The sequence below is a fragment of the Scyliorhinus canicula genome, chromosome 27 (assembly GCF_902713615.1).
Source record: "Scyliorhinus canicula chromosome 27, sScyCan1.1, whole genome shotgun sequence".
Lineage (NCBI taxonomy): Eukaryota > Metazoa > Chordata > Chondrichthyes > Carcharhiniformes > Scyliorhinidae > Scyliorhinus > Scyliorhinus canicula.
This window is the reverse complement of record NC_052172.1, coordinates 18,557,804-18,618,743: the sequence shown is the minus strand read 5'-3', so window position 1 is coordinate 18,618,743 and position 60,940 is coordinate 18,557,804. Positions and strand designations below refer to the sequence as shown.

The following is a 60,940-nucleotide window of genomic DNA, read 5'->3' as shown; positions in this document are numbered from 1 at the left end:
GGGGGGGGGGGGGGAATCATCAACTCGGTGAAAGACGGCCTTTGGTGCGCCCGAAACATGTTGGTCTTCCGGAGCCTTCGACCGAGAGTTACAGACTGGCACATTCCACGGACCAGGGCTACATGCTGAAGGACACGCTCAATCTTGGGGCATCCATTGCAAAGGCACAAGCGGCAAAGGCCACCGACTAAGTCCCAGCGGCTACACTGGAAACTCCTTGGACTGTATGCGTCAGAGAATGAAATGCTGGGGCGGCACCTGGTGCAGTGGTTAGCACTGGGGCTAAAGCGCTGAGGACCCGGGTTCGAATCCCAGCCCTGGGTCACTGTCCGTGTGGAGTTTGCACATTCTCACCGTGTCTGCGTGGGTTTCACCCCCACATCCCAAAGATGTGGATTGTCCACGCTAAATTGCCCCTTAATTGAGAAAAAAAATAATTTGGTACCCTAAATTTAAAAAAAATATAATGAAAGGCTACAAGTTGTAAATTTAACCCATAATGCGAAGTAATAATAATTTTTATTAGTGTCCAAGTCGGCTTACATTAACACTGCAGTGAAGTTACTGTGAAAAGCCCCTAGTCGCCACATTCTGGAACCTGTACGGGTACACAGAGGGAGAATTCAGAATGTCTAATTCACCTACAAGCACGTCTTTCGGGGCTTGTGGGAGGAAACCGGAGCGCCCGGAGGAAACCCGCGCAGACACGGGGAGAACGTGCAGCCTCCGCACAGACAGTGACCCAAGCCGGGAATCGAACCCGGGACCCTATGGCTGTGAAGCAACAGTGCTAACCACTGTGCCACCATGCCGCCCATTGAGTATATTCAAGACAGAAATTGCCTCCCGACTTGAATCGCTCCACCATTGGCAGCCATGCCTTCATCTACCTGGACCCGAAGCTGCGGGATTCTCCCCTAAACCTCCTCTCAGTTTCCCTCTCCCTCTCCTTTAAGATGCTCCTTAAAAGTCTTTGATCAAGGTTTTGGTGACCTGCGCAAATATTTCATGGGGCTTCATGTCAGATTTTATTTGCTGAAAGCGATATAAATGAAAGTCACTGAGGACCATAGACTGCTCTCCCCTTTTGAGAGCTGACTGGTGCTGATTTAACCTGAGGGTCACCACACCTCAGGTGAGGGGCACGGTTAATTGATAACCTCTGACCGTAAGTAAATTGAACCTTATTTGTTGGTGTCACTCCACATCATAAACCCAGACATCCAGCCAACTGAGCTAACCTGGGGCGGCACGGTGGCTCAGTGGTTAGCGCTGCTGCCTCACGGCGCCGAGGTCCCAGGTTCGATCCCAGCTCTGGGTCACTGTCCATGTGGAGTTGGCACACTCTCCCCGTGTTTGTGTTTGCATGGGTTTCACCCCCACAACCCAAAGATGGGCACGGGTAGGTGGATTGGCCACGCTAAATTGCCCACTAATTGGAAAAAGTGAATTGGGTACCCTAAATTTAAAAAAAAATAACTGAGCTAACTGACCATAAATAAGACCAGAAGACATAGGAGCAGAAGAAGGCCATTTGGCCCATTGGGTCCGCACCGACCCTCCAAATGAGCACCCCACCTCGGCCACTCCCCCCGCCCTATCCCATCCCTGTAACCCTGCGTGTTGATCACGGTCAATCCATCCAACCTGCACATCTTTGAACTGTGCAAGGAAACCGGAGCTCCCGGAGGAAACCCAAGCAGACACGGGGAGAACGTGCAAACTCCGCACAGACAGTGACCCGAGGCGCTAACCACTGCGCCACCCATTTATTCTACCTCTTTCTGTTGGGGAATTTATTATCTCCGCCTGTACAAGCAAACAGGACCTCAGTAAAATGTCTCACAGAGATTGAACATGGTAGCATAGTTGCTTCACAGCTCCAGGGTCCCAGGTTCGATTCCCAGCTGGGTCTGTCACTGTCTGTGTGTAGTCTGCACGTTCTCCCCGTGTCTGCGTGTGTTTCCTCTGGGTGCTCCGGTTTTGTATGGCTTAGGTGGATTGGCCATGCTAAACTACCCTTAGTGTCCAAAAATGTTAAGTGAGGGTTGCTGGGTTACGGGGATAGGGCAGATACGTGGGCTTCTGTAGTGTGCTCTTTCTAAGGGCCGCTGCAGACTCGATGGACTGAATGGCCTCCTCCTGCACTGTAAATTCTATGGGCGCAATTCTCCGCACTCACGACGGTGCGGAGAATAGCGGGGTTCGAAAATTTTTACGGCCACGCTAGTCTGACGCCTACCCGCTATTCTCCCCCCCCCCCCCCCACGCCTGACTCCCGACACGAATCGCTGCCGCCGTTTTTTTACGGCCGGCAGCGATTCTCAGCTGGCCGATGGGCCGAAGTCCAAGCCCTTTACGGCTGTTTTTACGAACGGCAAACACACCTGGTCTGGCCGTTCGTAAAAACGGCCGTAAAGTCCCGATTTTGAAAACCATGGCACCGATTGGCACGGCAGTACCATGGCCGTGCCAAGGGTGCCATGGGCCCGCGATCGGTGGGCACCGATTGCGGGCAGCGGGTCCGATTCCCGCACACTCTTTGTCCTTCCGCCGCCCCGCTGTATCACTTCGCGGGGCGGCTGAGGGGCATCCCGGCCCGCGCATGCGTGGGTTTCGCGCAAATGCGCGATGACGTCATCCGCGCATGCGCGGGTTGGAGTCTTCCAATCTGCGCATGCGCGGCTGACGTCATGTGACGCGTCAGCCGGCGCAAACTCTGGCAAGCGGGCTTAACGAAATTCGTTAAGCCCGCGATGCCGGAGTTCACGGCCGCGGCATACTAGCCCCGACCGGGGACCAGAATCGGTTCCCGGTCGGGGATGGGAGGCTGGCGTTAAAGCCGCCCGGATTTGACGCCAGCCTTACGATTTCTCCCTGTCTGGGAGAATCGCGCCCTATGATTCTATTCTATGAACAGTGCAATACTCCTGCTGTATGCAACTCAAATGTCAGCTGAGATTAAAAGGTTAACAGTCAAAGGGTTGAGCACACAGCTCCTTCTGGTACAGTGATAAGCCAAACTAAATACACCTTTTAAAGGATTTCAGCAGGTTTGTTGACTATTATTTGCTGAAAAAAATGAACAGATTTTTTTGCTGAGTCAAGAGAGTTTCTCATCTCCACAGTTTCACTTTAAATATGTCAGTTATCCTTTCCTCCTGAGAGATGCTCAGGTCAACTATAATTAACTCCCTTGCTGCCCACTTATTTTCAGAGTGGTAAGCTATGCAGCACATAGCTGCAAGGCTAAATCTCCAGTGGAATGAGACGGCCCAGCTAGATTACTATTCAGCCCATCGTGTCTGTGCTAGCCCTCCCAAAGCTCCGACGGCTCACAACTCTCCCTGTTCTTTGCTCCCAACTCTGAAAACTGTTCTCTTTTGACAGTCACTTTAAAAATCTCTTTTCACTGCCCTTTCAGGAGGTGTGTTCCAGATCGTAACAGCCCGCTGTGTAAAACGTTAATGTCCCTTCAGCTGGAATGAAGAGCTTGTCGTATGAGGAACAGTTGAGGACTCATGGGTCTGTACTCATTGGAGTTTAGAAGTGTGGTGAATGTAATATGATAATTCACACTATGTCTTTGTAAGCGCAGTAGCGTTATCCGACCACTAGGGGGAGTAGCTCTGGGAATACTCAGGAGCTTGTACAGGGCTCCACCCTTGGCTCCGCCCATGACTCCTCCCCCTAGTGCTGCTGTATAAATACCCTTGTCCAGAGTCAGCCTGCAGTTCACTGAGAGTTCATCAACGGGTAACAGGCTGGCTCTGTAGTAAGTCGATTAAAGCCAAGATTTATATCGGAAACACGTGCCTGGTGAATTGATGGTTCCATCAAGAAGGATGAGGGGGGACCTTATTGAAACTTACAGGATGCTGCGAGGCCTGGATAGAGTGGATGTGTAGAGGATGTTTCCACTTGTTGGAAAAACTAGAAGCAGAGGACACCATCTCAGACTAAAGGGACGATCCTTCAAAACAGAGATGAGGTGGGTTATGGGGAGAAGGCAGGAGAATGGGGATGAGAAAATATCAGCCATGATTGAATGGTGGAGCAGACTCGATGGGCCGAGTGGCCTAATTCTGCTCCTATGTCTTTTGGAAACAGATTTGCCTCAAAAAACCTTCATAGTTTTGAACATCTTCTGTAATAGTTTATCTACCCTCAGAAAGCTTTTTCAGCAAAGCCTTGACTTTCCCTTTTTCGAACTCTTGCTAATATTGCCCCCAATGGGCAGCAGGGTGGCGCAGTGGGTTAGCCCTGCTGCCTCACGGCGCTGAGGTCCCAGGTTCGATACCTGGCTCTGGGTCACTGTCCGTGTGGAGTTTGCACATTCTCCCCGTGTCTGCGTGGGTTTCGCCCCCACAACCCAAAGATGTGCCGGGTAGGGGGATTGGCCACGCTAAATTGCCCCTTAATTGGAAAAAATTAATTGGGCACTTTAAATTTAAAAAAAAAAATATATTGCCCCCAATTATCCCTTCCAGCGCCTTAAACATTCACTCCCTCAACCACTAGAGAGCTGTGTCTACCATCTACAAGATGCACTGCAGCAACTTGCTTCGACAACACCTTCCAAACCCACGACCACTACCATCCAGATCCTGGAAGGACAAGGGGCAGTGGACCCATGGGGACTCCGCCACCTGCAGGTTCCCCTCCGAGCCACTCACCGTCCTGACTCGGAAATATATCGGCCGTTTCTTCACTGTCACTGGGTCAAAATCCTGGAGCTCCCTCCCTAACAGCACCATAGGTGTACCTACACCCCAGGGACTGCACCACGCTTCCCGTGGCAATTAGGAATGGGCAATAAATGTTGGTCTAACCAGCGATGCTCACATCCCAGGAACAAATAAGAAATTAGGGCGGCGTGGCAGCACAGTGGTTAGCACTGTGGCTTCACAGCGTCAGGGTCCCGGGTTCGATTCCCGGCTTGGGTCACTGTCTGTGCGGAGTCTGCACATTCTCCCAGTGTCCTAAAAAGTAAGGTTAAGGGGTGGGGGGTTACGGGTATAGGGTGGATACGTGGGTTTGAGTAGGGTGATCATGGCTCGGCACAACATCGAGGGCCGAAGGGCCTGTTCTGTGCTGTACTGTTCTATGTTCTATGTAAGTCCCGAAAGACGTGCTTGTTAGGTGAATTGGACAATCTGAATTCTCCCTCTGTGTACCCAAACAGAGTGTGGCGACTAGGGGCTTTTCACAGTAACTTCATTGCAGTGTTAATGTAAGCCTACTAGTGACACTAATAAAGATAAAGATTATTATAAAATGAATCCAGAACTGCTGTACAATTCTGACTGTAATCTCCAGACTGATAGGGGGGAGGGTGACATAGTGGCTCTGTCACTGGACGAGTAATCCAGACGCTCTGTGAGGGACACGGGTTCAAATTCCACCCCCTTTTTCTTCAACTCGCCATTGGTTTTTGAATCACTCACGTTAAATCGGTTCGTCGTCCTTCCGAAAATCGGAACAGTTTCTCCCTCTCGACGCATGCCTCGGTCGGAAAGAGTTCCAGTGCTCAGAGTCGCTGAATACAGGGGATGGCTGCAGTCAAGTGAGATCTTTGGCTAGGTTCAGGAAGATCCCAATGCTCTCTTACCCAGCCTCCACCCCCCACCCCCCCACCGTCCCAGTTTTCAAATCCCTCCATGGCCTCACCCCGCCCGATCTCTTCAGTTTCATCCAGCTCCACCAACCTGCGCTCCTCCATCCTTTTTAAAACTTTCCCGATTGGAATCGCTCCACCGCTGGTGGCCAAGCCTTCAGGTGCTGTGACATTATACAAATGTACAGCATGTGAAGAGTTAATGTTATGTTTAGCCTCGCCACTGGAGGGAGCTAAGAGACAGTACTATAAATTGCACTGGCTCTTGGGCTTGTGGGAGGAGGTTAGATTGGAGCTGAAGGAGACAAGATTCATAGTGTGTTGCAGAGCTCGTTAAGATTTAAAAAAATATATAAATTTAGAGTACCCAATTCATTTTTTCCAATTAAGGGGCAATTTAGCGTGGCCAATCCACCTATCCTGCACATCTTTGGGTTGTGGGGGTGAGACCCATGCAGACACGGGGAGAATGTGCAAACTCCACACGGACAGTGATCCAGAGCCGGGATCGAACCTGGGACCTTGCTCCGTGAGGCAGCAGTGCTAACCACTGAGCCGCCATGCTGCCCTTGAGCTAGTTAAGATATAATAGGTATAGTTAGTAGATAGAGATAGTGTTAGTGAGTGTAGTTTAATTTTTACATGTATGTTTGCTATTTAGTGTCAAACTCAAATTTAGTCGTGTTAATAAAATTAGTTTAGTTCCAGAAAAGTGTTTTGTGTGTCTTTGTGATCGCTACGTCTTCTATCTTGGAAATCCCCTCCCAAAAATCACCACAGGTGCCACTGCCCTAAGCTCGAGAATTCCCTCCCCTAAACCTCTCCATCTCTCACTTATCCTTTCACTCGGCCCATCGAGTCTGCTCCGCCGTTCAATCATGGCTGATATGTTTCTCATCCCCAGTCTCCTGCCTTCTCCCCATAACCCCTGATCCCCTTATTAATCAAGAACCTATCTATCTCTGTCTTAAAGACACTCAGTGATTTGGCCTCCACAGCCTTCTGCGGCAAAGAGTTCCACAGATTCACCACCCTCTGGCTGAAAAATTCCTCCTCATCTCTGTTTTAAAGGATCGTCCCTTTAGTCTGAGATTGTGTCCTCTGGTTCTAGTTTTTCCTACAAGTGGAAATATCCTCTCCACATCCACTCTATCCAGGCCTCGCAGTATCCTGTAAGTTTCAATAAGATCCCCCCTTATCCTTCTAAACTCCAATGAGTACAGACCCAGAGTCCTCAACCGTTCCTCATATGACAAGTTCTTCATTCCAGGGATCATTCTTGTGAACCTCCTGTGGACCCTCTCCAAGGCCAGTACATCCTTCCTTAGATACGGGGCCCAAAACTGCTCACAATACTCCAAATGGGGTCTGACCAGAGCCTTATACAGTCTCAGAAGTACATCACTGGTCTTGTATTCGAGCCCTCTCGACATGAATGCTAACATTGCATTTGCCTTCCTTTTTAAAAAATAAATTTAGAGTATCCAATCCATTTTTTCCAATTAAGGGGCAATTTAGCATGGCCAATCTACCTACCCTACACATCTTTGGGTTGTGGGGGCGAAACCCACGCAAACACTTAAAAAAAAATTTGGAGTACCCAATTCATTTTTTCCAATTAAGGGGCAATTTAGTGCAAACTCCACACGAACAGTGACCCAGACGGGATCGAACCTGGGAACTCAGCGCCGTGAGGCAACAGGGCTAACCCACTGCGCCACCGTGCTGCCCCAACCCACGCAAGCACGGGGAGAATGTGCAAACTCCACACGGACAGTGACCCAGACGGGATCGAACCTGGGACCTCGGCGCCGTGAGACAACCGTGCTAGCCACTTGTTCTACCGTGCTGCCCATGCATTTGCCTTCCTAACTGCCGACTGAACCTGCACGTGAACCTTAAGAAATTTGTGAACAAGGACTCCCAAGTCCCTTTCTGCTTCTGATTTCCTAAGCATTTCCCCATTTAGAAAAAAGTCCATGCCTCAATTTCTCTTTCGAAAGTGCATAACCTCACACTTTTCCACATTGTATTCCATCTGCCACTTCATTGCCCACTCTCCTAGCCTGTCCAGGTCCTTCTGCAGCCCCCTTGCTTCCTCAATACTACCGGTCCCTCTACAGATCTTTGTATCATCTGTAAACATAGCAACAGTGCCTTCAGTACCTTCTTCCAGATAACTAATGCGTGAAAAGTTATGGTCCCAGCACAGACCCCTGAGGCACACCACTAGTCACCGGCTGCCATCCTGGAAATGACCTCTTTATCCCCACTTTTTACTTTCATAGAATTTACAGTGCAGAAGGAGGCCATTTGGCCCATCGAGTCTGCACTGGCTCTTGGAAAGAGCACCCTTCCCAAGCGCACAACCCCACCCTATCCCCATAACCCAGTAACCCCACCCAACACTAAGGACAATTTTGGACACTAAGGGCAATTTAGCATGGCCAATCCACCTAACCCGCACATCTTTGGGCTGTGGGAGGAAACCGGAGCACCCGGAGGAAACCCACGCACACACGGGAAGAACATGCCGACTCCGCACAGACAGTGACCCAAGCCGGGAATCGAACCTGGGACCCTGGAGCTGTGAAGCAATTGTGCTAACCACTATGCTACCGTGCTGCCAGTCAGCCAATCCTCTATCCATGCCATGATCTTACCCTTAACACCACGGGCTCTTAACGTATCCCTTCTCCCCCACCTTCAATATATATATATATATATCTTTTACATAATTTTTGTTTCCCAATTAAGGGGCAATGTAGCGTGGCCCTTGTTTCACACTGTAACTAATCATTATTTGCCGATGTGTATTTGTCAATGTACTCTGTCGATTATTCTTTTAGAAGTAAAATTCCCATTTCGATCTGTTGAATTGTCTACTATGTATGTACTGTACCATGTACGTTCCGCAGAAAAATACTTTTCACTGTACATAGGCAGGGCCAGTTTTAAGCCTATTTGACCAATTTCATCAAATTGGGCCCCGCACCTTAAGGGGTCCCCGCGCCAGCAGCGACAGAGTTACCGTTTGAAGCCTTTTCTGTATTCTAAGAGGAACTATAGGGTAGTTTTTACTTTTGGGGAACGCACCGCATTACCGTCGACAAATCCTTCAGCCTGCGCCGCCAAATCCTTCCGCCCGGGTAAGTAAGTTTCAAAATTTTAGTATATCAAGCATTTAATGTTTTTTTTTGGTTAAAGACGAGCATACTACACGAAATATAAACATACATAAATTTTTACTTTTGTAGAGTAGGGGCCCCGCCATCACTTTTCTAATTGGGCCCACAATTCCTAGCACCGGCCCTGTACATAGATACGTGTGACAATAAATATCAATCAATCAATCAATCAATCCACCTACCCTGCACATCTTTGGGTCGTGGGGGGTGAGACCCACGCAGGCACGGGGAGAATGTGCAAACTCCGCACGGGCAGCGAACCGGGGCCGGGATCGAACCCGGGTCCCCGGCGCCGCCAGGCAGCAGTGCTAACCACTGCGCCACCGTGCCGCCCTTACCGTCAATATTTTGACAGTGAACAAAAGTCTACAAAAGAAAATGAGGGAAAGAAATCTCGACCGGGCAATGTGTTTTCATGGACCCCTCCCCCTCCCCTGCCACCGCAGTCCCCACTTTCTCCCCCTCAGGTTTTATTCATCCTAGAGTTGCAAGAGATTAATTTCTGGGGTCTGCAGGGGGAACCTGTGCCGGGGGTGGGGGGGGGGGGGGGGGGGGGGGGGGGGGGGGTTGGGGGCTTTTGGCAACCCTACAGCTGAGTGGGTTGAACTGAAAGCATTGCTGCTCACCGCAGGGTTTATTCTGCGATTGTGATGCTCGAGGGTTCTGTCACCCGGGGCTCCCTTTGCAATTGTGCTCGAACATTCTTTCACCAGCGCCTACACTACTATTTAGATTGACGTTTGGAGGTATCATTTTTCTCTTGTTGTGTTGAACCATTGAGAAGCAAAGCGATCGGCACCGGTCAACTGGCTCATTCCGGTTTGAACCAGATGAGCTGAATGGAGTTTTCTTTTAAATGGAGTCATGGAAATTTCCAATAGTTTGTTTTTTAAACATGCGTGTCTCGCGTTGGTGAGATTTTTGATAGATCCCGCTGATTGAAACGTCATTTGGTTTGACTTCTTTATAATGGACTGCGCCCTTGCTAATTTATTTATGTGGCAGCATTGGCTGGTTCTGAGCGCAAGGCATTAACCTCCCTGCCGCCCAGTCCTACGCCCTGGAGTTCCTCCCTTGACCCCATCGAATGGGAACCTATTCGAGGGGGGTGGGGAGCTATTTAAGGCACGGATTGAGAAGGAGTTTATTTCCTGGGATGGTCACGAATCTTTGGATTTCTCTTCCCCAGGAATCCCTACACTGCAGAAATAGGCCATTCGGCCCGTCGGGTGTGCACCGACCCTTCGTAGACCGCCCTACGTAGGCCCAATCGTCACCCTCAGGGGCAATTTTAGTGTGACTCATCCAGCCCACCTTTGGACTGTGGGAGGAAACCGGAGCACCCGGAGGAAACCCGCGCAGACACGGGGGAGAAGGGGGCAGACTCCACGCAGACAGTGACCCAAGCCGGGAATCGAACCCGGGACCCTGGCGCTGTGGGGCAGCAGTGCTAACTGCCGCCCCGTTGATTATATTCAAAGCCAGCCCATTGAACTACAGGGGAAATCAAGGAAAACAGGCAGGAGAGTGGAGTAGAGGCCTGGATGAGACAAGCCATGATAGGGTAGGCTCGGAGGGCCGAATGGCCCACTACTATTTCTTATGTTAGCCACTCCTGTGATTTAAGATGTTTCTTAAAACCCATCTCCATGATCAAGCTTTCTACCGTTTGTCCCATTATCATCTGCTTAGGCATCTGATCACATTGCTGTGTTTTCTGGGATGATTTATGACATTCAGGGCGCTATATAAATGCAACACATTGTTTGGGAGGGGGGTGGGGAGTGGGGGGGGGGGGAGGGGGGGTGTAAATCACGCCTGAGTCTCTCTTGTCTCTTACTGAAAGCTGATCTCCGAGGACGTTGCCACAAACTGCTGCTCAGTAGCATTGGTAAATAATCCCAAGATTGGACTGTGCGCTAACCCATTTCACGCCAATGTGATCACATTACTGGGTGAGAGCCAGGGACAACAGCAGGATGTTAGATAACACGACGTGTAATCAGTGAGATTTGTCTGCATAAGCCAAGAACTGAGAGGTTAAGCAGAGTCGCCACAGTCCCAGGTGACCGTAGGCTGCTTTCCCGTCTGGGGGGGGGGGGGGGGGGGGAGAGCTGACTGGTGGTGGTTTAACCTGAGGATCAGCACACCTCAGGCGAGGGGGCAGGGTTAACCTGGATAACCTCAGCCGGCACGGGAATCGAACCCGCGCTGCCGGCCTCGCTCTCCATCACGAACCAGCCGTCCAGTCAACGGAGATTGATGGAACCATCAATTCACCAGACACGTGTTTCCGATATGAATCTAGGCTTTAATCGACTTACTTCAGAGCCAGCCTGTTACCCGTTGATTGACTCTTAGTGAACTCAGGCTGACTCTGGACAAGGGTATTTATACAGCTGCACTAGGGGGAGGAGTCGTGGGCGGAGCCAAGGGTGGAGCCCAGTACAAGTTCCTGAGTACTCCCAGAGCTACTCCCCCTAGTGGTAGGATCGCGCTACTGTGCTTACAAAGACAGTGTGAATTATCATATATATATTACATTCACCACAGAGATAAACCAATAAAACAAACTCTAGTGGAAGGACGAAGCCCTTGAAACAGAAATTGAATCTTCTGCAGTTCTCTCTGACTGAAATTAGGGTTGGCCCACGGTGCTACGGGTTGGAGGCAGATTCCGAATCCAATCCAGCCGGAATGGGAATCGAACTCCGTGCTCTTGGCACCAATCCGATTTACACCGGCTGCCCAGCCAGCCATCCATCCATCCAAGGATTCTCCGTGCACTTTCTTTTTTTTTTAACAAACAGTTTTATTGAGGTAGTTTTTCGGCATTGTAAACAGTTACAGACATCAACAGAAAGAAAGCAAAAAAAGACAAAAATGTGCAAACATCCACGTACATTCAATACTTCAATCGTAACATACTGCACAAGCCCGCTCCTCTCCCATCGACACTACATGATCCCCGCAAATCCCTCCCAGTACCCCTTCAGCTTAGGGCATGCCCAAAACATGTGTACGTGGTTCGCTGGTCCTCCTGCGCACCTAGCGCATTTGTCCTCTACCCCAAAGAATTTGTTCATATGAGCCACCAACATGTGGGCCCGGTGAACGACCTTAAATTGAATCAGGCCGAGCCTGGCACATGTTGCGGTTGAGTTTACCCTACTCAGGGCTTCTGCCCACAGCCCATCCTCCATTTCCACGCTTAGCAGCTCCTCCCATTTAAGTTTCAGTTCCTCCGTCTGGGACCCTTCCCCCTTCATGAGCACCTTATAAATATCAGAGACTCTACCCTCCCCTCCTTCCCCCCTAGAGACTATTCTGTCTTGGATCCCCATTGGCGGGAGGCGTGGGAAGGATGGGACCTGTCTACGGACAAAGTCCCGCAACTGTAGGTACCTGAAATCGTTTCCCCTTACCAGACCAAATTTCTCCTCCAAGCTCCTCAAACTCGTAAAGCTCCCTTCCAGGAACATATCGCCCACCCTCCCCAACCCCGCCCGCCGCCATGCTCGAAACCCCCCATCCATACTCCCGGGGGCAAACCGATGGTTGTCGCAGATTGCCGCCCAGACAGACCCCATCTCCCCTACATGCCTCCTCCACTGGCCCCATATCCGCAGGGTCGCCACCACTACCGGCTGGTGGAGTACCTGGCCGGCGGCAGCGGTAGAGGAGCCGTGACCAGGGTTGCCAAGCTGGTGCCCCTGCATGAAGCCGCCTCCACCCGCTCCCAGATAGACCCCGTACCCACCATCCACTTCCTTATCATAGTGATGTTGGCCGCCCAGTAATAATTAATCAGACTCGGCAAAGCCAGTCCTCCCTCACTGCAGTTCCTCTCCAACATCGCCTTCTTCACCTGCGGGGATTTTCCCGCCCAGACAAAGCTCATGATCATCTTGTTAACCCTTTTGAAGAAGGACTGTGGGACAAAGATCGGGAGGCACTGAAAAATGAACAGAAATCTAGGGAGGATTGTCATCTTTACAGTCTGCACCCTCCCTGCCAGCGACAGCGGGAGTGCATCCCATCTCCGAAACTCTCCCTTCATTTGCTCCACCACCCTGGCCAAATTTAACTTGTGCAGCCTGCCCCAGTCTCGCGCCACCTGGATCCCCAAGTACCGGAAATTTTCCTCAACCATCCTAAATGGTAGCCCTCTCAATCTGTTCTCCTGGCCCCTTGCCTGTACCACAAACATTTCACTCTTGGCCATATTTAATTTGTACCCTGAGAACTGGCCGAACTTCCTCAATGTTTCCAGAATACTTTCCATCCCCGCCAATGGGTCCGACACATACAGGAGCAGGTCGTCCGCATAGAGAGAGACCCTATGTTCCACCCCGCCCCTAACCATCCCCTTCCATCCCTTTGCGGCTCTCAGCACAATCGCCAGCGGCTCTATGGCCAGCGCAAACAGCAGCGGGGAGAGCGGACAGCCCTGTCTGGTCCCGCGGTATAGTCTAAAATACTCTGATACTTCTCTGTTTGTCCTGATGCTGGCCTTTGGGGCCTGATACAATAGCCTGATCCAATTCACCAGTCCCTCCCCGAACCCAAATCGTCCGAGCACCTCCCATAGATAGTCCCACTCCACCCGGTCGAAGGCCTTCTCGGCATCCATCGCCACCACTACCTCCACCTCCTTGCCCGTCGGGGGCATCATAATCACATTGAGTAATCTTCTCAAGATGGCCGACAGCTGCCTACCTTTCACAAACCTAGTTTGGTCCTCCCCAATCACCTCCGGTACGCAGTCCTCAATTCTAATCGCCAGGACCTCGGCATCTACATTGATCAGGGAGATTGGCCTGTAGGACCCGCACGCCTCCGGGTCTTTACCCCGCTTCAATATCAGTGATATAGTGGCTTGCGACATTGTCGGTGGCAGGGTCCCTCTGTCCCTTGCCTCATTAAAAACCCTCGCCAAGACCGGGCCCACCAGCTCAGAGAACTTCTTATAAAACTCTACTGGGTATCCATCCGGCCCCAGGGCTTTCCCCGACTGCATGGCCTTTAGGCCCCCCAATACCTCCTCCACTCTAATCAGGGCCCCCAGCCCATCCACTCGCCCCCACCTACTGTTGGGAATGCTAACCCGTCCAGAAACCTTTTCATCTCCTCCGGTTCTTCCGGCGGCTCCGAAGTGTACAGCTTGCTGTAGAAGTCCCGGAATACCTTATTCAATCCTGCCGGGTCCTCCACTCTGCACCCCTCCCCATCCATCATTCTACTTATTTCCCTGGCCGCCTCCCTCTTCCTGAGTTGCTGCGCTAACAATCTGCTGGCCTTTTCCCCATACTCATACACCACTCCCCTCGCCTTCCTAAGCTGTTCCATGGCCCTACTCCGTGCACTTTCTACAAGCAGGTTGGAACAAGGAAATACAGAGAGGCTCCTCCTTTTGTTCCATCATGTGGCAAAGGTTCATAGAATCCCAACAGTGCAGAAGGAGGCCATTCAGCCCATCAAGTCTGCGCCAACCCTCTGAAAGAGCACTCTAGCCAGGCCCACTCCCCCGCCCTATCCCCGTAACCCAATCTAAACAGCACATCCCCGGACATAAGGGGCAATTTAGCGCAGCTTATCCACCTAACCTGCACATCTTTGGACTGTCGGGGTGAGACCCACGCAGGCATAGGTAGAATGAGCAAACTCCATATGGTTGGGCAATCACTTATACTGGACAGTTGGTAACCCTGATCAACAAGGGTTATGCGGGGTGGAGGTGGAGGTAGCAGGCACCCTCGAATGGCATAGCAGGCACGAGACACCAAATGGCGGGCGCCTGCTCCTAATTACTATGTTAATAGAATTTACAGTGCAGAAGGAGGCCATTCGGCCCATCGAGCCTGCAGTGGCTCTTGGAAAGAGCACCCTACCCAAGCCCACACCTCCACCTTATCCCCATAACCCAGTTACCCCACCCAACACTAAGGGCAATTTTGAACACTAAGGACAATTTAGCACGGCCAATCCACCTAACCTGCACATCTTTGGACTGTGGGAGGAAACCGGAGCACCCGGAGGAAACCCATGCAGACACGGGGAGAACGTGCAGACTCCGCACAGTGACCCAAGCCGGGAATCGAACCTGGGACCCTGGAGCTGTGAAGCAATTGTGCTAACCACTATGCTACCGTGTTGCCCTATTGTGTGTATGGAGCCCAGAGCAGGAGTGCGCTCCGCACTCCAAGGGTGTCTTCTTCCCAAGCAGTCCCTCGGGGTTTGAAGAGAACTTGCTCCCACTTACGCCCTGTGTCACAGGCGGGGCAGATGGTGGTTGGAGGGGCAGTTGGGTGGCGTGCCAGGGGCTCCTGTCGCTGTCGACACTTGGGCTTCAGATGCGTGGGCTGCAGGGCTTTGAACAGCTGAATATTGTTCTGAAGAGGTGAGGGGGGGGGGGGGGGGGGGAGAGAACGGTGTGGCAGTTAGCACTGCTGCCTCACCGTGCCACGGACCCGTGTTGGGTGACTCTTTGTGTGCACGTTCTCCCCCGTGTCTGCGTGGGTTTCCTCCGGTTCCCTCCCACAGTCCAAAGGTGCATGGATTGGCCGAGCTAAAATTGCCCCTTGGTCTCCAAAGATGTGTCGGTCGGGATAGGGCGTGAGAGTGACCTTCAAAGGGTCAGTTCAGACTCAATGGGCCGAATGGCCTCCTTCAGCACCATGAGGGATTGAATGAAAGAGAATTCACTGTACACAATAACTGAGACACACCCCATTTTCCAAAGATGTGTCGGTCAGGATAGGGCGTGAGAGTGACCTTCAAAGGGTCAGTTCAGACTCAATGGGCCGAATGGCCTCCTTCAGCACCATGAGGGATTGAATGAAAGAGAATTTACTGTACACAATAACTGAGACACACCCCATTTTTCATAAATGTAAGGGTTACATTGTTTTGTTTTTGTTGAAGGCAGCAGATATGATCGGCATTTCGTTGCTTGTCTTCTTTGTATTCTACTTCCTCATCCGCTACATTGTCGACCAGCTGAAAGATGCCTCCCAACCACGGCCCAGGGACACCATCGACTTATACCCAAGGCAGAACAAACCTTTCCTTTCGACTGAGAATGCGGCAGCCGCGAGCGTTGTGGTGGTGGGCCGGATGAACTGGGGAGAACGCATGTACCGCAGGTTACGGGAGAGGAGAATACTAAGATAAAGGACGGCGCGGGATCGGAACCCGCATAAGAGAAAGACGTATTTAATAAAGCAAACAGAGAATATCAGCAGTCATGTTACGGGCCTTTTAAGAGTGCCTGAGGTAATTGAACGCGTCTCCGATGTCCCGCCAACAAAATGGCGCCGGTCATAACCTGGCGACCCCGCGACATTAGTGGCAGATGAGCCCGCTGGTCAGCAATTCGGTTCGGGAATAGATGGGACCACAATTCCAGGACGAAGAGGCCTCTTAAAGTAATTAAAGATACCATTAGATGCAAATACGCATCGGCAGTGATTTCGATGGTCTGTGTCCAGGAAGCCCATTTTCCAAGTCTTATTCAAAATTTCACAGGCGACATGAGGGCCGAGCGGTGGCGCAGTGGATTGGCTACGCTAAATTGCCCCTTAATTGGGAAAACAATTTTTAAAAGAAAAAAAATAGATAAGGTGAAGTCTGCACTAACCCCCTAGGGCAGCACAGGACACAGTGGTTAGCACTGCTACCTGGCGCCGAGGACCAGGGTTCAATCCAGGGTCACTGTCCGTGTGGAGTTTGCACATTCTCCCCGTATCTGCGTGGGTCTCACCCCCACAACCCAAAGATGTGCAGCGTAGGTGGATTGGGCACACTAAATGTATAAAATAAAGTCTACACCAACTCTCCAAAGTAGCACCCTTCCTAGCCCCACTTTCCCGCCTTATTCCAGTAACCCCATCTGACCTAAGGGACACCAAGCGGCAATTTAGCACGGCCAATCCACCTAAACCTGCACATCCTTGGACTGTGGGAGGAAACCGGAGCACCCGGAGGAAACCCACGCAGACACGGGGAGAACGTGCAGACTCCACACAGTCACCCAAGGTTGGACAGCACGGTAGCACAAGTAGATAGCACTGTGGCTTCACAGCGCCAGGGTCCCAGGTTCGATTCCCCGTTGGGTCACTATCTGTGCGGAGTCTACACGGACAGTGACCCAGGGCCGGGGTTCGAACCTGGGACCTCGGCGCCGTAGGCAGCAATGCTTACCACTGTGCCACGTGTCGACACCCCGCCCCCAATTTCTGTTTTAAACGCACTCAGTGACTGAGCTTCCATAGCCTCTGGGGTAGAGAATTCCAAAGATTCGGGACCCTCTGTGTAAAGAAATCTCTCATCTCGGTCCTAAGTGGCTCCCACATTATTTTGAAATTGTGCCCCCTGGTTCTAGACTCCCCGACCAAGGGAAACACCTCATCTGCCTCTACCCTGTCTAATCCTTTAAGTATTTTATTCCTTTCAGTAGTCTTAGTTTTCAGACCCATATTTATCCTGCAATCAATATCCCGAAAAGGATATCAGCTCATTCTCACATTGCTGCGAGTGAGTTTGCTGTGTTTTGTACATTACAGCAGGTCTCGTGGCTCAGCATCCCTGCCTCTGTGTCAGAATATCCCGGTTCAAGTCCCACCCCAGGACTTGATGAAGGTGCATTCTCAGGCTGAATGTCAGCCTGTGAAACCTTCCAACACCCACCAATGGCAGGCTACAAGAGTGGGAGAGATTCCTGGGCAACATGATGGAACGAACATTGGATCAGATTGGATTATTGTCACGTGTACTGAGGTAGAGTGAAAAGTATTAGAGCATAAAACAGTACAGCACAGAACAGGCCCTTCGGCCCTCGATGTTGTGCCGAGCAATGATCACCCTACTCAAACCCACGTATCCACCCTATACCCGTAACCCAACAACCCCCCCTTAACCTTACTTTTAGGACACTACGGGCAATTTATCATGGCCAATCCACCTAACCCGCACATCTTTGGACTGTGGGAGGAAACCGGAGCACCCGGAGGAAACCCACGCACACACGGGGAGGACGTGCAGACTCCACACAGACAGTGACCCAGCCGGGAACCGAACCTGGGACCCTGGAGCTGTGAAGCATTTATGCTAACCACCATGCTACCGTGCTGTGTTCAGCTCAGGCAGATCATTCCGTACATGAATAGAAAATATATAATAGGGCAAACATAAAATACACAATATAAATACATAGACACAGGCATCATACTACTCAATAGAGATCACATCAGTCCAGAAGCCCATAAGAGTCTGGTAACAGCGGGGAAGAAGTCTGTTCGTGCGTGTTCTCAGACTTCTGTATCTCCTGCCCGATAGAAGAAGTTGGAAGAGTAAGCCGGGTGGGAGGGGGTCTTTGATTATGCTGCCGCTTTCCCCAGGCAGCGGGAGGTGTAGATGAAGTCAATGGATGGGAGGCAGGTTCGTGTGAAGGACTGTGTTCAAGACTCTCTGTAGTTTCATCGCTGCCTCTGCCATCACTGTCCATAGCTCCAGGCATGGCATGCAGGTAAAAGTTCAAGTTGGCACAGCAACATGGACTCCCTGGGTGAACTGTAACAGCCACCCCAGTACTTCAAAAGTCCCTTATCGGCTGTAAAGTGCTTTGGGACATTCTGGGATTGTGAAAGGTGCGTATTAAATGCAAGCACCTTCTTTCATATGGCCCAGAACAACCAGGACCCCTTGATGATGATCATTTTCAGCCACTGCAGCTCATTTGCAGCTAAGCCAATTTGTATCGATTCTGCCATTGCCCTCGCAGTGGCGATTGAACAGATCAAAAATCAAATGCAGCAGTTTCCAGGTTGAAAAGGCTTTTTTTTTTAAAACAAAAAAATAGCACAAGGGATACCAGGCTTTTAAATTGAATAATAGAGTCCTCAAGCGAGGAAGGTACCAAACACAAAACCTTTACAACACAAAATGATTCGGTTGTGTTCAATGCTGAGCACCAACTTCCAGGAAGGTTGTTGGAAAGGGTGCGCAACAAAACGTTCCAGAATGGTGCTGTGAATGAGGCGTTGAAGAAGATGTGTTGGTCTGCTCAGAGCACAGAAGGTGTTCATAATCACAAAGGCTTTTGATATTGTGAGTGAGGACAAATCGTTTCTGGTGGTGGGAGGGCGACTCCCCAGAGGACACAGATTTGAGAAGATTGGCAGGAAAACCAGGGGCGAAATACTTTGGGTTTTTTACGCAGGGAATGATTGTGATTTGGAACCCTCTGTCTGAAAGGGCAACGCAAGAAGTCTTACAACACCGGGTCAAAGTCCAACAGGTCTATATGGAATCACTAGCTTTCGGAGCACTGCTCCTTTATCGGGTGGGTTCCACAAACACAGCATAAATAGACAATGTCAATGATGCAAGATGATACTTTGAAGGCGAGTCTTAGCAGGTAATTAAGTCTTTACAGGTCCAGGTGGTGCGACTGGAGAGAGGGATAATCGCAGGTTAAAGAGGTGCGAATTGTCTCAAGCCAGGACAATTGGTAGGATTTTGCAAGCCCAGGGTGGGGGTTAAATGTAGTGAGACATGAGTCCAAGGTCCAGGTTGAGGCCGTACTCATGTGTGTGGAACTTGGCTATCAGTTCTGCTCGGCGATTCTGCGTTGTTGTGCGTCCTGAAGGCCGCCTTGGAGAACCCTTACCCGGAGATCAGATGCTGAATGCCCTTGACTGCTGACGTGTTCCCCGACTGGAAGGGAACATTCCTGCCTGCCGATTGAAAGGGCAATGGCAGCAGATTCAATAGCAGCCTTTAAAAGTAAATTGGATAAATAGTTGCAGGGAAAAACATTACAGGGCTGTGGGGAAACAGCTGGGGAAGTAAGACGACGTGAATGGCTCGACTAACGAGCAAGTACCCGCACAATGGGCCAATTCTTTCTGTGCTGTAACATTTTACAATCTCTCTGATGTCTGCTGAGGCTCAAATCATAGCATTCTTGACTCACAGTCCAGCTTCAAGTTCCAAATAAAAAAATCAAAGCACTTGAGGGAGTGTTGCAGTGTCATAGGGTCTATTGAATTAGCTGTTAAGGCAAGACCACTTCTGTCGGCAAATGTGAATGTAAAAGATCCCTTGGCCATTATTTCAAAGAAGGGAAGGGAATTTCTCCCGAGTGTCCTGGCCAATATTTATCCCTCGATGAACATCTCAAGAAAACACGATCTGGTTATTGTCACATTGCAGTTTGTGGGAGCTTGCTGTGCACAAGTTGGTTTGCCGGCGTCCTTACATTACAACATTGACAGCGTTTCAAAAGCATGGAGTCGTGAAAGGTGCGACATAATTGCAACTCTTCCTTTCGAATCCTGATAAATGTCAACTTCTTTGACAAAGAGTCATCCAGACCCGAAACGTTAGCTCCCTTCTCTCTCTCCACAGACGCTGTTGGACCTGCTGAGATTGTCCAGTATTTTCTGCTTTTGTTTCAGATTCCAGCATCCGCAGTAATTTTACTGATAAGCGTCAATGTGTGTGGATCGTTATTTTCGCTGTCAGCAAGGTTTGCTGCAACCTGCCACATCAAACTGCTATCCCTGTATGGCCAATATCATTGCAATGCAGTGTTCGCTTTCATAAATTAACTTTTGATAATTCGCTCTCAAGCGCGGCACAGTAGTTAGCACTGCTGCTTCCCGTACCAGCCTCCCCGACCAGGCGCTGGAATGTGGTGACTAGGGGCTTTTCACAGTAACGCCATTTGAAGCATCGTTGTGACAATAAGCGATTATCATTTCATTTTTCATAGCAGCTTCGATTCCCGGCTTGGGCCACTGTCTATGTGGAGTCTGCATGTTCTCCTCCTGTCTGCGTGGGTTTCCTCCGTGTTGCTCGTTTCTTCCCACAAGTCATAGAATTTACAATGCAGAAGGAGGCCATTCAGCCCATCAAGTCTGCACCGGCCCTTGGAAAGAGCACCCTATCCCCGTAACCCCACCTAACCTTTTTTAAAATAAATTTAGAGTACCCAATTAATTTTTTCCAATTAGAACATAGAACAGTACAGCACAGAACAGGCCCTTCGGCCCCCAATGTTGTGCCGAGCCATGATCACCCCACTCAGACCCACATATCCACCCTATACCCGTAACCCAACAACCCCCCCTTTAACCTTACATTTATTAGGACACTACGGGCAATTTAGCATGGCCAATCCACCTAACCCGCACATCTTTGGACTGTGGGAGGAAACCGGAGCACCCGGAGGAAACCCACGCACACAGGGGGAGGACGTGCAGACTCCACACAGACAGTGACCCAGCCGGGAATCGAACCTGGGACCCTGGAGCTGTGAAGCATTTATGCTAACCACCATGCTACCCTGCTGCATTAAGGGGCAATTTAGCGTGGCCAGTCCACCTAGCCTGCACATCTTTCGGGTCGTGGGGCGAAACCCACGCAAACAGGGGGAGAATGTGCAAACTCCACAGGGACAGTGACCCAGAGCCGGGATAAAACCTGGGACCTCGGCGCCCTGAGGCTGCAGGGCTAACCCTCTGCGCCACCGTGCTGCCCCACCTAACCTTTTTTGGACACTAACGGCAATTTATCATGGACAATCCACCCAACCTGCACATCTTTGGACTGTGGGAGGAAACCGGTGCTCCCGGAGGAAACCCACGCGGGCACGGGGAGAACGTGCAGACTCCGCACGGACAGTGACCCAAGCCGGGAATTCAAACCTGACACCCTGGAGCTGTGAAGCAACAGTGCTAACCACTGTGCAGCCGTGCTGCCTGTTCCGAAACACGTGATTGTCAGGTGAGTCGGACGTTCTGAATTCTGCCTCGGCGTACCCGAACAGGCACCGGGAGCATGGCGACTAGGGGAGATTATCACCGTAACTGCGGCGCTAACGTAAATCTACTTGTGACACTCATAAAAGGTGATCACTTTGGTCACCGTTTTGGCAGCACAACCACACGGATTGCTCCGACAGTTTGTGTGCGACGTTGGCAGTCTTGGAACTCAGCAGTAGTCTCCCAAAGTTGCCTCCTGAGTCACATCTCTGTAATTATGAGATCACATAGGGGGATGCAATGACTTAAAAAAAAAATCTCTCTCCCAATTGCAAAGATGCATTGCTCTTGCCACTTCCCCATCCGTGAACGTTATGATTGTTTTGTCCTGCGCAACCATTGTGTTTTTTGCCCTGCTGATGTTGCTGCTGGTGGTGATGGAGCGGATGGAGATAGCCACTGTAGTCAACTCGCAGCACAACATCCAGCTGTACAACACCCAGCCTTAGGGCGGAACCTTTCTCCGGCGCCCCCGCCCTCCAGCCGGACGCTATTTCGGGCAGGAGCAGTGAAGGCGGCGGACGGACTGTGGAATTCGCGCGAGAAACCGGCTCGATGTCGGGGCCGCAAGGTGAAGGGTGGACTGAAGCTGGCCGCCGGGGAAGCGGGCCTTTCGCGCCTCTCTCTCTCTCTCTCTCTCTCTCCATCTCTCCCTCCACCCGCCGTGAATTCGATCGCCGGCGGGTTCCCCCCCCTCGCTCGAGCGGGGAAAGATGGCCGCGGGCGGCGTTTGGAGGAGGGGCGGGGTCCGCGTGACGTTTCGTGATTGACGGTGGACCGGACCAATCAGCTGCTGGACACCCCCACCGCCCTGGGCCAATCAGGCCACGGGATGGGCGAGTCTTAGTGACAAACCAGTTAAAGGGACATTTAAAGGAGCCAATTAAATCGGGGGATAAATAATAAAAGCTGAGAGCAGGTTGGTTGGTAAATATGAAGTCATTTTTCTCTCTCCTCATAGAAGCTGCCCGACCGGCTGAGAATTCCGCGCATTATTTTCTTTCTATTGTGATTTCCAGCGTTCTGGAGTATTTTGCTTTTGTGTTATAATAATCTATATTAGTGTCACAAGTAGGCTTACATTAACACTGCAATGAAGTTACTGTGAAAAGCCCCTAGTCGCCACACTCCGGCGCCTGTTCGGGTGCACAGACGGAGAATCCAGAATGTCCAATTCACCTAACAGCACGTCTTTCGGGACTTGTGGGAGAAAACCGGAGCACCCGGAGGAAACCCACGCAGGCACGGGGAGAACATGCAAACTCCGCATAGTCACCCGAGGCTGGAATTGAATCTGGGTCCCTCGAACTGTGAAGAAGCAGTGCTAACCACTGTGCCACCGTGCCGCCCCCTAATGATTAACAACTGGAGGAACAACACTTCGTCTTTCGAAGAGGCACTTCCTGCTTCAGCGTTGAGTTCAAACATCACCTCTGCCGCCCCCAACATGTTTTGATTGATTTTGATTATTGAATGACAGCTGTTGGTGATAATTCCGTTTTCTCACGTTTAAACCTCCTCTGGCCTAATCCTTCGGTTTTCATTGAACTTGACCCCTCACAGTTTGATGAGCTTTTATTTGGGAAAGAAAAGGCCATAGGTTAGTCTCCCCAAGAGACATTTTGTACCAGTAAAGTTGCGATTGATGTGATCATGCAGTGGCCGTGCATGGATGGAGAAGGCAGTCTGCCAAAACCTTTTCTCCAGAAGCTGTTTAGGTAACCCTTAACCAGCGATCTAAAAGACGTATCTCAAACCTGTTTCTTTTCCTTCTTCAGCTTCCGTGCCAAAGACCGATCCTAATTCTGGAAGTGAGGTACCAAAATAATATAATAATTTATTGTGAAAATGCATCTTTTGGCCGCCAGAACCTTGTAATCGATTCCTAACCCCCAAAGTATTCCATGTTACCTCAGTTTATGTTTATATAGGATAACACTCTGGTCCCCGAGTCATTGATTCAAAGCCCCCCCCCCCCCCCCCCCCCCCCCCCCCCCCCCCCCCCGCCTGGGATAGCACTTCAGTGTCATACAGAGGGAGTGCTGCTCTGTCTGAGGTACAGCCTACCTTGGATGAGGCAATTCCTTTGGATGCGAAGCAACGTGAGGATAATGCGGGAAAGTGGAGTTGATGTGGTCATTCACCCATGATGTTACTGGACGGTGGAAGGGGCCACATGGCCTACTCCTCGTATTTCTTATGTTGTAATGTAAAAGAGACTTTCTCGGGCAGATGTGGCACTGTTCAAAGACGTGCCGGGAAATGCCCCATGTTCTGGCCAACATTTATCCCTTAACTTTCCTCTCCCCCCAAAAATAGATTACCTGGTGATTTACGTCATTGCTGATTACATTTCAGAAGTAATTAATTAGGGCAGCACGGTGGCACAGTGGTTAGCGCTGCTGCCTCACGGCACCGCGGTCCCAGATTCGATCTCGGCCCTGGGTCACTGTCCGTGTGGAGTTTGCACATTCTCCCCATTGTCTGCGTGGGTTTCGCCCCCACAACCCAAAGATGTGCAGGGTAGGTGGATTGGCCACGCTAAATTGCCCCTTAATTGGAAAACATTAATTGGGTACTCTAAATTTATTTAAAAAAAAAACAAATGTAATTAATTGACCGTGAAGTGCTGTGGGGTGTCACGAGGTTGTGAAAGGCTCGATATAAACGCAACTTTCTTTCTAACACCAGTGGCAAATGAGGCCAGACTCCGTGCCACAGCTGTGCCATTGAAACGGGAATTGGGCAAGTGTTAGATATGAAGGAATGGATGTGTCTCGATAAATCGCACCAGTAACTTTGGCTTTCTTTTATCTTTCAGAGCGCGGATTCTCAAGGGGAAGCGAGTGAGCCAGCTGACGGTTCTGAAAGTACGTTTCTCTCACTCGTGTTTTACTGACCGTTTCTTTCACAATTCCGATCTTGTTATTTCCCCGCCCTCCTCTCAGCCCAAAGTGAAGCTGAGACCACAGCCAGATTAGGCATGATCTTATTGAATGGCGGAGCAGGCTTGAGGGGCTGAATAGATCATAGAATTTGCAGTGCCGAAGGAGGCCATTCGGCCCATCGTGTCTGCACTGGCCCTTAGAACGAACACCCTACTTAAGTCCATGTCTTTGGACTGTGGGAGGAAACTGGAGCACCCGGAGGAAACCCACGCAGACACGGGTGAATTTAGCTGCTGTGGCAGGATTTGAACTCGTCCCCAAAACATAAGCCTCAGTCTCTGAATCCCCAATGCAGTGATATTACCACTACGCCACCATCTCCCCCTAGCCGTGTGTGACCTAAGGGGGTCATACATACATATATTGCCCAACCAAGTTAAACCTAATGACCCCTAGGGTCACAATCTAAAACCCCACGACTCATGTGATTTGTCACAAACATGACCATATATAAACATTGAAACAAGAGGTTGGGGGGGGGGGGGGGGGAACTACTGCTGTTTGTCAATTTGGGATAGATCCTCTGACCCCAAACCAACCAGCTGCCCCCATAGTGAGCTTACAGCCGATTGCTTAATTATGTATACAGTAGGGTGGCGATGCTGACTATTAATCTAATTAGTGGCTAATTAAGTCCGTGCAGTCTTTTGATTATGAAATGCGCTGAACTGATGTCAGCTGGAACATAGCAAAATATATTTGTAAAACCATCGTACTGGGCACAAATCTGTAAGTGTCACGGTTCTCTTCACCAGCCCGAGCAATGCCACAGGAGAAAGGCTTGTGTGCGTAATTGTGCAGGGATGAAACGGGTGGTTTTGAATGGAAATTCAGCTTTTTTCAATTGTGTGGGTTTGGTGTTGAAAGGGTGAGCGATGCCAGTCGAAGGGAGTGGGTCTCCGGTTTCAGCCCCCCCCCCCCTCCCCTCCTCCTGTGTTCTACCAGGAGTGCGGAAATGGTATCCCGGGAATGGGGGTTTTCAGTCACGTGGAGTGACTGGTCGCCTCATAATGGAGACCGTTCTCTCTCTCTCTTATAGTCATATTGAATCATATTGAATGGTAGTGCAGGTGAGAAGGGCCCAATGGCCTACTCTGGAATCTATTCTTTACATTTCTTTAGATACCATGTCCTAAAAAGGCATCAGTGACCATCGTCCGTGTTTCTCTGGTTATGCTTGGCAAGGTACGGCTGTAGTTTACCTTTGCCGCCTTAAGATGGCTGACTTTTTATTCACGAGGTGTGGGTGTGATAGCTGGGCCAGCATTTGCTGCCATCCCTAATTGCCCTTCAACTGAGCGGCTTGCTCAGCCCTTCCATTCCATAGAACCATAGAATTGCTCCAGTGCAGGAGGAGGCCATTCAGCCCATCAAGTCTGCACTGACCCTCTGAAAGAGCACCCTAACCTAAGTCCACCCCCTATTTCCCGTAACCCCATCTCACCTTTGGACACAAAGGGGCAATTTATCACGGCCAATCCACCTAACCTGCACATCTTTTGGACTGTGGGAGGAAACTGGAAGAAACCCACTCAGACACGGGGAGAACGTGCAAACTCCACGCATTTAACCACGTTGCTGTGGATCTGGAGTCACGTGGCCCAGACCGGGTAAGGACGGCAGATTTCCTTCCCCAAGTGAACCAGATGGTGTTTTAACGACAATGGATTTATAAAAAATTGAGTTCAAATTTCACTGCCTGCCGCGGTGGGATTCGAACCCAGATTCCCCCAGAGCATTACGCTGGGTCTCTGGATTGCTAGTCCGGTAACAACACCATCACCCCACCACCACCTCTCCTACTGCCAGCACATTGGCGAACATTGGAAAGATTTACACGTTGATCAGAGAGTTCAAGATGATGAATGGTTTTGATCGAATAAACTGAGAAGAAACTGTTTTCACCAGTTTGGTAAACGGAGGGACACGGATTTAAGATAATTGGCAAAGGAAGCAGAGGGGTTAATGGGAATTTGATTTTCAAATCAGCGAGTTTTTGTGATTGATCTCAAAAACGCTGCCAGAAAAACAACAGATTCAGTAATAACTTTCAAAAAGAGAATCGGGTAAATGGGAGGTATTGGCAAGGCTGTGGCGGAAACGTGGGGCTCATTGGGAAGCCTCTTCAAAGAGCTGTTGCAGGCGTGATGGGCCCAATGGCCTCCGTTTGTGCTGTGAGGTTCTCACTTCCCAAGCTTTTCTCTGCAGTGGACTTCCTGAGGAACTTACTGTCAAGGTCGCTTGACCTGCGGGAGCAGCAGCCCACAAACATCCTGGACGAGCTTAGCCTGGGCGGAATAGCAAAGTACATCCTGAACAAAAAATGTAAGTTATCGATTACACCTCGAGTGTTGTGTCCGTCGACGATGTCGGTCGGCTTTATCTTCACTGTGTGTTTTGGTGAGGGGAAAAACGTTTGAGACTGTGGCATTGATCTACTTGATGGATGTTGGTGAATAGGATACTCCCATTAACAATAACGTGAACTTTATATTGCAGCGTTAATGCAGTAAAACATTCCCCAGGAATATTATCAAACAGGTTTTGAGATGGTGCCACCTAAGCACCTGTGACCAAAATCTGGGTCAAAGAGGAAGGTTTTAAGGACGTCTTGAAGGGAGGTGGGGTGGAAATGGAGCAGAGAAATATAGGCAGGGAATTCGAGGTTGGGGCCCAGGTAGCTAATGGCGCTGTCACCAATGGTGGAGCCATTATAATCAGGAATATGCAAGAGGCCAGATGCCTGTAGGACTTGAAGAAGTTACCATAGAACTACAGAATAGAAGCATAGCATTTCTACAGAGCAGCATGAGGCCATTCGGCCCATCGAGTCTGCATCACCCTCTGAAAGAGCACCCTAAACTAGGCACCCCGCCCTAACCCTGTAACCCCCTAACCCCTCCTAACCTGCACTTCCTTGGACACAAAGGGGCAATTTAGCACGGCCAGTCCACTTAACCTACACATATTTGGACTGTGGGAGGAAACTGGAGCACCCGGAGGAAACCCACGCAGACATGGGAAGAACGTGCAGACTCCGCACAGACAGTCACCCAAGGCTGAAATTGAACCCCGGTCCCTGGCGCTGTGAAGCAGCAGTGCTACCCACTGTGCTACCATGCTTCCCTGAAGTGGAGGCGCTGTCAGAGTGAGAGCAACTCAATGTTGAGTACTGTTCCCACTACTGCGCCCCAGCAAGATGCTGGCGACCTGGCCGTGGCTCCTGAAGAATTGCTGCATCAGCATTGTGATCATTTTGCATTTTGCAAGCACATGCCATCATCCCTCCATTGACCTCTGCAGATCTCATTGCTATTGACCTCTTGCTTAGCATGTGATCAGATACCTGCTCCTGGTCTTCAGCCAGCCTGTAGCCTTCTGCCTAGAGATGGTGTGGGGGAAAGTTGTGGTGACATTTCCCCACGCAGTTCCCGCTACGAACTCCCTCCGCAGGAAACTGATTCAGAATTACCGTTTTACCGTTGCCAGTTCCAACATTTCAAAGCACCACCGTACTCTGATATCTTGCAGTCTGACGTTAGCCAGTTTGTTCGCGCCTCTTTCTCATTCATCTTTTTCTCAACTTGTCTGGCAAAGGTGAAGGGGAGTGGGGTGGGGGGAATGAAAAGGAATATTATTTGAGCGTTGACCCTTCGTCAAACATTAATGCCTCTCTTCAATTTCCTTTCAGGTGAGAAGATTATATGCATGGTTGGAGCAGGCATATCAACGTGTAAGTGTTAATGAGTTTATTACAAAAGAGGCTTTTAAGATTGATTCTCGCCACAGCCTAAGATAATTCTGGGAGAGGGAAGTGAGAAAGTTTTTTTAAAAATGTATCCTTTGATGGGATGTGGGGGTTGCTGGGTGGGCCAGCATTTGCTGTCCGGGCTCAATTACCCATCCTACTGAGTGGCTTGGGCAATTAACTACATTGCTGAGACTCTGGGGCCGCAGGTAGGCCAGACCAAATAAGGGCAGCAGATTTCCTTCCCTGAGCGAATCTTGTGAACCAGATGGGTCTGCACGCCAATCACGGTAGTTTTTTTTTTTTAAATTTAGAATATCCAATTCATTTTTTCCAATTAAGGGGCAATTTAACGTGGCCAATCCACCTAACCTGCGCATCTTTGGGTTGTGGGGGTGAAACCCACGCAAACACGGGGAGAATGTGCAAACTCCTCACAGACAGTGACCCAGGGCCGGGATTCGAACCCGGGTCCTCAGCGCCGTAGCAATCACGGTAGTTTGATGATCACTATTACTGAGATGTTACTAATTGATTTAAATCCCTCCCCCACAGGGCATTGCCCTGGACCATTAGTGGCAAATATCCAGTGATGTTGCCACAATGCCGCAATATTCCCTGAGTGATGTACAGCGGGACAGTCAAATAAACTTTGACACTGAGCCACATTAGGGCGCGTGCCCTAAAACTTATTCAAAGAGTTGGGTTTAAAGGTTGTGAACGAGGCCAGAGGAAGTTTTAGGGCAGGGATTTCAGAGCTTGTTGCCCAGGCGGCTGAAAGCATAACTGTGAGTGATTAGGGCAGCGGGGATTTGGGGGGGGGGGGTGTATGTGTGCGCATGGAGGGGCAGAATTGGAGAATCGCATAAATCCTGGAAGAGGTTATGGAGAAAGTGAGGGGGGGGATTTGAAGGATGATCAGAAGATTGAGCAATTGTTGACCGGGAGCTAACATTTTCTGTTTATTTGCGTATGTGTTGTGCTACAATGTCAGTGGTGCTGGTGCAGAATGGAAGCTGCATTTCCCACATATAACAGGAGATGCATCACGGTGGTCTCTCAAACTGAATTACTTTCAACAGCAAAGAGTCTTTATTTCTAACCACACTTTCTATGAATTCTCTCCTCTGCAAAGCGGCGGGAATCCCCGACTTTCGCAGTCCTGGTACCGGCCTCTATCACAACCTGCAGAAATATGAACTGCCTTATCCAGAGGCCATTTTTGAAACTGGCTACTTCAAGGTGATTGATGCTTTCTTTTCAGGTTGCGGATGTTACAATTCATTAGATGTGCGCTAGACCGGGCAGCATGGTGGGTTAGCACCGCAGCCTCATGGCGCCAAGGTCTCGGGTTCAATCCCAGCTCTGGCTCACTGTCCGTGTGGAGTTTGCACATTCTCCCCATGTTTGCCTGGGTTTCGCCCCCACAACCCAAAGATGTGCAGGGTAGGTGGATTGGCCACACTAAATTGCCCCTTAATTGGATTTTTAAAATCAGCTGTAAAGCTCTTTGAGCTGCCCAGTGATTGTGAAAGATGCTATATAAATGAAAATGTTTGGTCCTTAAGCCTGTAGCTGGTAATACACCATGCCAGTGAAGATATAGAATTGCATCAGGGAATCCCTCCCATTTGCGCTTCCTATGATCCGAGGGAAGGTGCCAAGTTATAGAGCATAGATGTTTACAGCATGGAAACAGGCCATTCGGCCCAGCTTGTCCATGCCGCCCAGTTTCTATCACTTATCTAGTCCCACTTGCCCGCTTTTGATCCATATCCGTCTATACCCATCCTGCCCATATAAGTCTAACTGCTTTTTAAAAGACAAAATCGTACCCACCTCTACCACGGCATCTGGCAGCCCGTTCCAGATGCTCAACACCCTATGTATGAAGAAGTTTCCCCTCTGGTGTCTTTTGTATCTCTCCCCTTGACTGGGGAAGACCGGGGGGTGGGTGGACCTGTTTTAGTGGAGGGGGCGCAATTTGGGGAGGTACTATTTACGCTGTATCGACTGGCCCCGTTGTTTTGCACCCTAGAGCAAGTTAAAGGTTCTCCATTGTGAGGAATTGGACCCCCAAATGCCTGCGACTGTTTTTTAATGTCCTGTATCACTTTGTTAACGTTACCAACACCCGTCTGTTATATTTCAGCAACACCCGGAACCATTTTTCGCATTGGCGAAGGAGCTGTACCCAGGACAGTTCAAGGTAAGCAAAGTTGCAGGAGGAAGAGATTGCAAAAAAATATTTTGACCGAGCATCCCCCTCACCCTTAAAGGCAGCGTGTAACTTTCTGCTCGTCTCGTTGATTGGAGTGGCAGGAAGGACTCTGCAGTTACTCCCAGTGCCCCTAAAGCTAAAAATAAAATATATTGGTATTCAACATAAATGCTTTGGACAAAAAGCAGCGCCCTCATCCTCTCCTTTTAGTAACAAATGTGTCTTTTCTGCAGCCCACCGTTTGCCATTATTTCATGCGGATGCTACGAGACAAGAAGTTGCTGTTACGCTGTTATACACAGGTACAGTCTGCCACTGTGTACTATGATACCCAGATCTGGCCGTGAGTTTGAAAGGTCGGACAGCACAGGCTATCCCCGTAGATTTCTCCCCCTGCAGTTTGCTAAGTGCAGTATAGTGGGGGGCGTAAAATGAATGAAGCATTTATATTATATTAGTTAGTTGTGTGTTTTCTCTGTCCTGTTACTTCTGAGCTGGCTGACACCTTGTGGCCTAGCGGGTAACTGCAGCCATTATCTTGTATTCCTGGGAAAGTGAACCATTTTCCCTCCTCTCAGACAAAGACGGCAAAATTAACCATCGCCTCTAATGTGCCAGCTCGACCTTCAGCTGACTGAGGGAACGAGTATTTGAGGATCAGAATGCCAAACCCGAGACATGGTTTGCGGGGCAGCAGCAATCCCCGCGCTCCCATCTGCTTCAGAGACTTGGGTCAACCCACAGCAGGTATCCCAAAGCACTGGAGAAGAACTGCCAGCCGTGCCTTTGCGAGCTGCTCCTAATCCAGTCACCACAAAGGCGATCCAACAGCGTCGCCCTCTCCCAGGCCAACCTGCCCACCATCGGCTAATCACTCAAAAACCAGTTCCTCTGGGCAGGACAAGTCGTTCGTATCCCTGACTCCTGAAGCAGCCACTCTGGTTGGAAGTCGGTCGTGGCAGGGGACTCCCAGGAGGACAGTGGAAACATTTTAGGAATGTTCTCCAAGCCTCCTTGACGAGGTCAGGTAGCCCTCGCTGATTATGTGAGTTCCTGGCTTGCGACTGGCCAAGACGGAGGAGGTTCATTCGGAAAGTCATCAAACACGTGGGGAGAGAGAAAGAGAGACTTCATCGGGAAGGGGCAGAGACAAAGTCGCGGCACCGGAAGGAGCATAGAAACCTCCAAACAACCCACCAGCCCACATAAAAACAAAAAAATGCTGGACATCTTAACAGGTCTGGCAGCAGTTCCTGTGGAGGGAGAAACAGAGTTAATGTTTCACGTCCAAGTGACCCTTCCACAAGACCGAGTTCCAAAGAAGAGTCATAGGGACTCGAAACGTTAACTCTGCTTCTCTCTCCACAGATGTTGCCACACTTGCGGCGTTTCTCTCGCATTATCTGGAATATTCCAGTTTTTATTTCAGATCTCCAGGATCTGCAGTATTTTGCTTTCATTGTAACCCATCTTAGCTGACCCTCCAAGCGCCACCTGCCCCACATGTAGCTGCCTCTGCAGATCGCGCATCGGACTGATCAGCCATTTTGGAGCTCGTCGGCCGAAAGTGGAAGCAAATCCGAGAAACTGCCTCAGGAAGGTTTCGTGCATTTCCTGCTGAGCGAGTGGCTCTGGTCCCTGGCATGTGGGTCTCAGACAGCCACATTGAAGTATACTTTCCTGATCTAACAGGCTGGGAGGGTCCTATCTTCCCAGCCAGCCTATGTGACGCTGGTGACCCAAGGGAGGCAGTGGCCACAAGCGTTGTGTAAAAGTAACCTTTAAGGTTGTGTAGGCAAGGAGTTAGTTATTGACCACAGTCTGCCCTTGTGAAGGAGCTGTCACTTGTTGGGGTGCAGTACCATGGGAGACGGACACATACTTTGCCTAAACAGCTTTTTTCAATGAGTGCAGTTCGAGTGTCATCGAATAATTGGCCATGGGGGGGGGATCACAAACAAGCTCCCACCCCCCTCACAATCCCCCACCCCCTCAATCTAAACTCTCATGCCAGTTAGTCTTTACCTAGTACTTGTTGGCTGGCTCAGTTGGTAGCACTTTCGTCCCTGAGGCAGATGATCCTAGGTTCAAGTCTGCTCTCAGAGTGAGTGCTACAACCTTGGCACTCAATTAAGGTGCCGCCTTGATATTTGAGTTGGGGCCTGCAATAAGTGATGTCAGGGAGCATTCCTTCACAGAAGGGTTTTAAACTGCAGTGTGTGATAAAGACCAGGAATTGATATTTTCTATGTGATGTTGATTGAGGGAGAAACATTGGTCAGTGCCAAAACAAAAATTCTTCTTTGAAACTTTCCAATTAAGGAATTTAGTGTGGCCAATCCATCTACCCTGCACATCTTTGGGTTGTGGGGGTGAAACCCATGCAGACACTGGGAGGAAGGTGCAAACTCCACACGGACAGTGACCCGGGGCTGGGATCGAACCCGGGTCCTCGGCACGGTGAGGCAGAAGTGCTAACCACTGCTGCCCTTTTCACAAGATGGTTTTTAACATCCACTGGAACAGGCAAATGAGCCTCGGTTTAACATCTCATCGAAAAGTCGGCACCTCCGACAGTGCAGCAGCCCCCTCGATGTTGCAGTGCGTCATCAGCCCAGATGTTGGTGCGCAAGCCCCGGAGTGGGACTTGAACTGGGAGCCTTGTGATTCAGAGGCGAGCATACTACTGACTGTGTCACAACCGAGAGCAGGGAGCTCTGATTGATAATTGTAACTTCCCCATCTTGCGTGCTGTTTAATCCTTGAGATATTGCTGTATCTCAGCAGCTTATCCCTGTTTGAATTCATTCATGGGATGTGAGCATCGCTGGGCTGGGCCAGCGTTTGTTGCCCATCCCTAATTGCCCTTGAACTGAACTGAGTGTCTCGCTCGGCCAGAGGGGCAGTTAAAAGTGAACCCCATTGCTGTGGATTTGAAGTCACATGTAGGCCAGACTGGGTAAGGACGGCAGATTTCCTTCCCGAAATGGACATTAGTGAACCGGATTGTTTTTTTATGACAATCGACATTGGTTTCATGGTCATCATTAGACTTTTAATTCCAGATTTTTATTGAATTCAGTTTTCACCATCTGCCACGGTGGGATTTGAACCGGGGTCCCCAGAGTTTTATTTGAGGGAATGCAGTGAAATCAGACTTGTACTTTTTGGGAATGTGCCCCGGTGCATGTTGTGTCTGTGCGGCAGGAGCTTCTTCCTGCCATCAAATCTAAGCTCCACTTGCTATTATTCTTCCTTGACCCTCTATTCTAGAACATTGACACCTTGGAAAGAGTTGTTGGGCTAAAGGACGAAGACCTGATAGAGGCACATGGGACGTTCTACACCTCTCACTGCACCAACAGTGTGTGCAGGAAGCAATATAACCTGGAGTGGATGAAAAGTAAGTCTGCATTCATACACCCCTTCAGAGGCCCATTACACCCCTTCAGAGGCCCATACAGCCCTCAGAAACTTGTACACCCCTCAGAAGCACGTGGTGGTGAGCTGGCTCCTTGAACCGCTGTGGTGTACGTACACCCACAGCGCTGAGAGGGATGGTGTTCCAAGGATTTTGGAGCAACAACAGTGAAGGAATGGCCGATACATTTCTGAGTCAGGATGGTGTGTGGCTTGTTGGGGAACCTTCAGGTGGTGCTGTTCGCCCTTGTGTCTGCTGTTGCCTTCTAGGTGGCAGAGATTGCAGCTTTAGATGGTGCTGCCTGAGTAGCCTTGGTTGAGTTGCTGCAGTGCATCTCGGGTCACCAAACTGTGTCAACCTCTAGCTGCTTGAGAGAACAGCTGGGAGGACCAGGAAAAACAAAACCACCTCCCAGCCATAGGTGCTGCTGCAATTAAAGATAGCGACCATAGGAACAGGAACAGGCCATTCAGCCCCTCGAGCCTGTTCCACCATTTAATGAGGTCATGGCTGATCTGTGACCTAACTCCATATACCTGCCTTTGGCCCATATCCCTTAATCCCTAATCTATCTCAGATATAAAATTAACAACTGATCCAGCTTCAGTTGTTTAACTCCTTTACTTACTATTCTTTTATGTTTGAGTGTCTGATTGCTAAAAATCATTTTCCTCAGCAACTGTCTCCAATGTGAAAAGTGTCTGCCTAATTTAACATGAACACACTTTTAAAGTATCTCTATCCATATGTATATATGTTATGTTCTGTATACAACAACTATACAATATTGACGACACATCAAAAGTACTTCATTGGTTGTAAATTGCTTTGAGAAAGGGTGTCAATGTGGCGCAGTGGTTAGCACTGCTTCCTCACGGCGCTGAGGACCCGGGTTCGATCTCGGTTCTGGGTCACTGTCCGTGTGGAGTTTGCACATTCTCCCCGTGTCTGCGTGTGTGTCACCCCCACAACCCAAAGATGTGCAGGCTAGGTGGATTGGCCACGCTAAATTGCACCTTAATTGGAAAAGAAAAGAATTGAATACTCTAAATTTATAGGGGGAAAAAAATTGCTTTGAGAAGTCCAGTGGTCATGAAAAGTGGTAGATAAATGCAAGTCCCTTTTAACTTGGCTGTGAGGTACTTTGAAACATCCTGAAGATGTGAAAACATCTCATTTGAAAGGTGGCACCGCTGCGGCACTCCTTCAATGTTGCCCCGCTGACACTGCAGCACTCCTTCAGAGCTACCCTTTCGAAAGTGCGGCGTTCCCCCAGCGCTGACCCTCCAACAGTGTGGCGCCCTTGGCGCTGACCCACTGACAGTGCAGCACCCTCTCGCGCTGACCCTCTGTCAGTGCGGCACCCTCGGCGCTGACCCTCCGACAGTGCAGCACCCTCGGCGCTGACCCCCTGACAGTGCAGCACCCTCGGCGCTGACCCTCCGACAGTGCGACACCCTCGGCGCTGACCCTCCGACAGTGCGGCCCCCTCGGCGCTGACCCCCTGACAGTGATTTTGCACCGGGCGTATGTCAGCCTGGATTATGTGCTCAAGTTTCTGGAGCGGGACTTGGACCCCGACCTTCTGATTCAGAAGCGCAGGTTTTACCCACCGAGTCACAGCTGAAGGCATTAAAACTAAACACAACCAAATCACCCTTCCCTAAAGAGCACCATTTTGTCCATGGGGGGGTATGGGGGCTGGAGGGTGAGGGGCATGGAGGTGAGGTGGGTGCTGGAGGGTGAGGGGGTGCTGGAGGGTGAGGGGGTGCTGGAGGGTGAGGGGGGGCTGGAGGGTGAGGGGGGGCTGGAGGGTGAGGGGGGGCTGGAGGGTGAGGGTGGGGCTGGAGGGTGAGGGTGGGGCTGGAGGGTGAGGGTGGGGCTGGAGGGTGAGGGTGGGGCTGGAGGGTGAGGGTGGGGCTGGAGGGTGAGGGTGGGGCTGGAGGGTGAGGGTGGGGCTGGAGGGTGAGGGGTGGGCTGGAGGGTGAGGGTGGGGCTGGAGGGTGAGGGTGGGCTGGAGGGTGAGGGGAGGGGGCTGGAGGGTGAGGGTGGGGCTGGAGGGTGAGGGTGGGGCTGGAGGGTGAGGGTGGGGCTGGAGGGTGAGGGTGGGGCTGGAGGGTGAGGGTGGGGCTGGAAGGTGAGGGTGGGGCTGGAGGGTGAGGGTGGGGCTGGAGGGTGAGGGTGGGGCTGGAGGGTGAGGGTGGGGCTGGAGGGTGAGGGTGGGGCTGGGGCTGGAGGGCGAGGGTGAGGGTGGGGCTGGAGGGTGAGGGTGGGGACTGGAGGGCGAGGGTGGGGACTGGAGGGCGAGGGGGGGGACTGGAGGGCGAGGGGGGGGACTGGAGGGCGAGGGGGGGGACTGGAGGGCGAGGGGGGGGACTGGAGGGCGAGGGGGGGGACTGGAGGGCGAGGGGGGCGCTGGAGGGCGAGGGGGGCTGGAGGGCGAGGGGGGGGCTGGAGGGCGAGGGGGCTGGAGGGCGAGGGGGCTGGAGGGCGAGGGGGCTGGAGGGCGAGGGGGCTGGAGGGCGATCTGCCCCCTTAGCTTCTGGTGATTCAATGTTGAAATTTGCTATTTTGACAGTAACAAAAATGGAGGGCAATTGATAAAAGTTGCCCTGTTTTCTTCACCCCCACTGTGTTGTGCAGCAATTTGCGATATTCGTTTGTAGGTTTAGGATATGCATTATGTTGCTAATCCGTGTTTTCCTCTTAATCCTGTGAACAGCACAGATCTTCACAAAGCCACTGCCAAAGTGTGAACAATGTAATTCTGTAGTGAAGCCTGGTGAGTCCAATCAAATGAGATGCAAAAATCCTTTGGTCAAATCTGAGCTGGCTCTTCTCGGTGTTACTGGACTGTTCTCATGAATGCATGACTAGGAAGAGGAGGAGGCCATTCAGCCCCCAAGCCTATTCTTCCATTTAAATATCACCAAATTGCTGACCAAATTCCGAATACCTCTTGTTGATGTTGAGCCAATGCTACAACAGAATACTTGCTTCAAGTTGGTAATTAAGCCCATCTGTCCCCAACTGGTAACGGATTAGGGAATCAGTGTTCTCTTCCCCTTGTGCCCCCCATGCCCCTTCTCCCCTCACACTCCCTGCCCATTGCACACCCACTCAGCCCTTCATGCCCTGCCTCTCTCTCCTCCCCTCTTTGCGCGCACACATTCTCTCTCTCCTTTCCCTTTGCACACACACTCTTTCTCCTCCCCCTTTGCACGCTCTCTCTCCTCCCCCTTTGCACACTCTCTCCCCTCCCCCTTTGCACACTCTCTCCTCACTCTTTGTACACCCTCTCTCCCCATTTTGCGCACATTCTCTTTCCTCCCCCTTTGCGCACACTCTCCTCCCCCATGGCACGCACTCTGTCTCTCTTCCCCCTTGCGTACACTCTCCTCGCCCTTTGGACTCTCTCTCCTCCCCCCCCCCCCCCCCCCCTTTGCTCTCTCTCTCTCTCTCTCTCTCTCTCCTATCCCCCTTTCACTTCCTGTTTCTCTCTCCTTCTCCTCCCTTGCAATCTGTCTCCAGCAGGAACCACTGAGTGGTGTTCAGGCGCAGGACGCGAGCTCTTTAATATCAATCAGCCAAGCTGGAGCTGGTTTGCGGGAGCAGAACGTTCATGCAGAGACGACGTCGGATGTACACTCCGGGTCAGTTTTGTGGGTTAGAAAGGATAATTAATGCACCTGGGTCTCCGAAACAAAACTGGTTGCAAGAGTGATGTGTTTCCTTTTCCGCATCCCTCCCTGAGTCTCCTGTGACCCAACAGACACATTGATTGTCTTGTGCTGGCTGAGAAAAACACGACTGTAAAGCATGCTTTGATATTATAAAAGAAACTGTGTACTGAACGTAATCCTCATTCATTCCTCTAAATAGACATCGTGTTCTTTGGTGAGAGTCTGCCTCAACGATTCTTTGCCACCATGGAGTCCGTAAGTATAAGTATAATTGCAGCCGGCAAAGTCAGTGTTGAAACGTGATTGATTTCCAAAGCGGGTGCTACCAAGTCTCTCGAGATTGGGGCAGTGACATTGGATTAACAAATGAACGATTAGCAAGCACTCAGTACAGAACATACCCCCACCATTCTGCGTTCGCTCAACATCTTTTTACAATTGCACAGCTCTTCCTTGAGACTTCCCTGTCTGGTTAATGCCCAGCAACATCTTTTTTTTTAAATTTTAGAAAGAGCTTGCATCTTAGAGGAGGGCTCAAGTCAATCCACATCCAACAACCTGCTCTGAAAACTCTGCTCATGTTTTGACCGCAGTGATCAATTCTACCACAGCAGCTAAGACAATCTAGAACATTCTAAATCATGCAACCTGCAACATTCTAATGGGGTGAACTGAATATTTCTATCTCCCAATGACAACCGATCTCTTAAGAAATTCCAGGAAATCTTCATTAGCGTCGTGGCCAAAAACAAAGTTGTTCTTCCTTGGACCAGAGTGCATTCACCGCACTCTAAGACAGTGAATTCCACAGATTCACCACCATTTGGGAGAAATAATTTCTCCTCATCTCTGTTTTAAATCTGCTGCCCCTTATTCTAAAACTATGACCTCTCTTTCTAGAATGCCCCCAAGAGGAAGCATCCGCTCCACGCCTACTTTGTCAATGTCTTTTATCATCTTGTACACTTGCATTAGATCTCCTCTCATTCTTCTAAACTCTGGAGAATATAGGCCTAAACTGTTTAATCTCTCTTCATAAGGCAAACCCCTCGAGCGGGATTCTCTGATTCTGAGGCTGTGTTGAGTCACATTTCTCGACGGCATCAACATGGCCTCAGGAGAAGCGATTCTGACCCCTACAGGGGGCCAGCACGGCACTGGAGCGACCCACGCCGCTCCAGCTGCTGATCCCCAGCGTCAGATAGGCGCCACGGGTCTGCACATGCGCAGTGCGACTGATGCCAGTGCGCGCATGCGCAGTGGCTCCCTTATCCACACCGGCCCTGACGCAACATGGCGTAGGGCTACGGGGCCCGGCACGGAACAAAAGAGGCCCCCAGCCTGAGAGGTAGGCCCGCCGATCGGTAGGCCCCGATCGCGGGCCAGGCCACAGCGGAGGCCTCCCCCCAGGGTCGGAACCCCCCCCCCCCCCCCCCCAAACTAGGCCGCCCCCGGATGCGTCCACGCCGAGGTCCGGCAGGGTAACAGCAGGCGTGAGCAACGGTGGCGGGACCTGGCTTTATTTGCGTGGCTGCTCGGCCCATGGCAGGCCGAGAATCGCCGGGGGGGCCGCATAGAGCGGCCCCCAGCCGGCACGGCGCCAGTAGCGCTGATTCTCTGCTCTCCGGAGAATCAGCGGACTGGCATTGGGGTGGCGTGGCGCGATTTGCGCCCGTACCGACGATTCTCCGGCCCGGCCCCGGGGTGAGAGAATCCCACTCCTCATCTCTGGAATCAAGCTAGTGAATGTCCTCTGAACTGCCTCCAATCCATCTACATCCCTCCTCAAATAAGGGGACTAAAACTGTACACAGTACTCCAGGCCCGGGCTCACCAATGCCCTGTGTACAGTTGGAGTAACCCCTCCATGCTTCACGGCGGCACGGTAGCACAGTGGTTAGCACTGTTTTTTTTTCTTTTTTTTAAATAAATTTAGAGTAGCCAATTATTTTTTCCAATTAAGGGGCAATTTAGCCTGGCCAATCCACCTATCTTGCACATCTTTGGGTTGTGGGGGTGAAACCCACGCAGACACGGGGAGAATGTGCAAACTCCTCACGGACAGTGACCCAGAGTCGGGATTCGAACCCGGGTCCTCAGCGCCGTAGGCAGCAATGCTAACCACTGTGCCACCGTGCTGCCCGTGGTTAGCACTGTTGCTTCACAGCTCCAGGGTCCCGGGTTCGATTCCCACTTGGGTCACTGTCTGTGCAGAGTCTGCATGTTCTCCCCCGTGTCTGCGTGGGTTTCCTCCGGGCGCTCCGGTTTCCCCCCACAAGTCCCGAAAGACGTGCTGTTAGGTGAATTGGAAATTCTGAATTCTCCCTCCGTGTACCCAAACAGGCGCCGGAATGTGGCGACTAGGGGCTTTTCACCGTAACTGCATTGCAGTGTTAATGTAAGCCTACTTGTCACACTAATAAAGATTATTATTATTAGAACTATTTCTTTAGCATGAAATGCCAAAAGTCTGCCATCCTTATCTGGTCTGACCGACGTGTGACTCTAGAAATGTGGTTGACTATTTGAATGCCTCTCTGAAATGGCCCAGCGAGGCACTCCATTCGCGGGCAATTAGAGATGGGCAATAAATGCTGGGCCCAGCCAGCGACACCCACGCCCCATGAATGAGTATTTCAGATACTGTAATATACATCCTGAGGCGTCACAGGAACGTTATCAAACACTGAGTCACTTAAGGAGGATGTTACAACTGTGACTTAAGATGTGGTACGAGTGGTGGGATGTAGGGTCTGTGTTAAAGGAAATGAATGAAAAGAAAAGCAGACAGATTTGCATTTATATAGCACCTTTCACAGCCAATGAAATACTTTAGAAGTATCGTCATTACTGTTGAAATATGGGAAACGGGGCAGCTAAGTTGTGCACAGCAAGCTCCCACAAACAGCGATGTGATAATCACCCAATGGTCTGTTTCTGCGTTGTTGATTTGGTCAGGTCACCGAGGAGAATTCCCCTGCTCTTATACCCATGGACGTAGACATCGAATTTACAGTAAAGGAGGAGGCCATTCGGCCCATCGTGTCCGCACCGGCCCCTGGAAAGAGCACCCCATTTAACCCCCAGACCTCCACACCATACCCGTAACCCAGCTACCCCACCCAACTCCATTGGGCACTATGGAGTCATTTAGCACAGCCAATCCACCTAATGTGCACATCTTTGGACTTCTGGGAGGAAACCGGAGCACCCGGAGGAAACCCAGGGGGAGAACGTGCAGTCCTCCACACAGACAGTGAGTGACCCAAGCCGGGAATCAAACCTGGAACCCTGGAACTGTGAAGCAACTGTACTAATCACTGTGCTGCCATTCTCCCAGACATGGGAGAGAAGGGTTTCGGGAAGTACTTCCAGAACTTGGGATCCAGGAAGATGAAGGCACAATCCTCATAGAATCCCTACAGCGCAGAAGGGGACCATTCAGCCCATCGGATTTGCAACAGCCCTCTGAAAGATGCTCTACCTAGACCCACTTCTCCGCCCTATCCCCGTTACCCCACCAACCTTCATATCTTTGGACTTGTGCGAGGAAACCGGAGCACCCGGCGGAAACCCACGCTGACACGGGGGAGAATGTGCAGACTCCGTATCGACTCACCCGAGGCCGGAATTGAAAACCTGGGTCCCTGGGAGACAGCAGTGCTAACCGCTGTGCCACCGCGCCGCCCAAGAACAGAAGGTGCTGGAAAAGCTCAGCAGCATCTGTAGGGAGCGAGGAACCGAGTTAGAGTCATCAGAACTAAAGAGAGCGAGAATGTGGTGGATATTAAACTCTGGCTGCGAGAGATTGCAACAAGAAGTAGCAACTTTGAGAAGAAGAGACAGGTGGCATGGTGTGGGAGGGGGATGGAGGGGGAAGAGGCAATACAAATATGGGATTTTTAAAAATAAAGAGTTTAAGATGGAGGAGAAAGGTCACAGTCTACAGTTGTTGAACTCGATGCTGAAAGGTTAGCTGGAGCATCGATCTGAAGCCAGTTACTCTCCAGAAGCAACAACAGCAGAAAGAGTTTGCACGTTCTCCTCCGTGTCTGCGTGGGTTTCCTCCGGATGCTCCGTTTTCCTCCCACAATCACTGATGGTTCACTGAGCTAAATCGCTGGCTTTTAAAGCAGACCAAGCAGGCCAGCAGCATGGTTCGATTCCCGTACCAGCCTCCCCGGACAGGCACCGGAATGTGGCGACTAGGGGCTTTTCACAGTAACTTCATTGAAGCCTACTCGTGACAATAAGCGATTTTCATTTTCATTTTCAATCCAAAGATGTGCAGGTTTGGTGGATCGGCCGTGATCAATTGCCACTTAGTGTTCAAAAGCTTAGGTGGGGCTATGGGGATAGGTGGGGTCACAGGCCCTAGGTGGGGTGCTCTTTTGGGGGGTCGGTGCAGGCTCGATGGGCCAAATGGCCTCCTTCTGTACTGTAGGGATTCTACGACCCGTTCCTAATGAAACTCAGCATTGTTTTTTTGTGGGTGGAAGGTCTCCTCTCCCTTCTTTAAATATGCTGCTCTCCCTCTGGGATGCCCCAGCCACACCCCTGTACTTTCTCCGAGTGCTGACCAACTATGGAGGACATCACAGCCAAACCCAAGACCCCTCCTCGTCTCCCAACCACCCCCCTGCATCTCCACCATTCCCTTATTTAAAAATCACAATTTATTTCTGTCGGAGCAGTACCACACCCAGCACACCGAGAGCAGCGACTTACAGTGCTGGCTCCAACACTGGGGTTTGCGTCACCATGACAGGGAAAACGCAATATTTCTAATCGTTAAATCGGCCGATTCGTCACAAAAATGGTCAGAAGCAGGAAAGGAAGTGGGGGGGGGGGGAGTGTTGGAGTAATTGATCCATTTTATTACAGTCATTAAAATTTTGTCTAACTGAGGAGTGAGTAATATTTTAAGATTGCCGCACCAAGTTCCCTTGAAGTGAATAGTCACAGGAAGCAGTCAGTAAATGATGCATGGTCAGTGGTGAGATTGAGATGTGTTTGAGGTCACTCTGTGCGTGCTTGGTGCAAAAGTTCTATTATTAGTCTTCCTTCAAGAAACCTACCATAGAATTTTAAACTCTTTTAATATAAAACCTTCGTTACGGGGAAATATGACAATTCTCCTAAATCGGTGTCTTCTGGTTATCAACTGAAGCCAATGGGTTCACCCGACTTACTCAACTCTCTGTAATTTTGAGCATCTGTGTTAAATCTCCCTGTTGGGCAGCAGGGTGGCGCAGTGGGTTAGCCCTGGTGCCTCACGGCACCGAGGTCCCAGGTTCGATCCCGGCTCTGGGTCACTGTCCGTGTGGAGTTTGCACATTCTCCCCGTGTTTGCGTGGGTTTCGCCTCCACGACCCAAAGATGTGCAGGGTAGGTGGATTGGCCATGCTAAATTGCCCCTTCATTGGAAAAAAATTAATTGGGTCCTCTAAATTTTTTTTTTTAAATCTCCCTGTAATCTTCTCTGCATTAGAGAAGATAATCCCAGTGGATTTGATTGACAAGTTCATCCCAAACTCTCCTTGCCCTCACGGAGGTCCATCCACCTATCACCCCTGTGCTCCCTGACCTCTGGCTAAGTGTCGATTTAAAAATTCTCATCCTTTGTTTCAGATCCCTCCCCCGCCTCCCTCCCTCTTCTCCGTAATCTCCTCCAGCCCCCACAACCCTCCCTGAAATCCCTGCGCATCTACCACAGGCCCTGTGAGCTTTCCCGATTTTCAGCGCTCCGCCATTGGCGGCCGTGCCTTCAGCTCCCCCCAGCTCCGGACTTTCCTCTCTCTGCCCCTCCTCCTGTCAGAGATTCCTTAAAACCTTCCCCTTTAATCATCGGCCCTAATGTTTGCTTTATGTGGATCAGTGTCAGACTTTCATAGAATCATAGAATTTACAGTGCAGAAGGAGGCCACTCGGCCCATCAAGTCTCCACTGGCCCTTGGAAAGAGCACCCTACCTAAGCCCCGCCTCCACCCCATCCCCATAACCCAGTAGCCCTACCTAACCTTTTTGGACACTAAGGGGCAATTTTTGCGTGGCCAATCCACCTAACCCGCACATCTTCGGACTGTGAGAGGAAACCGGAGCACCCGGAGGAAACCCACGCAGACACTGGGAGAACGTGCAGACTCCGCACAGACAGTGACCCAAGCCGGGAATCGAACCCGGGACCCTGGCGCTGTGAAGCAACTGTGCTAACCACTGTGCTACCATGCCGCCGTGTTTTATAGCGCACCAACAAATCTTCTTAATAGATTAAAGGCGCAGTATATAAATTGTCGTTGATATGGCAACGTTCATGCGAGTCTTTTAAGTGCTGTCACAGGCTGTGATGGTGAAACAGTTTTTTTTTTTCTTTTTTTTTTTAAATTTTTTAGAGTACCCAATTAATTTTTTCCAATTAAGGGGCAATTTAGCGTGTTCAATCCACCTACCTTGCACATCTTTGGGTTGTGGGGGCGAAACCCACGCAAACACGGGGAGAATGTGCAAACTCCACACGGACAGTGACCCAGAGCCGGGATCGAACCTGGGACCTCAGCGCCGTGAGACTGCAGTGCTAACCCACTGAGCCACCATGCTGCCCTATGGTGAAACAGTTGCTGTTCCATAGGCAGCAATGATATAAGTGATTAAGTTAATTCGTATTGATCCCGGCCCTGGGTCACTGTCCGTGTGGAGTTTGCACATTCTCCCATGTCTGCTTGCACCTAAAAAACCTTTGCCGCCTTTGTCCACTAAACGGAAGGGAGCTATGACCCTCTGTTTCCAGTACTCTGACTCACTCCTTAAGTCCATGTTAAGAAGTTAATACATGTTTTAAAAATTACACCTCTGCATGTTTCCACTTGTGTTTTTGTCACCCATGTGTGTCTGTTTTTCTCCACTTCAATTCCCGCTGTTTAAATTTCCAATGAAAATGACCGATGTAATTATGTCCTCCCACCTGTGGCGGCGCCTCTGTTTGCATCTCCCAACTCCTTCACTTTTACTGCAAAGAAATTCTGAGCCCCCCACCCAATCCACCTCTCTGTGTCCGGGCTCCTGATGCGTTGTGGATTTAATTGCCATCAAAGCACATCTGTGCACCTTTGTCTAAATATCCCCCTGTCCTCTTTTAATCATTCACGCTTAGCCCTGTGTACAATGTCACAGCAACTGACCAGTGGTTATAAAAATAGTTTAGCTCAGTTGGCTGGACGGCTGGTTCGTGATGCAGAGTGCAGCCAACAGCGCCGGTTCAATTCCCGTACTGCCGGAGGTTATTCATGAAGGCCCCGACTTCTCAGCCCCACCTGAGGTGTGGTGACCCCCCCAGTTAAATCGTGGCCAGCCAGCACAAAAGGGGAAAGCAGCCTCTGGTCATCTGGGACTATGGCGACCTAACCTTTACTTCTATAAAAATGGTTGCCTTAATTAATGACTTCAAGTCTTCAGCCTTAAGGAGTGCCCAGCAAAGCCTGCAGGGTAAAGTGCCTGCATCACATTTCAATCGTGCCAGGGACATGGTTATTGCCAATGATTTACAGCATGTCTGGCATGGGAACGCCACCCTCCCTTGCCCATAACCAACGGAGATGTCATGATGCCACCAGATTCAACCCACCTGACCCTTGCATTTAGTATGGAATTTTCTTTTTAATTTGTAAGTTAATTGCCTGTGTTTTTTTTAAACATAAAGCCACCCAGGTGGCCAGGAAGGGGAGACTTTTATTTGCGACGATGCATTTCTTCGCCTGTATTTTTAATGAGCTTGTTTTTCTTTTGTTCAGGATTTCCCGAAATGTGACCTCCTCATCATCATGGGCACCTCCCTACAAGTCCAACCATTTGCATCGCTTGCTAGCAGGTCTGTGGCTGGAAAAATCTTTCCCGATTCGTGAGGGGAGTGGGGCGGGGGGGGGGGGGGGGGGGGGGGGGGGGGTGAAAACATTGGAAATGGTTTGAATTAAAATTAAAAGCACAAAATGTGCCAGAGAGAAGCTTGGGGCACCGCAGGGAGCCATTCTGTCCATTGTGTTGCTGCTAGCCCCCTGTCAGGGGCTGGTTATGCAGCATCAGGAAAGCAACAGGGGGGTAGAGTTAAAGGGGAGGTTACAAATGCAGAAATCAACCTTTGTTGAAGCCCGCAAAAAGTAAGGCAACATTAAAGGAACACGGTGACGCAGTGCTAACCTCTGCTGCCTCACAGCGCCAGGGACCTGTGTTCAATTCGGCCATGGATGACTGTGTGGAGTTTGCACGTTCTCCCCCGTGTCTGCGTGGGTTTCCTCCGGGTGCTCCGGTTTCCTCCCACAGTCCAAAGATGTGCAGGTTAGGCGGATCGGCCGTGACCAATAAGCGGGTTACGGGGACAGGGTGGGGGGAGTGGGCCCAGGTAGGGTGCTCTTTCGGAGGGTCGGTGCAGACTCGCTGGGCCAAATGGCTTCCGTCTGCGCTGTAGAGATTCTGATCCTGCAGATTAGACAGTTAGCTGACAAAATGAATATTAAAGGGCATGTGGAGTGCGGAGGAGAGAGGCTGGTGTGTGGAGAAATCCAGGTGCTATAACATAGAAGCTGGAGGATCCCACAGTTGTTTGACAAGGTTATTAGGGTTATGGAAGTAAGGAGCAGGTAGATACAGCCAGATTGAATGGCGGTGAGGGGCTGAATGGCCTCCTCCTGTTCCTGTATTCTGCGACAATTCAATGTGCCAAGTCAAGAAAACCAGAAGTGACAATCAGAGACTAACCCACTGCCCAGAGCAGGTTTCTAGTTCGAATGCTTTTGACGCAGCCTTGCATTTCCAGTTTCCCCTTCCTCCTTTATGATGCTGTGATCTTGCGTAGCTTCGGTACTCAGTGTGCTTCCTAATCCAGTATAACCCCTCCTACCCGTCGCCTGTGCCACAATCCTGGAACTCCCCCCTACCTGACAGCACCATGGGAGCGTCTTCATCGCACATCAGAGAGATTGCAGAAAGCTGCAGCTCAGAGGGATTTGGGGGTCCGCGTGCATAAATCACAAAACGCTAGCACGTAAGTTCAGCGGGTAATTGGGAAGGCAAATGGAATGGGATATAAAAATAGGGAAGTCTTCTTAAAACTATGCAAGACACTAGTTAGACCTCACCCGGAATACTGTGAGCAGTTTTGTTTCCCTTATCTAAGGAAAGATATACTGGCTTTGGAGGCAGTCCAGAGAAGGTTCACTCGATTGATCTTGGGTGTGGAGAGATTTTCTGATAATGAGGTTGAGTAGGTTGGGCCTGTGCTCACTGGGAGTTTAGACGAATGAGAGGCGACCTTATTGAGACATATCGGATTCTCAGGAGGTTTGACAGGGTCGATGCTGAGAGGTTGTTTCCCCCTGTGGGAGAGTCTGGGGCCAGAGGGCAGAATCTCAGAGTGAGGGGTCACCCATTTCAGACAAAGATGAGGAGGTCTGTGGAATTCTTTAATAATGATAATAATCTTTTATTAGTATCACAAGTCGGCTTACATTAATACTGCAGTGAAGTTACTGTGAAAATCCCCTCCTCGCCACATTCCGGCGCCTGTTCGGGTACACTGAGGGAGAATTCAGAATGTCCAATTCACCTAACAAGCACGTCTTTTGGGACTTGTGGGAGGAAACCGGAGCACCCGGAGGAAACCCACGCAGACACGACCGCAGAGAGCTGTAGAGGCTGGGACGTTAAGTGTGTTCAAGGCTGAGCGATAATAACTTTTAATCAGTGAGGGAATCGAGGGTTATGGGGATAAGATGGGAACGTGGAGTTGAGGATTATCACCTCAGATCAGTCACAATCTCATCGAATGACAGAGAAGACTCTTTTAAAAAAAATATTTTTAAGAGTACCCAATTTTTTTTTTCCAATTAAGGGGCAATTTAGCATGGTTTAATCCACCTACCCTGCACATCTTTGGGTTGTAGGGGTGAGACCCACGCAGACACGGGGAGAATGTGCAAACTCCACACAGGTAGTGACCCGGGGCCAGGATCGAACCTGGATCCTCATGGTTTCTATGGAATGTATTGCATTACCCAGTCCACTGCTGTCCGGCATAGAGAGCCTGAAACGGTCCCAACCCTCTGAAGGAAGAAATTCCTCCTCATCTCTCTTTTAAGTGGGAGACCCCTTATTCTGAAACTACGCCCTAATTTTAGGTTCCCCCCACCCCCCATGAGGGGAAACATCCTCCCAGCATCAACTCCCCTCAGAATCTTAAATAAACGCAAAATGCTGACAATGTGAAAAACTCAACAGGAGAGAGAAACAGAGTTAACGTCTGAAGTCTGAACATGAGTAGTCATAGGCCCAAACTGCTGATCCTTTCCTCATAAAACACCCCTCTCTACCCCATGATTCAACTTTCGTGAACCTTCTCTGAATTGCCACCAATACAAGTAAGTGCCTTCAGGTACTAGGCCCGAAGAGGGCGATGGCAGCCATAGACTCCCATTGGGTCGGTCTGTGACGGTGATTGGCAAAGTCCTGCAGTGGCTTGCCGTCACCTTCTGCAGTCTGGCTGACCGGGGAAGAGAGACCTTGAATCTGCACAGCACCGTTCACGGCCACAGGGCACCCCCAAAGTTCTTCCCACCTACCGTCAGGTGTGTCAGAAGGATTTACCGGCTCGTAATCAACCTATTTGGCCACGTTACGAACTCGCCTTCCACGGCCTTCAGGTCCTGAAGTGAGACTTGAACCTGGAACCTCCGGCCCAGAGGTAGGGATGCTAACCCACCGCTCCATAAACAATCTCCCCCTCCCTCCCATCCAAGAATATCCATCCTTAAATAAGGAAACCAAAAATATACACCACCTTCTCAAAGGGGCGTCTTAGTGATGGGCAATAAAGACTGGCATTGTCAGCGTTACCCACAGTCTAGAAATGAACATTTTTAAAAAAAGAAGACGTGGCCCATCTGAGATAGGCCACTGCAGGAGAGCTTGAGGCAGAAAACTGGAACCTCTCTCTCAGATTCTGCGACTCTCTGATGATATCTGATCAGAAGCATGTCGAAGAAACGAGCTGCTCCCCAGGGAGATGACTTATTCACTTGAAATAGATCTGATCTCGAGTCCGTGCCGCTGCTGGTGGTGATACAGGATGTCGGGATGTTATGAGCTGTGCTGTGGTTCACGAGGGTACTGTGCTAATGATGCTCTCTTCCTCTCTCACCCAGAGTGTCTGACACAACACCTCGGCTTCTCATTAACAAGGAAATCACTCGTCAGGTGGGTAACAGCACGAGAAAGGCTCCGGCACAGACACTTCCAACTTGGCTTTTATTAACTCCTTTCTACCCCCTGATCAACATATACGGAACTTGAAAGCATGTAGTCCTGAGGTGGTCTGTGAGACAGAGAGACCTTGAATCTATATAGCGCCATTCACAACCACAGGACATCCCTAAGCGCTTCCCAGCTAATGAAGCATTTTTACATTTCATTAACTAATTCAATAACTTTAATGCTGGAAAACTGGTCGGTCAGTTTGAGCACAGCAAGATCCCGTTCATAGCAATGTGGTCGTGACCAGATAACCGATCAACGTGACAAGAACAGATTGTGGGATAAATATTGGGAGCGGACAAGTCCTCCTACTCATCTTTGAATAATGCCGTGGGCTTCGATTAATGCCGAAGGGATCTATTACTGACTGAAAGGATAGACTTTGCCTCAGATTAACATCATCTGACAGCGCAGTGCTCCCTCGGTACTGCACTAGAAGCATCAGTTGAGATTTTAGGCTCAGGCCTCTGTTACGGGGCTTGATCCTAAGAGTTGTTTTTTTTCCTTTATTCGTTCATAGGATATGCTCATTTATTGCCCACCCCAAATTGCCCTTTCAACTGAGTGTCTCGCTTGGCCATTTGAGAGGGGCAGTTAGCAGTCAATCACATAAGGGGCATGGCACGGTGGAGCAACGGTTAGCACTGCTGTCTCATGGCGCCAAGGACCTGGGTTCGATCCCGGCACCCGATTCCTGTCCGTGTGGAGTTTGCACATTCTCCCCATGTCTGAGTGGGTTTCACCCCCACAACCCAAAGATGTGCAGGGTAGGTGCATTGGCTGGGCTAAATTGCCCCTTAATTGGGGAAAAACACAATGAACCACATTGCTGTGGGTCTGGAGCCAGACCAGGTAAGGACGGCAGATTTCCTGCCTGAAAGGGGCTTTAGTGAACCAGATGGGTTTTTACCACGATCGATGATCGTTGTCACGGTTGCCCTCTGGAGACCAGCTTTCAATTCCAGATTTTATTCATCAAATTTAAATTCCACCAGCTCCCCGGTGGGATTCGAACCCGTGTCCCATAGCATTAGCCTGAGCCTCTGGGTTACTAATCTGGTGACATTACCCCTGTGCCACATCTCACCCAGAGGTGACACAACTGTCACCAGGCTTGACCCATAGCCCAGGGATTGTGTTGTCACAATTGGCATATTGTGAAATGAAGTTTCACAGATCTGGTAACTTGGGGAAAATCTTGAGTAAAATGACCCTGAGCATGGCTGGACTGTCATTAAGAAGCCTCATGGTTTGATTCTCTTCAGGGAATGGATCCTGGCGTCCGTGTCGGCCTGACCTACACGTGACTCTTCATATCCCTACTTCTATAAACTATTACCTCGACTTCTGAGGTTGACTGAAACCGATCACTGAAAGTGGCAATGCATGTGGAAAAGGTGGTCAAGAAGGCATACAGCATGCTGGCTTTCATCAGTCGGGGCATTGAATATAACGATGTGCAAGTCATGTTGCAGCTGTACAGGACCTTAGTTAGGCCTCATTTGGAATGTTGTGTACAACTCTGGTCGCCACACTTCCAGAAGGATGTGGATGCTTTCGAGAGGGTACAGAAGTGGTTTACTAGGATGTTGCCTGGTATGGAGGGCACGAGCTATGAGGAGAGGTTAGATAAACTCGGTCTGTTCTCACTGGAACGATGGAGGTTGAGAGGCGACCTGATAGAGGTCTACAAGATTATGAGTGGCATGGACAGAGTGGATCGTCAGATGCTCTTTCCAAGGGTCGGAGAGTCAAGTACTAGGGGACATAGGTTTAAAGTGCATGGGGAAAAGTTTAGATCAGATGTGCGAGGCAAGTTCTTTACACAGCGGGTGGTAAATATATGGAACGCGCTGCCTGGGGAGGGGGTGGGAGCAGGTACGATAGCAGCATTGAAGGGGCATCTGGACAAAGATATGAATAGGGTGGGAATGGAAGGATATGGACTCTGTAAGTGCAGACAGTTTTAGTTTGGGCACCTACCATGGTCAGGCTTGGAGTGCCGAAGGGCCTGTTGCTGTGCTGTATTGTGCTGTGCTTTGTTCTCTGCGTTTTAAAGGCTTTTCTTTTCGGGAAAGTAGAGAGAAAGGAACAAAAAGTTACAAACTGCTAGCGTGTGAGGTGAAACAAACTCTGGCAAAGATCTTTGGGACAAAGGGGCTGTTTCTGTGCTGTGTGTTCTCTATTCTGATAGAGTTAAAGAAGGAGAAGGTCTTTTCACTGGCAGGAGTCGATCAATCGAGGGCACGGATTGAAGGGAATGACCAAAAGAACCAGAGGGGGAGATGAGAAAAAATATTTTCTCCACAGGGACTTGTGATCCGGAATGCGCTGTTAGAACGTGCGGAGGGGGGTGGGGGGGGGGGGGGGGGGGGGGGGGGGGCATATCTCGTAGTAACTTGCAAAAGGGAAGTTGGATAAACGTATTTGAAGAAGGAAGCGTTTGCAAGGTTGTGGGAAAAGGGCAGGGAGAGCGAGTAATTGGACTGCTCTCACCGACATGATGGGCTGAATGGCCTCCTCCTGCTCTGTAACACGCTGTGACTCCTTTCCAGACCAGCAGCCCCCAGAGATGTCATCAGGATGGCCGATCTGAGGGTGGGCTCTGATTGTTGATCGTCTGTGTGTTCTGATCCAGTACCGTTACCACTTTGGGCAGGATAGTGGTCAGTGGCAGGAATATTGACTAATATCCTCCTCCTGACCGGCGCTGAATCGATGTTAATGCAGGAAATGAAGTGGTGGAACGGGCTCGAAGGGCTGAATGGCCTCCTCTTGCACCTATGATCCTCAGTACATAACCAAGGCCTGCTCTTGTGTGGGTCAGTGCAGCCTTTTTTTTTAACCAGTGTAATTAATTTCTCACACCAAGATTTTATCAGATTTTTCTTTCTCTCCTTAAGGGTAACCCCGTGATGGCCTTATTGGGTCTTGGAGCGTCCTTTAACTTTGACTCCGAAAAAGCCTACAGGCAAGTTTTTGTGCAAAAAAAAATAACCATTCCTATCCCATGACCTCTGAGCTTAAGTTACCGAGTACAGATTTGGAAAATTGCAACGAGGGGGAGAAGGGTTCACGTGGACACTGCGAGTTCTTGGGAGCAAGAGAGTGTAAATAGATGCTGGGGTTCCAGAGTAAAAATGAAACTTAAAGGAAGAGAGACTGTGCAGAATAAACCTAGGAGATTAAAAACGACAGAAGGACAACAGGAGAGAGATTGGATAACCTAAGAAGGAACCTGAAAATAGAATCCAAGAGAAGCATTTGGAACCAAACAAAAGATTTACTTGAAGGGGCAGCATGGTGGCACAGTGGTTAGCACTGCTGCCTCACGGCGCCGAGGTCCCAGGCTCAATCCCGGCTCTGGGTCACTGTCCGTGTGGAGTTTGCACATTCTCCCCGTGTTTGCCTGGGTTTCGCCCCCAGAACCCAAAGATGTGCAGGGTAGGTGGATTGGCCACGCTAAATTTTTTTTTTTTTTAATTTAGTGTACCCAATTATTTTTTTTCCAATTAAGGGGCAATTTAGCGGATACAAGTCGGGGTGGTGAGTGTTCTGGAGGGGAGCTTGCAGGTAGTGTGGTTCCCCATGTGTCTGCTGCCCTTGCCCTTTCAGGTGGTAGAAGTGATGGGTTTGCAAGATGCTGTCTTAAGGAGGCTTGGTGGGCGCATATTGTCGACGGTACACACGGCTGCCGCTGTGTGTCGGAGGGAGTGAATGTTTGTGGAAGGGGGAGCAATAAAGCGGGGCTGCTTTGTCCTGGATGGTGTCGAGCTTCTTGAGTGTTGTTGGAGCTGCGCTGATCCAGGCAAGTGGAGAGTATTCCATCCCATTCCTGACATGTGCCTTGTAGATGGTGGACAGGCTTTGGGGGGGGGTCAGGAGGTGAGTTACTCACCGCAGGATTCCCAGCCTCTGACCTGCTCTGGTAGCCACAGTATTTATATAGTTCGTCCAGTTCAGTTTCTGGTCAATGGTAACCCCCAGGATGTTGATTTGCAGAAATGCACTGAGCCCAGTCACAATGAGGGTGATATTTAAATCTGCTGAGACTAGTATAGAAAAATGAGGAAGGATGTGATGGAAAACAGGAATAGGTTCCCAGATGGTCAAGTCAGGTGTTTGGGGGAGGGGGTGTTGATATTGAAAGGAATTGAACTCTAAATGATAATCTTAACAATGGAGAAAGTGAGAGTTTGTGAGGAATAGCAGCTAAAGGCAGGTAGAACAGAACATTCTTTTAAAAATGCAAATGAGATTCTGGGCTTTTCATACGAAGGTGTTTGAATATAAAGGCAAGTTGGCAATATCGAATTTGTTGTTGTGTACGACGGTTTAAAATGAAAATTTCCCTGATCTCCGTTACCTTGAATTTGTGTCCCTGGTTATGGAGAGGAGTGAGAATGTGGAACTCACCGTCACGCGGGTGGTTGAGGTGAATATTTTGGATGTGCTCAAGAGGAAGCTCGGTAAACCCATGAGGGAGAAATGAATCGAAGGCCACACTGATCGGCTGAGATGAAAGAATGTGGGGCCATAACTGCCACTTAAAACCTTTATTCGCCAGCTAAACTATCCAACCCCCTTGATTTGGGGAGAGCACGGTAGCATTGTGGTTAGCACAATTGCTTCACAGCTCCAGGGTCGCAGGTTCGATTCCCGGCTTGGGTCACTGTCTGTGCGGAGTCTGCACGCTCTCCCCGTGTCTGCGTGGGTTTCCTCCGGGTGCTCCGGTTTCCTCCCACAGTCCAAAGATGGGCAGGTTAGGTGGATTGGCCGTGATAAATTGCCCTGGGTGTCCAAGATTGCCCTTAGTGTTGGGTGGGGTTATTGGGTTATGGGCATAGGGTGGAGGTGTGGACCTGGGTAGGGTGCTCTTTCCAAGAGCCGGTGCAGACTCGATGGAGCGAATGGCCTCCTTCTGCACTGTAAATTCTATGAGATGAGATTAGGTCCCAGTTACATTACATTTCTGTATTGCTCATCCTGTGTATTCCTCCTCCAGTCTGCGCTGGCATCTGAATTCATTGCGCGATCATCTACTTGGTGTTTCCCAGCCGTTTCAGAACCTGCACCCCCCCCCCCCCCCCCCCCCCCAACCTTCAATCCCACACAACCATCCCAGGGCATTCCAAAATACCAGATTTGGTGTCGCAAAGCGGGTTTATCAAATCTCCTATTCCAACCTATTGGGTATCCTGTAACGGTCACTGTTGGCCTTTCATCAGGATTTTTGACTTTAATTTGGAAAGTCACACATTGCACATCTTTCCGCCTGTGGCTGTCAAAATGGTGGTTATGATCAGCTTCATTATACTGAAGCGTATTGCAAAGTGAGCAGGACGCTGCTGCCCTTGTCTTTCGAGGCACGGATTTTAGAATTGTCCTCGCTTTTAAATCCCTCCGTGGCCTGGCCCCTCCCTATCTCTGGAACCTCCTCCAGTCCCACGTCCCGAGATCTCTGCCCTCCTCCGAAGCAGATCTCTCGCAATGTTACAGCACTGGTGGCACAGCGCTTAGCACTGTTGCTTCACAGCACCAGGGACCCGGGTTCGATTCCCGGTTTGGGTCACTGTCTGTGCGGAGTCTGCACGTTCTCCCCGCGTCTGCGTTGGTTTCCTCCGGGTGCTCCGGTTTCCTCCCACAAGCCCCGAAAGATGTGCTTGTTAGGTGAATTGGACATTCTGAATTCTTCCTCTGTGTACCCGAACAGGCGCCGGAGTGTGGCGACTAGGAGCTTTTCACAGTAACTTCATTGCAGTGTTAATGTAAACCTATTTGTGACATTAAAGATTATTATTATTAAAACTTGGGCTGTCTTGACCCGTAGCTCCATAACCCTCTCTGCCATTCCTCCTCCCTGGGAAGATGCTCTGAAAATCTTACCGTTTGGCCAAGGTTTCTCCCGTCCTTGTATGTCGGTGTCAACGTCCGTTAGGCAGTCACACGTTAACGGCACTACATAAATTCTGGTTGTTGCTGCTGCCGAGTGGATTGTGCAACCTGGGCCTCACTAGCCTTTCTGTCTCTCCGTCGGAATGGATGTAGGCCAGATGATGTAAACGGGTTTGGTTTTAATGGGATATCCCAAAGGTTGACTCTGCCCTGATATGACATCGTCTTGTCTCAGCAGGGATGTGGCTTATGTGGGTTCCTGTGATGACGGCTGTCTTGCTCTGGCTGATCTACTGGGCTGGAAGGTACTGTAATGTTTCTTTTAGATCTCATCTGCCTTGCCCCACGCTCTGTATCTCGGTCTTGGGTCAATGTTAGTTCTGACACTATGAAATCATTTACCAAGGGAATGGGAGATGGTGGCGTAGTGTTACTGTCACTGGGATAGTAATCCAGAGGCCCAAAATAATGCTCTGGAGGGGAGGGGGTGGGGGGAGAGCGGCAATGGTTCAAATCCCACCATGGCAGCTGGTGGTATTAATATTCATTAGCACATTTGCAGTTAGCACTGCTGCCTCACGGCGGCGAGGCATCGGGTTCCATCCCAGTGGAGTTTGCACCTTCTCCCCATGTCTGCATGGGTCTCACCCCCCCCCCCCCCCCCCCCCCCCCACACACACACACACACACACACACAGCCAAAAGATGTGCAGGCTAGGTGGATTGGCCACGCTAAATTGCCCCTTAATTGGGGAAAAAAGAATTGGGCACTATAAATTTAAAAAAGTTTTTTAAAATAATCTGGAATTCAAGTAATATTGACCATGGAATTAGCATTGATAGAGAGGGTGGTGGGAGTGGGGGAGAGAAAAGGTCTGTGGTTCAGGGTCAGTAATGTCGTTTTGGGGAAGGAAATCTGCCGTCCTTATCCGGTCTGGCCGACATGTGACTCCAGGCCCACGATGACTCTGAACTTCCCTCTGAAACAGCCTAGCGAGTAGCGAGATGTTGGACTGCAGTAATTCAAGGCAGGAAATGGACAGCTTCCCAAGGGCATTTCGGGATGGGCAATAAATGCTGGCCTTGTCAGTGACACCCACACCCCACGAATGAAGGAAAGTGACACACCTAGTCCGAGACAGTCGCACTGATCCTTTACTCCAAAGGATTATGGTTTAGAAATCAGCCCCGACTGGTAGAAGAATCTGTTTCTAGTCTGCAGCAGATCCGCATCCCAGACGCGCGAGTCTGCATTTTTCCGCAGAGCGAGAGCTTTCCGCAGCTTGACACTTAAATGCAGAGTTTCAGCTCCGTTAAGTCGACAGCGCTCCTCCCTCTGTGTCATTTGGCTTATCCAGACCTCAATCCAGAATTGGCACGGTAACCGAAGCCCCCCCCGCCATTCCTTCAGCATTTCGACCCTCGGCGGGAGAGGATTAACGGCCATTCGTCTGATTTACTGTCTGTAGCCGCTAACCAGGTTTGCAGACCATAGTCGTCAATGACATTGACACAAAGGACTGTGTCGAGTGTGCTTTGGAAACCAGTGATGAAGTGCAGTAGGATGAGGATTAGAACGGTCAGGCTGGCACAGCAGGGGGGGTTTCCATTGAACGTAGGAACAGGAGGAGGCCATTCAGCCCCTCGAGCCCATTCCACCATTCGATGAGATCATTGCTGACCTGTGACATAACTCTGCATACCCGCCCAATATCCCTAAATACCTTTGGTTAACAAAAATCTATCCATCTCGGATTAAAAATGAACAGCCGTCGGGGCATCAATTGGGGAAGAGAATTCCAAATTTCCCCCACCCTTTGTTACAGGTGGAAACATTTCCTAATTTCTCCCCTGAGAGTTCTGTTCACCGTCCATGTGGAGTTTGCACATTCTCCCCGTGTCTGCGTGGGTCTCACCCCCACAACCTGAAAACGTGCAGGGTAGGTGGATTGGCCACTCTAAAATTGCCCCTTAATTGGGAAAAAAAGGGCTTAAAATTTTTTTTTAAGTTGCTGGGCTGGGTCAACATTCGTTGCCCCTCCCTGGCCACTCCAACGGAGTGCCTCACTCGGCCATTTCAGAGGGGGGCAGTTAAAGAGTCGACCACGTTGTTGTAGGTCTGGAGTCACGTGTCGGCCAGACCGGGTAAGGACGGCCGATTTCCTTCCCAAAAGTGAACCAGATGTTTTTTTTTTGTTTTGTTTTTGTTTTTTTTTTAAGTTCAACAGTTTAATACAATATGTACAAAGACATTTAGAGATAAGTATAGTCTCACAGTTCATCTTTTCTCAGTCGATACATGTCTAGAGGAATCACAAGACACTCAGTGAGTCAATGATGCCCGGCCCTTGAGCATCCTGCGCAGTATTACTTCGATGCCACCCTGGGTGCTGATGCGCTTCTGCCAGCCATGAGTCCGTATCCTCTTGATGGTCTTGGGCTGGTACTCGGTGCCGCGCTTCTTCGTCCGGACTTGCCCCTGGCCCCAAGGGAACAGTCGGGAGCTCAGGCTACCTGTTTCTATCTGCCCCGCCAAGGAGCTCGGGATCAGGAAGCCACTGGGTCCGGACAGGAGGGAGCTGTAGAACTTGCACAGGCTGGAGCTTGACGGCACAACAGGAACCAAGAACTGCGCTGATTGCCACCTGCGGGCCCGCACCGCCGCCCCCAGGGAGCTCATCCCGTCACCCGGCTCTCCTCAGGCTCCAGCTGAACGGCACAGGCCCGCGCACCCACCCAGCATCCAGCCGCTTCATTGGCCCAGCACGTCATCCAACCACCAGATGGGTCTTTAACAACAATACTAGATTCTTGTTCCCCATTTTCAATTCCAGAGATCTCAATTTTTAAAAATCAATGAACCATCCACGAGATGCTGTGGTGGGATTTGAACCCGCGACCCCAGAGCAGTCGCCTGGGCCTCTGGATTACTAGTCCAGGAGGCAGGGTAGAGTGAGCTTTACTCTGTGGGTGACTGGGGGCTTTACTTCTAAATCCCTCCATAGCCTTGCTCCTCCCTAGCCCTGTGACCTCCTTCAGCCCTATGACCCTCCCATATCTCTGCACTCATAGGCGTTTGGTTGTGCAGAACTTGAGGAGAGCCAACTCCCGTCGCTCGTGGGGGTCGTTCCGATCCCGTTAAATCTTGGCGGGCAGGGGAGCGGGGTGAAAACGTGAAGGATGGACTTGCGCATGAGCGGAGACGGTAGATGGGCAGTGCGCGCTGTCTACGTGGGAAAGATGTGGTGGAGGTGAGAGCTTATCAGCCCTACAGTTTGACATGAGAGTCTGAAATCGCAGACGAGCAAAGTTTGGGGGCCGCGATTTGCTGTAAACATTCACGCAGGTCAACAAATTCACAAAAGAGGGGGTCAAAAATAACAGGAGGTGATTTTCCTTGCTGGAAAAAAAGACATTTTGTCGAAGCTTTTCATCTGGCACTGATCAGGACGATTCGCAAGAATACCAATGTACCGTGCCAACGAATCACCATTCTCTTCTCATAAGGGCCATGATGTGGAGATGCCGGCGTTGGACTGGGGTGAGCACTGTAAGAAGTCTTACAACACCAGGCTAAAGTCCAACAGGGTTGTTTCAAACACGAGCTTTCGGAGCACAGCTCCTTCCTCACTTGAGGAAGGAGCAGTGCTCCGAAAGCTAGTGATTTGAAACAAACCTGTTGGACTTTAACCTGGTGTTGCAAGACTTCTTACTATTCTCATAAGGGCGGCACAGTAGTTAGCACTGCTGCCTCACGGCGCCGAGGGCCCAGGTTCGATCCCGGCCCCAGGTCACTGTCCGTGAGGAATTTGCACATTCTCCCCGTGTCTGTGTGGGTCTCACCCCCACAACCCAAAGATGTGCAGGGTAGGTGGGTTGGTCAAGCTAAATTGCCGCTTAATTGGAAAAAATGAATTAAGTACTCTACATTAAAAAACAAAATGCATTCTCTTCTCATACAGTATAAATTGTTGTTTCCCAAGTCATTGGTATTCTTGCAAATTGACCTGATGAGTGCAAAATGAAAAGCTTTGACGGAAATCTTTTTTTTTCCAGCAGTGCCTCTGCACTCCTCCAAAGCTGAGACCTCCCTGGTTTTCATCACCCCATCATTCAGGTGCCAGGGTCCCTGAGCTGTGCAATTCCCTTGAAAAACCTTTATGTGGTTGGCACGGTAACACAGTGGTTAGCACTGTTGCCTCACAGTGCCAGGGTCCCAAGTTCCATTCCCGGCTTGGGTCACTGTCTGTGCGGAGTCTGCATGTTCTCCCCGTGCCTGCGTGGGTTTCCTCAATCCGGTTTCCTCCCACAAGTCTCGAAAGACGTGCTTGTTAGGTGAATTGGACATTCTGAATTCTCCCTCGGTGTACCTGAACAGGCGCCGGAATGTGGCCACTAGGGGATTTTCACAGTAACTTCATTGCAGTGTTAATGTAAGCCTACTGGTGACAATAATAAAGATTATTAATAATAAAGATTATTATAATCCTCCCTGCAGGAAGAACTTGAAGATATTGTGAAAAAGGAGCATGCCTTGATAGATGGTAAGATTCAGGGTGCACAGGGCACGGCTGACCCCCAGGCCCCAGAGGAGAAGGAAAGCGAGCCGGAGGTGAAGAGAAATGAGCAAGTGGCAGACACCGAGAAGGTGGATACGCCAGCCAGCTAACAAGGATGCCAATCAAGGCAGAATCCGGCCAAGTGGCCAGAGGCGGGGAGATGTGTCCCGTTGTGTTAACCGTTTGCAGTGGCTGCCCGGCCACGGGACTGATTCTCCCTCTTCCTATTACACTTACAACCTTCTACCATTCAACAGATGGTTCTCGTCGCATTTTGCTACGCCACCACAAGATGTCACTGGTGTGCTTTTCCTTTGCAGGTTTGATTGTAGACATCTAGTGGTGGTGGACGAGTATAGCCGTAATCCAGTCAGACCAGATAGTACCCACGGCAACCAGAACAAGGAAAGCCCCCCCCCCCGGAAATCCTTGGGTGCTCATCCCTGTAAATCAAGTTGGTGCCAAAACTACCGTTCTCTAGAAGCCAACTCCACTCGCAGAAAATTGTTTTTTTTTAAATAAACGTGTGTTAATGGAGAGCTTTGTGAGTAGAGAGAGAAAACACTTGTCTGGCAAGTGTTGGAAAAGGAAGTCCTGTAACTCATTGGAAGAAAAATGTCTCCCAAATCCAGGGTGATGAATATTAAACTTGGAACCCTTAAACCGTAACATATTTAAATTCCTCTCATTGCAGCTAAACAGGTAATAATTATAGATGTAAATATATATCTAAATATATATGTATATATAAAATGAATGGAATGATTTTGGCATTTAAACTGTGAAATAAAGCTTCAAATTCATTCCGTTTGATGGTTTGTTTGATTATTTCGAACTTTATAGATCTCGAGACTTCTTTTGTTTGATATGAATTGATAATTATATAATAACCTTAATTGTCACAAGTAGGCTTACATTAACACCGCAATGTAGTTACTGTGAAAAGCCCCTCGTCGCCACACTCTGGCGCCTGTTCGGGTACACAGAGGGAGAATTCAGAACGTCCAATTCACCTAACAAGCACATCTTTTGGGGCTTGTGGGAGGAAACCGGAGCACCCGGAGGAAACCAACGCAGACGCGGGGAGAACGTGCAGACTCCGGAAAGACAGTGACCCATGCTGGGAATCGAACCCGGGACCCTGGCGCTGTGAACCAACAGTATTCTTTCACGGGATGTGGGCGTCGCTGGCTGGGCCTGCATTTGTTGCTCATGCCTAATTGTCCTTGAGAAGATGGTGGTGAGCCGCTGCCTTGAACCGCTGCAGTTCCTGAGGTGTAGATGCACCCAAAGTCCTGTTGGGGAGGGAGTTCCAGGATTTTGACCCAGCGACAGTGAAGGGATGGCATTGGTGAGGCCACACCTGGAGTATTGTGTGCAGTGTTGGTGACCTTATCTGAGGAAGGATGTTCTTGCTATGGAGGGAGTGCAGCAAGGGGTTAGGCTGATTCCTGGGAGGGCGGGACTGTCATAAGAGGAAAGACTAAGTCGGTTAGGATTATATTCACTGGAGTTTAGAAGAGTGAGAGGGGATC

At 50.2% G+C, this 60,940-nt stretch overlaps 1 protein-coding gene and 1 long non-coding RNA gene across 4 annotated transcripts; both read left to right on the top strand.

Annotated features, from left to right (window-relative positions):
- The first annotated feature begins 3,424 nt into the window (after nucleotides 1–3,424).
- LOC119957910 lies at nucleotides 3,425–16,259 on the top strand. 2 transcript variants are annotated; one of them, XR_005458942.1, is made up of 2 exons: nucleotides 3,425–3,525; nucleotides 15,730–16,259. It is a non-coding gene; the product is annotated as an uncharacterized LOC119957910 (long non-coding RNA). The 2 variants fall into 2 exon arrangements; XR_005458943.1 differs by lacking the exon at nucleotides 3,425–3,525 and adding an exon at nucleotides 9,513–9,551.
- Nucleotides 16,260–21,990: 5,731 nt separating this feature from the next.
- On the top strand, nucleotides 21,991–60,208 carry sirt2 (sirtuin 2 (silent mating type information regulation 2, homolog) 2 (S. cerevisiae)). Of its 2 annotated transcripts, none has more exons than XM_038786003.1 (16): nucleotides 21,991–22,203; nucleotides 23,411–23,448; nucleotides 24,454–24,502; nucleotides 26,789–26,905; nucleotides 28,272–28,313; nucleotides 29,464–29,570; nucleotides 30,481–30,537; nucleotides 30,783–30,851; nucleotides 33,823–33,952; nucleotides 36,693–36,752; nucleotides 37,853–37,908; nucleotides 45,441–45,517; nucleotides 48,843–48,894; nucleotides 51,855–51,922; nucleotides 55,085–55,151; nucleotides 59,345–60,208. In XM_038786003.1, the coding sequence occupies exons 1-16, from the start codon at nucleotides 22,188–22,190 to the stop codon at nucleotides 59,513–59,515; spliced, it is 1,176 nt and encodes a 391-aa protein (XP_038641931.1). In that variant the 5' UTR covers nucleotides 21,991–22,187; the 3' UTR covers nucleotides 59,516–60,208. The 2 variants fall into 2 exon arrangements, with proteins under 2 accessions (XP_038641931.1, XP_038641932.1); XM_038786004.1 differs by having other exon boundaries at nucleotides 21,992–22,551.
- Nucleotides 60,209–60,940: the final 732 nt, after the last annotated feature.

Coding starts and splice junctions, on each gene's coding strand:
- sirt2 (XM_038786003.1), top strand. Junction 51,923..55,084: donor GACTCCGAAAAAGCCTACAG/GCAAGTTTTTGT, acceptor TTGTCTCAGCAG/GGATGTGGCTTATGTGGGTT. Junction 55,152..59,344: donor CTGATCTACTGGGCTGGAAG/GTACTGTAATGT, acceptor TCCTCCCTGCAG/GAAGAACTTGAAGATATTGT.